At 35.8% G+C, this 72,089-nt stretch overlaps 7 protein-coding genes and 1 pseudogene across 8 annotated transcripts; 4 read left to right on the plus strand and 4 right to left on the minus strand.

The window, feature by feature from the left end:
- Nucleotides 1-3,049: 3,049 nt before the first annotated feature.
- LOC308233402 (olfactory receptor 52J3) lies at nucleotides 3,050-3,985 on the plus strand (the record flags this gene model as incomplete). The annotated part of the gene is made up of 1 exon (XM_080640333.1): nucleotides 3,050-3,985. One exon carries the CDS (start codon nucleotides 3,050-3,052, stop codon nucleotides 3,983-3,985), a length of 936 nt encoding a protein of 311 aa, XP_080496459.1.
- Nucleotides 3,986-9,031: 5,046 nt separating this feature from the next.
- Nucleotides 9,032-9,967, plus strand: LOC308233400 (olfactory receptor 52E2-like; the record flags this gene model as incomplete). Its single annotated transcript, XM_080640330.1, has 1 exon — nucleotides 9,032-9,967. The coding sequence occupies one exon, from the start codon at nucleotides 9,032-9,034 to the stop codon at nucleotides 9,965-9,967; it is 936 nt and encodes a 311-aa protein (XP_080496456.1).
- A 3,545-nt stretch (nucleotides 9,968-13,512) lies between these two features.
- On the minus strand, nucleotides 13,513-14,448 carry LOC308233404 (olfactory receptor 52E2; the record flags this gene model as incomplete). The annotated part of the gene is made up of 1 exon (XM_080640335.1): nucleotides 13,513-14,448. One exon carries the CDS (start codon nucleotides 14,446-14,448, stop codon nucleotides 13,513-13,515), a length of 936 nt encoding a protein of 311 aa, XP_080496461.1.
- A 13,947-nt stretch (nucleotides 14,449-28,395) lies between these two features.
- Nucleotides 28,396-29,334, plus strand: LOC308233393 (olfactory receptor 52E2-like; the record flags this gene model as incomplete). Its single annotated transcript, XM_080640323.1, has 1 exon — nucleotides 28,396-29,334. The coding sequence occupies one exon, from the start codon at nucleotides 28,396-28,398 to the stop codon at nucleotides 29,332-29,334; it is 939 nt and encodes a 312-aa protein (XP_080496449.1).
- A 3,334-nt stretch (nucleotides 29,335-32,668) lies between these two features.
- LOC308233655 (olfactory receptor 52E1-like) lies at nucleotides 32,669-42,673 on the plus strand (annotated as a pseudogene). The gene is made up of 2 exons: nucleotides 32,669-32,780; nucleotides 41,727-42,673. The product of its transcript is annotated as an olfactory receptor 52E1-like (transcript).
- Nucleotides 42,674-47,532: 4,859 nt separating this feature from the next.
- LOC308233362 (olfactory receptor 52E4-like) lies at nucleotides 47,533-48,480 on the minus strand (the record flags this gene model as incomplete). Its single annotated transcript, XM_080640287.1, has 1 exon — nucleotides 47,533-48,480. The coding sequence occupies one exon, from the start codon at nucleotides 48,478-48,480 to the stop codon at nucleotides 47,533-47,535; it is 948 nt and encodes a 315-aa protein (XP_080496413.1).
- Nucleotides 48,481-56,124: 7,644 nt separating this feature from the next.
- LOC308233369 (olfactory receptor 52K2-like) lies at nucleotides 56,125-57,069 on the minus strand (the record flags this gene model as incomplete). Its single annotated transcript, XM_080640294.1, has 1 exon — nucleotides 56,125-57,069. One exon carries the CDS (start codon nucleotides 57,067-57,069, stop codon nucleotides 56,125-56,127), a length of 945 nt encoding a protein of 314 aa, XP_080496420.1.
- Nucleotides 57,070-64,651: 7,582 nt separating this feature from the next.
- LOC308233381 (olfactory receptor 52K2-like) lies at nucleotides 64,652-65,596 on the minus strand (the record flags this gene model as incomplete). Its single annotated transcript, XM_080640313.1, has 1 exon — nucleotides 64,652-65,596. One exon carries the CDS (start codon nucleotides 65,594-65,596, stop codon nucleotides 64,652-64,654), a length of 945 nt encoding a protein of 314 aa, XP_080496439.1.
- Nucleotides 65,597-72,089: the final 6,493 nt, after the last annotated feature.

The following is a 72,089-nucleotide window of genomic DNA, read 5'->3' on the forward strand; positions in this document are numbered from 1 at the left end:
TTGGATGCACTGCTGATCTCTGAACCACCTTTGGGATCATTTCTCCCTTTGCTTGAAGGTTAACACATGTTCTCAGCTATTGGCCAGTTCTGTAGCCTCCCCAAAGTCCTTCATTCTGTCCCATTTCTGTCCCAACTGACAACTTTTTTTGCTGGTATACAATTATCAAAAAACTTGTTGGCTTCCATACAATTAACAGTGGTCCAAGTCAAAGGGGTTGTCTACAGATCTTCTCTGGATAACCCAGTCTTTATTCCTGGCTTCTGCAAAAATAGATAAAATCGAGTCACACCCATAATCTTTTCAGCAACTGGTTGTCCAGCCACATTCTTGATGCTGTTTACAGAAGGCACATTAAAAAAATGCAATATGGATATACTGAGAATTTTCCAAATCTTCAAGTTCTATTTTCATTTTGTTTAGCAATTTCTTCTCAATTTATCTCTCCACATTTTACTATAGGCAGCAAGAAGAAACCAGGCTGTGCCTTCAACACTTAGAAATCCCCTCAGCTAAATATCTAAATTCATCACTTACAAATTCCACCTTCCACAAAAACACAATTCAGCCAAGTTCTTTGCTACTTTATAACAAGAATCACCTTTCTCCCAGTCTCCAATAGCATTTCCTTTGTTTCCATTTGAGACCTCACCAGAGCACCTTTAATGTTTATATTCTACCAACATTCTATTCCTCTCTATCTAAAATCAAAAGAATATAAACACAATTTTATCTAGAAACAGAAACCCGTAGAATCTGGTTATAGAATACATGGAAATGTATCTATATGTATGCCACATATAAACAATAATATCTGTATGGTTTTGACCTACATTTGTAATTTTCTCTGTGTAAATTCTTATCCATGTCACTTTCCCTTGGGCTTCTGTTTTTCTAAATCACAGTCTAGGAGTTTTGTGAGCAATCTCAGAAGATTAAATCCCAAGACACCATTATAGTAGAAAACTGAGTTAACTCTGTTTTTCAGCTGTCATAAATAGCTGCAGCCTTAATATAAAACTACTTTCCTTGGACTGTACAAAAAAAGGGAGATAGAGCATTGCTGCTCAATATTTTACTCGTGTCTCTATTTTTATTGAAGAGTAAAGCATCAGAGGTGAATTTTCTTTTGATTTATGAATGTTTTACTCAAAGGGAAGAGAGATGATCAAAGGTGGCTGAGAATAACTGGGCTTGATATGCTATGCATCATGCAGTCCAATTTCTGAATCTAATGGGGGGGGGGGGGGCGTGGAATCCTTGCTACAATCTAAAATCTATGTACAAAATTATTACATAGTTGGTTGATAAAGTATAATTTCTGCATCTGCTTTTAGTTATAGGGAATGAAATGGACATTGGAAACATGATGAAAGTATGAGATGAACAATGGCATAATATGGAAAGTTTATTTATGGAGATGAACCCAAGGTAGGCAACAGGGTGCTTAGAAGGCTTATTCTTGGCCAACATCCTGCCACTGAACAACAGCTGTTACCTGGATGTTTCAGTTCTTAAAACCTACAAATACATCTCTTATCTCTCTCTCTTATCTATTCTCAGCATGAATATACTTTATATTTCCATATTGATATATATCCCATACATATTAAACTATAATTAAAAAGGATAACAATAATAGTCTGTTCTACTTTATCCTGATGTTCATCCACTCTGCCTCAAGTTGGAGACCCAGATAAAGTGCCTTTATTTAGTTATTTGAGTTTATGAGTTCCCTGTTCCTTCTTCATCGTTTTGAAGACATTGCAAAGTGCCCTTCTCTATTTCCTTTAAATGATTACAGAAAGTAATTCTCTCTCAAATTAGATTTTGTTATTCCAGGTAGTACTGCTCAAAAATGCTTTCTCTAGGTTCATAACCACCTGAAGCCTTCTAGATTGTCCTCTACCCACATTTCCACTGCTTTAACCAGGCAGAAGGAATGAACACAGTAATAACTAGTTCTGCCAAAACCGGTTTGGCTCAGTGGATAGAGCGTCGGCCTGCGGACTCAGGGGTCCTGGGTTCGATTCCGGTCAAGGGCACGTGCATTGGTTGCGGGCACATCCCCGGTGGGGGGTGTGCGGGAGGCAGCTGATCGATGTTTCTCTCTCATCGATGTTTCTGGCTCTCTATCCCTCTCCCTTCCTCTCTGTAAAATATCAATAAAATATATTTAAAAAAAAATAACTAGTTCTATACTGTGGTAAAATTCACAGGTTTCCTCAGAGGAACTGATGTGGAGTAAAGAGTGAATGAAGAAGCTTTCAAGCAGAACTAGAATCCATCACAATCATAACTCCCTAAAATTAGCTGTTATGAAATAGGATGGTCTTGGGAAAATAGAGACATCAATGAAAATATGCAGAGGTATATTGTTATCTTACTTTCTGGGCTCTTGAGGTGCATGACCTAGCCTGCGCTTGCTCCTGGGCAGGCATTCCCAGACTGTCTGCACTTTAGTTTGTGATAATGTGCATCTGATTTTCTGTTTGTATTTCTGACAGGATATTAGGCTTGATCCTGGATTTTCTCTGTGTCAACAGATGATGAATGAATCATTAGAAAACTTCTGCATTCTCTAATTATGAAGGTATCTTGCACATTTGTGCCTATACATTTACTTTCTCATATGACTGTTTTCTTATCATTATGTCTGCATTGCCATGTGTGTATCCTTGATTTTTCATGTTTCTCTCTTCAGACAGGGGCTTCACAGTAGGTGTGGGGCATGATAAATTACTCCGTACTTAATATCAAGTTCTCTTATAACTCTGCCATGGGTTTGCTGATAAGCCTTATATGTGGAAACAAAAAGGATTAAATCTGTATAAGTGCTTTGAAAATGCCCCATTCAAGTGAGCATGGCTTGATTTAGAATTTTAAAAAATGCATGAGTAGGCTCTTACAAATAGCAAATCTTTTCATTTTCACTATATATACTAAAGAAACTAAGCTAATCATTTTCGTAACCATCTCTCCTTCCAACTTCTTTTTTTTCCTCCCCCTCCTAGGAGTGAGAGCTTATCCTCCTCTGTCATTTGGAAGGATGTTTTATCGCAACAGGAGCCTTTTTCACCCAGCCACATTTTTCCTCATTGGAATCCCAGGCCTGGAAGAAGTCCATGCCTGGATCTCCTTGCCTTTCTGCTCTGTTTACCTTGTGGCTTTAGTGGGCAATGCCACAATTCTGCTGGTCATCAAGACCAAGCAGAGCCTCCGGGAGCCCATGTTCTACTTTCTGGCCATCCTTTCAGCAGTTGATTTGGCCCTTTCTACAACCTCCGTGCCCCGAATGCTGGGTATATTCTGGTTTGATGCACACGAGATTAACTTTGGAGCATGTGTGGCCCAGATGTTTTTGATCCATGCCTTCACTGGCATGGAGGCTGAGGTCCTTGTGACTATGGCCTTTGACCGTTATGTGGCGATCTGTGCTCCACTCCACTACACCACCATCTTAACATCCCGGGTGCTGGTGGGCATGGGTTTATTCATTGTAATTCGTCCAGTCCTATTCACACTTCCCATGATCTATCTCATCTACCGCCTGCCCTTTTGTCAGGCTCGAATAATAGCTCATTCCTACTGTGAGCACATGGGCATTGCAAAGTTGTCCTGTGGAAACATCCGCATCAATGCTATCTATGGGCTCTTTGTAGTCTCTCTCTTTCTTATGAACCTGGTTCTAATTGGCATTTCCTACACTTACATTCTCCGTGCTGTCTTCCGCCTCCCATCGCAGGATGCACGGCTAAAAGCCCTAAGCACGTGTGGATCCCATGTTGCAGTCCTCTGTGTTTTCTATATTCCCTCAGTCTTTTCTTTCCTCACGCACCGATTTGGACACAACATATCCCAGTATATCCACATTCTTGTTGCCAACCTCTACTTGGTTATTCCACCCTCACTCAACCCCATCATTTATGGTGTGAGGACCAAACAGATACGAGAGCAAGTGCTCCATGTCTTTACTAAAAAATAGGGACTTCTACCTCCTTTGTTTAGCAAGCATTTTGATCCAGCAAGCAAAATTGGTGTGTTCTTCTCAGAAATACATTTCTCTGCCTAAAGTTAGTTCTGCTAAATTACATTCCAGGGAATTTGATCTGGCTCCTTATTAAATGTATCGTGTGAAAAATCTTCATCATATTTGAAGTTCAAGGACCAATACCCATTGTGGAAGCAAGAACTGTTTGCATTATTTAACTTTGAGTAACAGTGAATAGTGCAAGCAATGACCATTTCATCATTACATTTGTTAACATTGCTTCCCCCCTGCTTAAGTTGTTTTATATTGTCCCTTAGTTTACAAAAAGACAAGGAAACATGTAACAAATACATTTCTTCTCACAACACAGACATAAAAATATTACTATAATTTATTTATCTTAAATGTCATTTTTAATCAAACACATGAGACATCTGAGTTGAAATACTCTATGACTATTATCCTAATTTGGATCCACTATTTTTCTTATCCCCAGAGACCAGAATGACTACCACAGGCTTTTTTTTGTGTTGGTCTTAGAGTCTGAATTTATCATTTCAAATTCAAACATTTTGGTGGGAAAGTAAATTGGAATGGTAAAATTTAATTAATGTAAAGGGTAATTCACTGTGTATCATTACATAGCTAATTGTTTTATTAAATATTAAGTTTAGAAATCCATCTATCCTGATACCTTTGGGATATAGTTATTTTCTTTTAAAATGTAACAAAATCTTTTATTTGCATTTTATTTATCTCATCTTTTGATCTGTAAAAGAATTTGGTATTTTTAGTTTAGGATTAATGTTGTGACATCTTTATGAATAGTATTTGTGCATATTTGAAAAATTTCTGAAGGTTCTACAATTAGAGGTAGAATTGTTAGGTACTAAGTTACTGATTAAATAAGTCATGTTCTTGCTTTCTTGTATTGTGTTTCATACTTACTGTAATTTCCAAATTTTCTGCCCAGTTTTTTAAAAGTCTCATTGCATGTGTTTTTGAGTACACTTAACATATTAACATTTTCCTATAAAGTCTTTATATTTAATACTTTATATTCATATAATAGATTAAATTTTTAAAGGAAATTACACTGATTATTGTACCTATTGCACACCCTTCTATCTCTTTTATATGTAGGGTTTTTGCATAGTTTTATTATATGTCAACACCTCAACATCTATTTTATTATTGTTTTGTATGTGTGTGTGGGAACATATATGTGTGCTAATTTTTAAATTTAATTCTAATATAACTGCAATTTATTTTTTGTGTAAAGTGTAAGAAAATTAAATACTTTGGTTTCTATTTTTAATATGTTTTATAATATAATTAGCTTACTAATTAAGCACTTCAGAACTGTTTTTTATTCTTTCTTAACATTAAATTTGATTATGTACAAGAGTCAACATTTTATTAATATAGTCAGTTTACCTGTTTATTCTTCAAGCAGTATCATGAGGTTTTGATCAAATACATTTTAATAACTTTTAGAGCTGATTATCCTATAATTTTCTCATTCTCCTTTTGTACTTTATAATAATTTATGAAAAAGCACCAACTGGCTCTTACATTAAATAGCTAAGAAGATGAGTCACATTTGTTTTTCCACTTGGGCAATATTTTACTGCAGTTTGGAATTTAGGGTACATTAACATGGCCCTAGTTAATGCCAAGCAGTGATTTCTATTTCTTCATGAGCTTTTTATGTGTAATAAAGTAAAAAAAAAAATAAGATACTGATAAAATCCAAAGATAGTAGTAGTTATATTTTATGAGAAAACAAGAAATAAAAGTGTATAGCACACTTGAATTTTAATCCATGTTTTAATATTTGTGCTAAACCGTGAGTGCATGACTTTTTATTTGTTATTTCATTGTTTAAAATATTTTCATAATAAAAATTATTAAGTGCAAACATAAAGAAGTCTGAAGTTATTTATAAATCAGATACTGAAAATTATGAAAGCTCTGCTATGCTAAATGGAGAAGGCAACGGAGAATTACTTGGTGGGACATTAAGCTGCATTTGGTAGGTCAAGTCTGTTTTTGATTCTGTGAAGAAACATTAGGGAATTATTTTGACATAAAATAAATGCCACTGGCTTTATCCACAAAGCTAGTGGCTTTTTCTGTTTATTATTAACATTTATTAAATACTTATTTTGTGAATTACATACTACCTGGCAAACTATATGTTATCCCACACTTAAGCTTTACATAAACCACTTGAGGTATATACTATTTCATTCCCCTTTTTTCTGCATAAGAATATTAGATCTTAATGAGATTAAGTGTCTTGTTCAACATAACTCAGGTAGTAAGAGGATGAGCCATCTTGGGGATACAGGCAATTACAATCTGCTGCTTTGGGGCTCGATCACATTAGTATACTTGCTTTGAGGGGGTTAAGAGTTCTGATTTGTGTAATGGCCTATCTCCTAGGAAAGGAGTGTAATCAGTTCACATAGGCTCAGGTCACAACACTGATTCTGAATAGTTGGCCTCCTTATCCCTAGAGGAGGGCAGACACCCTGGAGGGTGACCTCTGGGCCCTCCTGTCCTTCACAAATATGGCTCTAGGGAATTCACGAGTCTTTCCCTTGGGGAGCATCATGTAAACCATAAAAAGTCCATTCTCTATTTGGGTTCACAGGCTCAGAATCACCTATATTACACAGCTTGGTAAGTCTACTACCCATTTTTCCAGCCCTTGGATAGGATGACAGAGAGCAAAAAAGAAAGGAAAAAAGATAGGAGTAGCATAAAGCTGTAGAGCAGAAGAACTGAGATTGGGTTCATGACATGAAGGAAGTTCTATACTTACATATAATTGCCAAAATATTACTGATAACTCTTGTTTGATTTTTATCTTTTCAATCATTGTAAGTTCAGATATCTCAATTTGGGAAGATTTATTTATTGTTTCCTATCAGGGTGAGGTGCAAAAATAAAATAAAATAAAATAAAATAAAATAAAATAAAATAAAATAGAATAAAATAAAATAAATTGTAAATGTGTCCTCTCACATCCCAAGTCTAGGGCAAGTTAAAGACATTAAGAAACAATAATAGAAATAGTTTAGTACATTTTTGAGCACTGCTTTTTGCAGTGCAGGTAAAAAAAATCAATCCATACTAAAAAAGAAAACTGTGCTGTATAAACAGATTACAGTGAACCCTAGAAAAAAAAAGACAAACGTGCTCTGTCTCCAGGAGTCACAAGATTTTGCAAACATATTTCCATGTATAGTGTTGGCTACCACCTATCTTTTAGGGCAGCCTTGGGCAAACTATGGCCCGCGGGCCAGATCCGGCTGTTCTATCCGGTTCTCTTGCTCTCCCCTCCGCTCCTTTACTTTGAATTTATATTAGTTCACACAAACACTCCATCCATGCGTTTGTTCCGGCCCTCCGGTCCAGTTTAAGAACCCATTGTGGCCCTCGAGTAAAAAAGTTTGCCCCCCCCCACCCTGTTTTAGGGTCCAGGTTTTTCAGCATCTACCAATTGGAGGAGCATGTATTGGTGTATTGATAAGAAACAGCCTTTGGTTGTCATGTCTGTGATTTTTTTTGTTGCCAAATAGTAATAATACTTTCAGCCCTCTAACCGCCTCTCTTACCACTCCATATTCTTGGCAGGAAGCACACCTTTTGAAGCTTGGGGCACACGTAATGATGTGTTAAAATGAAGAAGCTCCACTAAAATCACTTCTAACAATATGTAACATCTTACTTGTGGTCTCTTTCCCCCTTCCTCCCTTTTTCTATTTCCCAATTAAAACATTTCGTAGAATAGCCAAGGCTTCCATACTTAAGCATCTAAACCAAACCTTCCTATTGGCATGGAGCATCTTGCTGGGTATACCTGATTTTTAATTTCAGGCCAATATTTACGTATTCCAACAAATTCTTTCACATCTACTTTGCCTTAACCATAATGGAATTATAAATCATCAAATACTAGATCAGAGGATATTTTCTCTACCTGACTTTCCACTATAATGGTGGAGTGCTATAAAGAATCCCTTAAGATTTGGGATACTTTACTGGTTTCAAGTGGGTTGGTCATTATGAGATCTAGAATGTTCTTTATAGTCTAATGTCTATTTCATCTTCTCCTTAATACTTTGGTTAATTGATTAGTATTTTTGAACCACTGGTCACTAACAAGCATACATGAGAAAACTGATATGCTATTAACATTCTTTGTGCCATCTGAGTTTGCATGTAACCCTCTATGGAGATCAGTACATTAAAATCTCCGAGGATCATCATTCAAAGATAATAAATTTAAACATACCCCTTCTGATGTGATTTCTAAGAGTCTCTGGAGCTCCTTCAGCAATTTAAAAATACAATGACAAAGGAGAAACAATAAGCTGTGCCTGTGTGTTATTGTGTTGTGTTTTTGGTTAAGATTTTTAATTCATCAGCAGGCATCAGTTGTCATTAGTACATATGGGGAAAACTCAGAGAGGGTTAATAAGCATAAAGGAATATGCTCCTGGTTAATAATCTGCTATGTGGGAAAAGAGCAGAGACAAGTTGATAAAGAGGGTAGTAAATGTGTGTGTGCTATGTGAGCATGTGCATATAAAAGCCCATTTATTCATTCACACCTTATGCTTTAATTATGAGTGCATGTATACCCACATGTGCATGTATGTGTATATAACATATATATGTAAACCAGGAGATACATAACTAAATGCATATAGTAAAAGATGACCTTGCATGGAATAATAAATAAATAAATAAATAAATAAATAAATAAATAAATGCATTATGAAACTATTTTAGAATAATAAAATTAAGTGTTCTATAATCAAATTCCACTTTTAAAAGTTTTACTATGAAGATTTCAATTATTCTGACAACAAAGCTATTGATGAGGTTATTGATAAAGTGATAAACAGGTAAGATATTTGCTTTCCCCCCCCAGTATTATAAAGCATCATGGTAACAGAGTGGTACCTTCCAATATGAGTCAGCACACATCTGCGATGGACACATTTATAAGAAATCACAAGAGAGATGTCCCTTTCTAATGATACCCAGCTCCACCCCACCTCCTTCGTGCTGCTGGGAATCCCAGGACTAGAACACATCCACATCTGGATTGGCTTTCCTTTTTGTGCTGTGTATCTGATTGCACTCATAGGAAACTTCACCATCTTGTTTATCATCCAGACTGAGCGCAGCCTCCACCAGCCCATGTTCTACTTTCTGGCTATGCTGGCTACCATTGACCTGGGTCTCTCCACAGCCACCATCCCTAAGATGCTGGGCATATTCTGGTTCAGCCTTGGGGAGATCATTTTTCATGCCTGCCTCACTCAGATGTTTTTCATTCACATCTTTACTGGCATGGAGTCAGTAGTCCTTCTTGCCATGGCTTATGACCGCTATGTAGCTATCTGTAACCCTCTCCATTATAGCACAATTCTTACTAACAAGATAGTATCCCTTATTGGTTTTGGTGTGGTTGGGAGATCTTTCCTCACTGTTTTCCCTTTTGTATTCCTCATCTTGCGGTTGCCCTTCTGTGGACACCATGTCATCCCACACACATACTGTGAGCACATGGGTCTTGCTCGCCTGGCCTGTGCAAACATCAGGGTCAACATCATATATGGCTTGGGGACCATTACTATCTTGGGACTTGACATCATAGCCATTGCTCTCTCTTACATATACATTCTCCGTTCTGTTTTCCGTCTCCCCTCTCATGAGGCCAGACTCAAGTCTCTCAGCACCTGTGGTTCCCATGTCTGTGTAATTTTGACCTTTTACACCCCAGCTCTTTTCTCTTTCATGACACATCGCTTTGGCCAAAATGTTCCCCGCTACATTCATATTCTTCTGGCCAATCTCTATGTAGTTATTCCACCAATGTTCAACCCGATCATTTATGGAGTTAGGACCAAGCAGATCCGTGAAAGGGTGTTCAGAATATTCATCCATCAATAAATAGTGGATGAATCCCTCCAGGTTTTGTTCAGAGGCTTAAATGTTAATATGTTTTCATCTAAGGAAAGAGGGGAGGCTTTGAAAACGGCAAATGACCACTTAATGAGAAGGAAGTTGATGTCTTTTTTGTGTGCATTTCACCTTTCAGGGAGTAGGAGCTTTTAATTTTAAATACTATTAAGGTAGATGAACAATGATTCTATATGATTATTTTGAAGAATAACATAAGCCCTGTTCACGATTCTCAGAATTCTAAGTGGTCAAGTTACAGAAGACATTTTGCCACTTCCATTATGGGTAACAGGTATTCCTTTTTCTTCTCTCTCTCTTCCTTTCTCCTCCTCCTCCTCCTCTTCCTCCTCCTCCTTCTTCACCTCCCTTGCTCTTCCTCCTATTTCCCTTTCTTTTGTTACCCATCTTTCTTTTTTTTCTCTATCCTTCCAATATTTCTCTGTCAGCCTGTTTCAGTGTATCTTACTATAGCTTTCTCTTCCTGCCCTGCCCCTCCCCTCCTACCTTTGTTTAGTATTCTGTTCCATTTACTCTCAAAACATAAACAACTTTTTTTTTTATTGGTTTCATTGAGTAGTTGATTGAGTCAGTAAATGGATTACTTTAGACAATGAAGAGACTGATTTAAGTCCTCAGATTAATGAGCATGCCACAGGACCAGAGTGTGGTGAATAGCATTCAAAAATATATTCATCAAAGAGCTACATTAGAAGGAATTAGAAACAAGAAAGTGTAGGTAAAGGCAGGAGGTCTGGGAATGAAGAAGATGGAAAATATATTCTTACAGGTATTAGAAATTTAGTGTTTAAAACTACATAAGCATCTCATTAAAATAGTTTCTATATGGTTTATAGAAGCAGTATTCATTTGGATACAATTTGGTCATATCAAATCTCTCTCTCCTCTTCTTAAAAATAATTTGTAATTGCCTGGTCTTGTTTATACACGTTGATTGTAAAAGTAATTTGCTTTACAAAAATCAGCTGTGTGTTTTTAAGAAAACATAGAATTTCTGCAATGAAATATGTTGAGAGTGAAACCTATAAATCTACAAAATACTATCAAATTGCTCAATAGGAAGAGACTATTTTTATTTGGGGAGTTGAATACACGCTCAGATAGCATGTATAAATTAACTATTGTTATGAACTCTCAGGACTATTTTTCTTTTAGGTACACAAAGGCATTTCCAGAACAGAAAACAACATAAGGATGATCAGAGAAATTTGATAAAACCTTATTTTTGCAGATTCATATATAAGGTGGAACAGTAGAGTTAATACAGAGATTGAAAGGACCGAACAAGTAGGGTAAGATTTACATCAGATCATGTACCACATGTTTTCTATGTTAAAGGATTTGATATTTGACTTATAATTACTGGATTTATAACATGAGAAGTTCTCTCATGTGTAAGCTAGGGGCAAATTATATTTGTTATGAGGAAAAGAGATCATCTGGACACATAACAGGGACTTAAATTGTAAGAGAATATTATTATTTTATTGTTTCCCAGACAACTCCTATGTTTGGACCTCATTGAACATTATTGCTTTCACATTATTCTTACATTTAATTGTAAATTTACTCCTGCTCTTTGTAAATTAAAACTAAAAGTAGATCCTTTAACATACTCAAAGTACAATGATACACTTTGAACATTATTGGTTAATGGATTTTATTCTAAGATATACATGTTATGGATTATAAGACTAAGAAAGAGGTGCCCACAAATTTAGGTATGGGAATCAAACCATAGTATATTTGAAATCAGTACCAGTATGGTCTTAAATTTAAAATAAAAATACACAAATAAATTACTCAAAATCATAAAATAGATAATACTTCTAAAGCTCTTATTGTGTATCAGGCACCTTATATAAATTGTTTGATTTCATTCTAACAGCAATTCTCTAGTATAGGTGCTATTTCTGTGCTGTAACAGGTGGGGAAAATGAGAAGTGTAGACTTAAAGTAGTTTGCCCAATGTCACGCAGCAGTGAGACATGGAGCTTGGATTCCAATCCAGCCAATTTGATTCCAGTTCAATTTTTACAATATGCTACAATGTAATCATATATATAATTTTAATGAAATACTTCAAGATACTCTTTTCACAATGGAACTTTTCATGATTCAATATTAAGTGAAAAACTGCAAGTTATGAAATTGTATACAGTATGCAAAATTTTTAAAAAATGTAATTTTCACATATAAATTTATCAGATCTTAAGCAATTTATGCCTAGGCAGTGAGATTTCTTTTTTGGAAGTTTTGTTAATTACATAAATGTTTAATGTTGGACATATGTAATTTTATCATCATAAAATACCATTAAACTATGGAAGAAATAAAAGATTAAAAGAAAGTAACATTTGGTATCTACTATTTAATCATTTCTTCTATTTCACATTTTTTTGTTTACTTTTTAACCTAACTTAAAAATGAAAGCTTTGCCAATGTTCCTAAATACACATAACACTCCTGTATTTCACACCTTAATTATTGACCATCACTATCCCATTTCCAATATCGTAAGGAAAATAAAACATGGATTTATCCTTGACACATCTCTTTCTCTCACAATCCACATGCAAATTTTGAGCCAACTGCATTTACTCTGCCTTCAAATTACGTGCAAAATCTGAGCATTTGTTGAGATAAAGCCAAGCTCTGAGTATTTCTTGAGATAAATCCAAGTTATTAACTTAATTACTAAAATTCAAAATATAAGTCTCTAAAAGAAATAGTAAGATATATATTTGAGATCTTGGGGAAGGAAAATATATCTTAAAAAAGACACAGAAAAGAAGATACCTTGAATTTTATCAACATTAAAATATTTTATTGTTTAAGGAAACAAAAGATGAAAGGGTAAACCACAGACTGGGAGAAAATATTTATAACACACAGTTCTAACAAAGTTCATGTAACCAGACATATAAAGATATTCTATAAGTCCATTATTAAGAGATAAAAATAAAAAATATAAAAGAGTGGGCAAAGAACTTGAACATGTACTCATAAAAAAGATATGTAATATCAAATTAATACAAGAAAAATGCCTAGAAATTTTAATCATAAAGAAAATACAAGTTATCTCTTTAATAAAATGCCCTTTCATGACTCAGTAGATGCAGACAAATGATTGACAACATGAAGTGGTGACAATACAAAATGACAATACAAATAGGGAACAATTATAAATCTCATAAATTGATGGTGGAGGGTGAAAAGTATTATAATGTTAAATGTACATTCTGCTACACCCCTCCTATGACCTAAAAATTTCACTTTGTAAAGCATGGGGGAAAATAATATAACCTGCTAAATAAAATTATAAGGAACAGAGAATACAGCAATGGATATTGAGAAGTGGTCTGAAAAAAAGATGGAAATAAGATACTTTCAGAAGACAGTCAACATAAATAAATATTTTGACATAGTTTTTGTGAGAAAGTATTTTTCTAACTTAAGTTTCATAAAATTTCACATTAAAAATCAATTATTAGGTGTCATTATGTTTCCATTCCTTATTTCTGAAATAATATTTTCTTCACACAGTCATAGATCTGCTTAGTTCGGACTCCATATATGACAGGGTTGAGCATGGGTGGCACCACGACATAAAGATTGGCCAGGAGTATGTGGATATAACGAGGGACATTTCGGCCAAAGCGATGTGTCATGAAGGAAAAGAGGGCTGGTGTATAGAAGGCAAGAATTACACAAACATGGGAACCACATGTGCTAAGAGACTTGAGCCGGGCTTCGTTGGAAGGAAGGCGGAAAACAGCACGGAGTATCTGAACATAAGAAAGGGCAATGGCTATAATGTCAAACACTAGATTACAAATTGCACATAAACCATAAATAATATTGATCTTGATGCTGGCACAAGATAGGCGAGCAAGACCCATGTGCTCACAGTAGGTATGAGGAATGACATGATTCCCACAGAAGGGCAATCGCAAAATGAGAAATACAAATGGAATCACAAAAATAAATGCCCTCACTACCATACCAAGACCAATCACAGACACAATCTTGTTGGTGAGGATGGTGCTATATTGGAGTGGGTTGCAGATGGCCACGTAACGGTCATAAGCCATTGCCAAGAGGACTGTGGATTCCATCAGTGTAAACTTGTGAATAAAAAACATCTGGGTGAGGCAGGCTTCAAAGATGATCTCCCTGAGATTGAACCAGAAGATTCCAAGCATCTTAGGGATAGTAGCTGTGGAGAGACCCAAGTCAATGGTGGCCAACATGGCCAGGAAGTAGAACATAGGCTGGTGTAGGCTGCTCTCAGCCTGGATCACAAACAGAATAGTGAGGTTCCCTATGAGTGCAATCATGTACACAGCACAAAAGGGTAAGCCAATCCAAATGTGGAGCGTTTCCAGTCCTGGGACCCCCAGCAACAAGAAGGAGGAGGGGTGAAACTGAGTGTCATTGGGAAGAGACATCCTGATAGATAATGCATAAGTCTTCAGAAATTTATGTTCATCCAATATACAGGTCACCAGGTAGTGTTCTGTAGCTTTGAAAACCTAAATATAATTTAAGAATACTTAAGCCAACTTCTCTCATTATCGTTATTATCACCAATAGAATCTCCCCTTCAAGTTTGACTAATTTAGGATACTGCCAGCTTATAAATATAGTGATGACAATTAGTTCCAGTTAATTAAATGACAACACAGAGGGATATTAACTATCAGCAAAAAATGGAAGTCATCAACATTTATGCCAACATATAAAATGTACTTTAAAGGGTTAAAATTGATCCATCTGTTAGTATTGAGCCATATGTTTTTACTGATTTTTTTTTTTTTTTTTTTTTTTTTTTTTTTTTTTAGAGAGAGAGAGGTTTCTTGATTACCTGGTGAGTCCCCATTAACCTTTTGTTAACTTGATCTCTTTTAGAGCACACAAAGATTGATGGAACACATGCTCTCAGCATCCTGTATCATCATTTAGGGGGACAGTATAAGTTTGTGTTCAAGAACAAGGGCTCTAGAGTCAGAACACTTTTATTGTTGCTATATTAATTAACTAGCAAAAGTGACATTAGAAAAGTTATTTGGCCCAGCCGTTGTGGCTAACTGGTTGAGCGTTGACCAAGAGTTCATGGTTTGATTTGGAGTCAGGGCACATGCCTGGGTTTCAAGCTCAGTTCCCAGGAGGCATGGAGGAGGCAGCTGATTGATGATTCTCTTTCATCATTGATGTTTCTATCTCTCTCTCCCTCTCCCTTCCTCTCTATAAAATCAATTAAAAAAAAAGAAAGAAAAGTTATTTGCATTGTGCATATAAGTAAAAGGATGGGAATTGTTCTGTATCAAAAATTAGAAAATACCAACACCATTAATTTCATTATGGATAATTATTTAAAAATGTCTTTTGATTTTAAAGTCCATAAAGGAAATTGTCCAAAATCTAAGCTTTTCTCTGCCTAATTAACCCTCTCTCTCAATGCACTGCTTTTCAAAATACGAGAAAAGATGAGAGTTACCTTGCACATACCTCAGAGGGAAAATTAACATTTGTCATCAGATAAAAGCTCTCTCAATCTTATAGTGTTCTACCCTTAGGTTTATGTATCTATACATTGAGCTAAAGCTTTATTTTTCATGCTTTCCCTTTTTTTTGGTCTTAATATAAACCTCTCTCTATATATTTTATTTATATTTGTGATTCCATAACCATTCTCATAATTCACATAAACTATAACCTTCACTCTACTTGTTCTATCTTATTACACAACTTAAATACATTTTATCAATAGAAAATATGTGGACAAATTATGTAGTGAAAACATTCACACTGAAATAAATGCAAATGTCCAATCACATAAGATAAATCTTATTTGCAATCAGAAATTAAAAATGATTATAACTCATACATTATATTTTTAAATAACAGAATATGAAGATTTATGATAACAAGCATTAGTCTGTGTTAAAGAACAGCGATTGTGCACAACTGATTGGAGAAAACTGACCTAACATTTAGAGAAGATTGTTTAGTAACCATTATTATTAAAAGCAAAAATTTGGGCAGAGCAATTTAACTACTTGCCATAATAGGGACTAATATTCACATATATACATGGATGTACTAGGATATACAGTGATTCTTATTGTAAAAGTGCCTGTAATAAAATAGAAGTTGAAACATTGAAAGTGTCCATTAATAAAGTGATATTAAACTTAAAAATCTGTGGCATATTTTTTATGTAGTACTCAGAAGCACTTAGAATAAAGTATATTTATATAAACTGACAGGAAAACATCTAAATGAAAAAAATAAAGTAGAAATTTGATTTTTTTATTAACATTAAAACACAATAAAAGCAAACATATATTCATGTGTATTTATGAATGTGGTTATATAAATATATACATTTATATATAATTATGTATATTATTATAATTATGTGTACTATTATATAATACTTTATATATATGTGTGTATCTATAACCAAATACACAAACACACACACACACACACACACATATATATATATATACACACACACACTTATAAATACAGAAACGATCTAAAAGGATCATATTTAAGTTAGGAGATGTCTAAAATGTGGGATGGATGGAAAGGTATACAGACAGCATAATTTAGTTGTATCACTATGGTTTGATTTTTTTTAACAGTGCCAATGCATTCTATATATTCATATATTACCTGTGTATTTTGAAGTAAGTAGATAAATAATGCAGAGTTACAATTGTATTCATCAGACAAAAAAGAAATTACAAATAAGATTCGGCCTTCCATGTCATCTAAAATATTAAAAATTGTTCTAAACTCTTGAAATACATTTTCCCATATTTCTCCACATAGAAAACTATTCACCTATTTAATTCATGAAAGTGATGATATGTCTTTGTTCTTCATGATATATCTTCACACACAAAACCCCTCAGTAACTTGGTTAGAGCTGAAGTCTACTCACATGCCAGCTCCTTGAGATTATTTTTCTAGAAACCTTTATCCATCAATCATGCCCCTCTTTAGTGTCCCTATAGTTTATGCTCTTACCTGTCTTCTATCTCTTGTCACTTTTGTTTTATATTTCTGCATATTTTTCCTTTATTATATTACAAATTCTTACTTGTCTGAGGACATGCATTTTCATACATTTGCTGTTCCAATGAATGAATAAAGAAAAAGAGAAAAGGAGAAAATAAGAGATTTCTATTCATTTTCTGGTAAATAATTTCAATATAAATTTAAGGTAGTGAAATCACGATGAATCTATTTTAGTCCATACTATTTCTAAACAACTTTACATTAACAGTTTCCTTGATTATAATATTAAATCTTTCAAACACACCCAGGGATCACTCTCCAACAAAATTGAATTTTGTCTGCATTTTATTCCTTGTCTGAATACAGAATAGAGAAAAAGAGAGAATGGAGTGAAACTCATGCCTGCTTTGGGGGAGGAATAAAGTAAAGTGTAATATCTTCTGGATAAATTCTATATTCCTATCCATCTCTTAACAAAAGTAAAATAAGTCTGCGTGAATTGGTTTATACTAGGTATTTTATTATTTACATTGAAGACATTACCACTTAATCCTTAAGGGAATTTCTGGATAATCATAACACAGATAAAAAACAAGCTAAGAATGTTCATTTAAGCTTTCTGAAAATATTCTACTCTAAATTCAAGGAGTTGGAATTTGAACCCAAGTATAATTGTAATATTTGTAATCTTCACATTATCCCTTAAGAGATGAGTACTCCATAGGATTTTGTAAATGTAAAACAACAATGCATGTAAGGCTGCTTTGAGCAGCATGAAACATTGCTCAAATATAGATTTGCTCAGAATATAGGATTGATGAATCTATACTCCCAGCCTTGCTTCATCAGCCTTCCTCTGATGTACTGAACTAAGTAGAGAAACCCATGAATGGCTTTATTCTCAAAGAAAGTTGGAGTCTAATCTCAACCCCTAGCAGAGTAAAACAGGCAGTTACTCAGGTGTCACAAACCCAAATGGGTTCAGTTTTCTTAAGAAAACTTACACAAGCCTGTTTCTCACTAGAGTGCTGAAACCACAACATAGATGAGAGTGACTTCACACTGCCTTACCTCACCAGGGGTTCTGTGGGGATCAGGTTGAGCACCTACCTGGTCTGAGGAAGACATTAGCTCTCACAAGACTTGCAACTTTTCTGAATGAGCTCAGTTACAGACTTGTCTCCTAATTTCTGAGACTCCCATGGGTATGGGGTGGAGATGGCCTCCCCGTGGTGTCAAGGGAAGAAACCATTGGGAGTTGGAGATATGAGTTCAGAACTCAGGTTCTAAGTCTTCAGAGTTCACATATTTTTAAAAATATATATATTTTTATTTTTTAGTTACAATTGACGTACAATATTATATTAGTTTCAGGTGTAAAATCCAGTTATTAGACATTTTATTACTTACTAACTGCATTTTAGAACTTAATAACTTATCATCCCACTTAATCTAGTACCCCTCTGACACCATACACAGTTACCAGAATATTATTGACTATACTCCCTATGCTGTACTTTACATCCCTGTGACTGCTCTGTAACTACCAATTTGTACTTTTTATTCCCTTCACCTTTTTCACACATCCCCTTTACCCATCCCCCTCCATCTGGCAAACATCAAAATGTCTCCTGTATCTGTGAGTTTATTTCTATTTTGCTTGTTCATTTATTGTTCTTTTAAAGATTAAATTTTTGATAGATATGCATTTATTGCCATTTATTATTCATATTTTATATATTTTCTTCTTCTTAAAGAAGACCCTTTAACATTTTATGCAATACTGGTCTGGTGGTAATGAACTACAGCTTTTCTCATCTGGGAAGTTCTATCTGTCCTTTGATTCTAAATGACAGCTTTGCTAGGTAATCTTGGTTGTAGATTCTTGCTTTTTTTTAAAAAATATTTTATTTATTTATTTTTTTCAGTTATTCTCTGTCCATTTTTTAATTAAGGTATTATATATGTACATATCTTACCATTGTCCCCCCCCCCACCCTACTCCCATACATGCCCTCACCCTCCAATGTTTTGCATCCATTGGTTACTCTTATATGCATGCATATAAGTCCTTTGATAGATCTCTTATTTCCCCCACCTCTCCCTAACCTTCCCTCTGTAATTTGACAGTCTGTTTGTTGCTTTACTGCCTCTGTATCTATCTGTTTGTTCATCAGTTTATAATGTTTTTTATTATCCACAAATGAGTGAGATCACGTGGTATTTTTCTTTCATTGGCTGGCTTATTTCACTTAGCATAATGTTCTCCAATTCCATCCAGGTTGCTACAAATGGTAAGAATTCCTTCTTTTTTATGGCAGCATAGTATTCCATTGTGTAGATGTACCATAGTTTTCTGATCCAGTCATCTGCTGACGGGCACCTAGGCTGTTTCCAAATCTTAGCTATTGTAGATTGTGCTGCTGTGAACATAGGGGTGCATATATCCTTTCTGATTGGTGTTTCTAGTTTCTTAGTATATATTCCTAGGGGTGGGATTACTGGGTCAAATGGGAGTCCCATTTTCAGTTTTTTGAGGAAACTCCATACTGTTCTCCACAGTGGCTGCACCAGTCTGCATTCCTACCAGCAGTGCACGAGGGTTCCTTTTTCTCCACATCCTTGTCAACACTTGTCGTTTGTTGATTTGTTGATGATAGCCATTCTGACAGGTGTGAGATGGTATCGCATTGTCATTTTGATTTGCATCTCTCAGATAATTAGTGACTTTGAGCATGTTTTCATGTGTCTTCTGGCCTTCCTTCTGTCTTCTTTCGAAAATATTCTATTTAGGTCCTTTGCCCATTTTTTTATTGGATCATTTATCTTCCTTTTATTAAGTTGTATAAGCTGCCTGTAGATGTTGGAGATTAAACCTTTATCAGTGATAACATTTGCAAATATGTTCTCCCATACAGTGGGGTTTCTTGTTGTTTTGTTGATGGTTCCTTTTGCTGTGCAAAAGCTTTTTATTTTGATGTAGTCCCATTTGTTTATTTTCTTTTTGGCTTTCATTGCCCTAGGGGCAGTATCAGTGAAGAAGTTCTTTCGGCATATGTCTGAGATTTTGCTGTCTGTGGACTCCTCTAGTATTTTTATGGTTTCCCGTCTTATGTTTAAGTCCTGTATCCATTTTGAGTTTATTTTTGTGTATGGTGTAAGTTGGTGCTCTAGTTTCATTTTTTTACATGTATCTGTCCAATTTTCCCAACACCATTTATTGTCCATACTACCCAAAGCAATCTATAGATTCAATGCACTCCCCATTAAAATACCAATGGCATATTTCACAGACCTAGAAAGAACTCTCCAAAAATTCATCTGGAATAAAAAAAGACCCCAAATAGCCACAGCAATCCTGAGGAAGAAGAAAAAGTAGGAGGGATCTCAGTACCAGATTTCAAGCTGTATTACAAAGCCACTGTTCTCAAAACAGCCTGCTACTGGCACAAGAACAGACATATAGATCAATGGAATAGAATAGAGAATCCAGATATCGACCCAAACCACCATGTGCAATTAATATTTGACAAAGGAGGCATGAACATAAAATGGAGTCAAGACAGTCTCTTCAATAAAAAATTCTTGCTTTTTATCACATTGACTATTTTGTACTAACCCCTTCTTGTCTGCAAAGTTTCTTTTGAGAAATCAGCTGGGAGACCCCTTGCAGGTAACTAACTGCTTTTCTCTGGCTGCTTTTAGGATTCCATCTTTGTCTTTAACCTTTGGCATTTTAATTATGATGTGTCTTGGTGTGGGCCTCTTTGGGTTTATCACTTTCTATGCTTCCTGAACTTGTATGTCTATTTCCTTCACCAGGTTAGGGAAATTTTTCATTATTATTGTTTCACATAGGTTTTCAATTCCTTGCTCTCCCTCTCTTCTCCTCCTGGTACCCACATGATGACAATGTTGGTATGCTTATAGTTGTCCCAGAGGCTCCTTATACAATCCTAATTTTTTTTAAAATTCCTTTTTCTTTTTGCTGTTCTGATTGGATGTTTTCTGCTTCCTTATCTTCCAAATCTCCAATTTGATCCTCTGCTTCATCTACTCCCCTATTGATTTCCTGTAATGTATTCACTTCAGTTAGTATATCCTTCATTTCTGATTGGTTCTTTTTTATGGTTTCCATGTCCTTTTATGCTGTTGAAGTTTTCTCTAAGTTCAACTACTCTTCCCCAAGTTCATTGAGCATCCTTATAACCAGTATTTTGAACTCTACATCTGGTAGATTGCTTGTCTCCATTTTGTTTAGTTCCTTTTCTGGAGTTTTGTTCTGTTTTTTGTTTTGTTTTGTTTTGTTTTGTTTTGTTTGGGGCATGTTTCTTTGTTTCCTTATTTTGGCAGTCTCCCTGTTTGTTTCCATGTATTAGGTAGAGCTGCTACATCTCCTGGGCTTGGTAAAGTTGCCTTATATAACAGGTGTCCTGTAGGGTCCAGTGGCACAGGCTTCCTGATTATCCAAACTGGACACTCCAGGTGCACCCTCTGAATGAATTCTGTACACCCACCTGTTGTAGTTGAGCCTTGATTGCTGTTGGCATGGCAATGTGAGGGATTTAACCCCAGGCCAATTGACTGCAAGGACTAGCTTCTATAACCACGGAGGATCAGCTGTGCAGGGGCCCACTTCATGGAACAAGACTTAATTCAGCTGATCTCTGGTGCCCACTGAGTTTCCTTCTTGAGTGTATTGCTTGTGGAGGTGGTTGGTTGGTGCTTCAATATGGTCTGAAGCTGTCCAGTAGTAGCACTGGCTCTGGAACCTCCTAGAAGATGCAGGCCAAGGTCAGCCACCACCTGTATTCTACCTGCAGCACTAGCCATGAGCTATAAAGTGATCTTTAGATGGCTGCTACTTGTGCAGGGCTTGGAGGTGCCCAGGAGAGGCCAAGCTTAGTGAGAGGCACAGAGCATAGTGAGGCCAGATGATACTTGTTTGAGAAATTTTAAGGAAGTGTGAAGCATGAGCCAAGACAGTCCATTCATATAGAAAAGCCACTGGAAGCAGCTTGGGTGGGCCCACAAGTTAGGTGGGCTTGGGTCTCAGGGAATTATCAGGGCAGAGCTCCTGCCCACTTTGTGGGGGAAAGGCTCAGAAAAGGAACAATGGCCTCTGCCAGCCATTCTATCTGGGAGAAAGCTGCCCCTAAAGATCTCATCCTGATACTTCAGTTCCTCCCCTTAGTTCCCTGGTTCCTTTCAATCTGTTGTTCTAGCACCAGAGCTCAGAGTGATGAGTCCAAGTAAGTCTGTGCATGAGCCCTTTAAGAGATATGGCTGGGACTCCAGCAGTTTTCCATCTCACTCAGCTACAATTCCTATTGGTTTTTACAGCCAGAACTTATGGGGACCTCTCTTTCTGGCATTGGAACTCAGGGGGTCCTGGTGTGGGGCTGGGACTCCTCTCTCCTCAAGGGGGACCTCTGCAACTGAGATATCTTCCTGATTATTTATTTATTTATCCTCACCCTATGATATGTTTCCACTGATTTTAGAGTGAGTGAAGAGAGAAAGAGAGAGAGAGAGAGAGAGAGAGAGAGAGAGAGAGAGAGAGACATTGGTGTGATAGAGAAACATTGATCAGTTGCCTCCTGTATGCACCTTAATAGGTGATTGAACCTGCAGACTACGTAAGTGACCTGATCAGGAATTGAACCCACAACCTTTTGCTATATAGGACTTTGCTCCAATCAACTGAGCCACCTGGCCAGGCCCCTCCTATTTTTTTTTATCAGCCACATGTAAGTGTGGGACCAGCCTGTTTCACACCTCTACTTCTCCTACCAGTCTCCAAGTGTATTGTTATTTATATCTTTAGTTGTAGGACTTCTGTTCAATTAGATTTCAGTCAGTTCTGAATGATGGTTGTTGTGTAGTTAGTTGTAATTTTGATGTAGTTGTAAGAAGATTCAAGTACTGCATTTATATATGCTGTCATCTTGACCAGAAGCCCTAGAGTTAACATCTTCATACCAAGAGAATCCAAGAAGGGTTGGGGGAGAGAAGGTGAGCCTTTCTTTACTATTTCTCTGAAATCATATGTATGTATCAAGCAAGGAAATCTAGTGTATAATCCCTTCATTTTAAATAATGCCTTTTTATTTCTATTATAGAAAGATAGAAAGGAAAAACTAACATTAACCATAATGTAACCTTGATATTTCATTTAACATTATTCCATGATTTTCGTATTTATTTGATTTTGAATATTTCAATCATGTTTGACTTTAAATTTTTATATCATATTGTGATATACATATTAGTTCTTTTCATAGTTCATCAGAATAAACTTCAAGTAAAATATTTAGTTATATGAAATAAAATTGAATTTTAATGAACTTTTAATTGAATATAAACATTAATGTGGAATATTTGACATCTTTAAGCATGCAATCCTCTCAGCAATCTAGATTTAGTGTGCTTTCACATGTATTCCAAGCTCCTTTAAGATATCTGAACAATTTTTTAAAAAATTTTATTAAATTTATTGGAATGACATTGGTTTATAAAATTACATAAGTTTGAAGTTTACAATTCTATAATGCATCATCTGTATATTGAATTATGTATGAACCACGTAAAGTTAAGTCTCTTTCAGTCACCATATATTTGATCTCTTGTACTCTCCACTATCTACCCCTCTCACCCTCCTTCTCCTCTACTAACCAACCTTACTATTGTCTGTCAAGTTTTTGTTTGTTTGTTAGTCTTATTTGAACAATTTTAAATCTTTTTTTTTAAAATGTCAATGCTACCAAATTTTGAAATGTAGAACTTGAAATGATATCATTCTATTTTTACACTTCATTGTATTTTTTATGTATGTCTTAAGTATGAGACTTCTATAAATCACAATGTAAATTTGCCTACTCCCTAAAATTTATCTGTAAACCTTAATAAATACCTGGGTCACTTAACAGTTATGTGAAGCTATGCAAAGAGGTGGGAAAATTTTGAGTTGCCTGACAAGCACATCCCCAGCTGAGTTTGAACAAGGTGAGAGTCCAGCTTCTCATTTTTGGCTGTAAACAAGTGTCATCTTTGTATTAGATTCAGTACCATGTTGGTTTTCTTGAATGCTTTTTTTTTTTTTGACAACTCCACTGTTTAAAATGGGTCCAGGGACAGCACTGAAGTGTAATAGACTAAATATTTTATTTATTTATTTATGCAATGCACTGGAATAAAATAATACTTTTTCTAGTGTTCCTAAGGGCAAGAAGGTTATAATGTACTTTACGGAGAAAATACCTGTGTTATATAGGCTTCTTTCAAGTATGAGTTATAACACTGTTGGTTGTGAGTTAAAAGTTAATGAATGGAAAATATGGCACACCCAGCCAAAGGGAGAGGAAATTTGTCTATCTGTATATAAAGCCATTCTGGAATGTACTAAAGTAAATTCTGTTGTGTGTGGTAAAGAGATGAAAAAGAGGCTAAATTTGTGGGTTCATGAGATAACAACTAATAAAAAAAGGTGACGTGGACAGCACTGTTGCAAGGTCAAAGATATTTACAGTTATATCACTATCATCCAGAATCAGAAAAACGTCACGTTCTTATTGACTGTGCTGGCTAGCTAGCACATTTCAAAGGGCATCAAGGCATGAAAAGCATTCAACCTACTGCTGAGGCAGGTTCTGCTTATCAGGAGGCCAGAGAAAATTTTTTAAAATGTCTGCTAAGTATACAGGAGAAGGATTCTGTGAAAGAGCAGGTTTTCAATGCTGACGAGACTAACTTGTTGTGTAAGAATGTTGTGAATGAAAGTATATAATACAAGTGGATGCCTAAGCTCCTGGCTTTTAGCCATTTAAAGACTATGCAATTAATAATTTGTAAGAGCTATGTATTAAATGAGGTGTCTTTAAGGAGAAACACACTTTAAATAAAGATTGTATATTCACTGATTGACAAAATGTGACAAGAGGCTACAGGAAGCTAACTGCAGTTCCCTTAGGAGCAATGGTTCTATTTTTTTAATTTAGTGTTCAGAATGACTTTATAGAACACTAATGGGAATAGTGAGAATTGACTATGTGTTCCTGTGAATACATATATATGTGTGTACACACACATCTGCACAAACACACTGTCGGAGGGTGGGCTTGCTCTCTTCCCCCCTTGGGAGAACTCTTGGGCTGAGGGAATCTCTCCTGAGCAGTGCTAGGTGGGAGGAGGGGTGATGTTGGTAAAGTAAAACTTTACTTCATATTCTTTCAATCTGTGTTTTCTCCTTCTATGCTCCACCGGTTTCCTATAACCTCTCCTCTGGATTCTGGAACTCTCACAAAGGTCTTTTCATAGATTTATGGTTGTTATCTTGATGTTTCCACAGGCAGGGGTGGGGGGTGACGGGGAGGTGGGGGGTAATACTACCTCCTATTCTGTCATCATACTACCCTAAATCTCACTTTTCTGCCTTCATTTCCTTAGAAGCCAGAGCTCCTTATGTCTCTCTCTTATTGAGTTAGAGCCAGATTAGACATTAGATCCCCAGAGACATCGTGTCCTTTACAAAATGCCTCTAGGGGATTTTTCCATTGGAAGCTCCTCCCAGGCAAAGAGTAGTGCCCTCAAAAAACTGAGCAGGTTGAGACAAGGTAGAGACCGGATTCCCGGTGCTCAGCCTGGTGAGTCTCCCCATGTCCCAGCTCTCAGTGCATCCTTATTTCACAGTGATGGATGAAGGAAGAAAGAAGCACAGGAGAGGAAGAGAAGAGACACGGGGTACACTTTGGGGAAAGAAGACTAAGGCTGAAACGTAGGAAATGAATAGGATCACATTTAGGAAGGGCCATATAACACTAGATTTCAGCCTGAATCCTTTTGTTGTGCATTTTAGAAAAATCAATTTCCTGATATCTAAAGAATGACAGATAACATAGTGTTTTTTGGAATAGGTTCAAAATGTTTTAAATTATTACTTGTTTAAAACTATGACCACATTTATCTTATCTGAATTTTATAGCAGTAGATAAAAATGCCCGTTATTTGCTTTCTTTTCATTACAGAGTGAATAAGTTTTAAAGTTAGTTTCAATGCAATTAGTCTGATGGTGGAGCTCATACTTTTAAGCATTGCCAAGTTCTGTGCTATAATAAACCCAAGGAATGATGAGGATTTAAACTAGCTCTATGAGAATAGAACAAATGTACTGATTTTAAAGATATTGAAGAAGTAGAATCAGTTGTGTTTTTAATGTTTGGGAGGGGAAGAAGATGCTATTCAGATTTTTTCATCTAGCCAGTTCACGGAATAATAATGATGCAAGACAAACAAGTACAAAAGTTCATTTTTTCTGTATGTCTTCAAATTATTGCTACACTGTATTTTTACTTAACCAGCTAATAAGGCTCTATTGCAGAATACAATATCTGAGTTGGAGATATAATTTCCTCATTATTTTATTTTTGACCACAGAATATAATACCATCCTTCCCTCTAAGAACAACTAAAAAAAATCTCACAAAACCCAGAAAGGTAGCTTATTCTCTTCTTTAATGATGACCTCTGCCCCTACTAGCTAAAGTAATTTTCTTATTTTTTGAGAATCTAGTGCACGTAGGAATGATGAAAAAAAGGAAAACATTATTTTCTTAATTTTCTGAGACTATTTGACTACATTTCTGATCTTCCCAGATGTTATTTATGAATATAAAAGCTTTATTTAATACAAGAACTTGCCATTGGAACTTACACTGATAAATCACAGAAAATTTTGCTTCCATAATTGGATCCTACTTTCATTCCTTATGTTGTCCATGTCACACCTTTTTGCAATATTCATTGTTCCATGACCAGGCCAGAACATTATAGTAGAAAAACTTTATTCCTTTGGATACTTTACAGAGTGTATCACACAAATGACATCTATAGTTCTTAGATCCCTTTCCAATGTTTAACATTTACTCCTAGGAGTTCCCTGTTTCCTCATCCATATTGTACTTTCCTTTTATTACGTATTTATCATGAACAGGAAGGACACTCTTCTTGGCTTTGTTTCCCAGATATCAGTGTCTTCATAATACCACAATTGTCTTAGTGAAACTGTGATCATAATTAGTATTGTTCTTTGGAATCCTCCAGTGATACCAAATCATGAAAAGGTACTTTTTACTACAATACAGTTACACATAATGAATGGTCAAATGCTTTGAAAATACACACTCTAACAAATGCCCTAAGTAAAGTACATGAAATTACATAAGAACAGTGTAAGTATCATTGAAAATTATTGATTCAGTTTGTTCAGAATATGCTTTCTATCTAGTTTCTTCTTCAAAATATTTGCCATGTATCTTAAACACTTAAAAATGCAATTGCTTCAGATTTATAATGAAGATAAATGAAGATATCTCTTTTTTAGATATATGTGAGCTTAAAAGAGACTGTGCTTGAGTAAATGTGTGTGAAGAAGAGGGCTGTGTATATATGACATGAGGGTGAGGCATGGATTATCTTTTTCTTATGTCCATTATCTTTCCATTTCAATTGAATTATATTCTCTCCACTTTCTATTTACTTTTTATGCACCTTTACTAATTATAAGCATTTTAAGCATTTGGAAAGTCATGTAAGCTATTTCAGGTTCAGATCCATATGTGAAAATTCAAGTTAAGTGTGTTTATAAAGATTAGGGATGATATTTGCAAAGGTTCTGACAGCATTAAAGTGGTAGCAGTACCTCAATAAATGGTAGTTGATAATGTTTTCACTACATTTACTTCATATTTTGTAATAATAAGAAATAAATATTAACAAATGGGTTGATTTTAATCTTTTAGATTTCTTTTTAGTATTTGAGAATACATCTTAACGCGTCTGGGTTTCATCAGCACTTACTGCCCATCTTGTATGTTAACTTGAGTGTTACTATTCAACCAACCAAATGGAATTAATAGAAATACGTATTTATAGAGGCTGATAGAGCCCTTTGAATGACAAAATTGAAAGTAAATTATGTTGGTGATGATAAAAGAAGGTAATTAATGAAGCAGATATTAACACAAAATCTTAGCATAATACCAATGAGGTAACCATTGCAAAGGAGACCATTCTTCTAACAGAGGAAAAACGGTGCCAAGAAGGATGAATATATTACGTAGAATTTTTTATTACAATCTACGTGTAACTTCTTTCAAAGCCTTCTTATTGATAATTCACATTTCCACTTTGCTTTTTACGTAGTACATTTCTAATTGTGTGAATTAACTAAGAAAGAGAATATTCACAATTGTATGCTGTCATTTTTCTTTAGGTTTAAAACATTGCAAAGTTTTACCTGGTAACCTACGTACAGGTTGGCAGTAGCACATTTGGAAGGAACATGGACTTATGCATTACCCATCAGGATGTCCCTTCTCAATGACACTCAGTTTCACCCCTCCTCCTTCTTGTTGCTGGGGGTCCCAGGACTGGAAACGCTCCACATTTGGATTGGCTTTCCCTTTTGTGCTGTGTACATGATTGCACTCATAGGGAACCTCACTATTCTGTTTGTGATCCAGGCTGAGAGCAGCCTACACCAGCCTATGTTCTACTTCCTGGCCATGTTGGCCACCATTGACTTGGGTCTCTCCACAGCTACTATCCCTAAGATGCTTGGAATCTTCTGGTTCAATCTCAGGGAGATCATCTTTGAAGCCTGCCTCACTCAGATGTTTTTCATTCACGACTTCACTGGTATGGAATCCGCAGTCCTCTTGGCAATGGCTTATGACCGTTATGTGGCCATCTGCAACCCACTCAGATATAGCACCATCCTCACCAATAAGGTCATTTCAATGATTGGTTTTGGTGTGGTAGTGCGACCATTTATTTCTGTGATTCCATTTGTATTTCTCATTTTGCGATTGCCCTTCTGTGGGAATCATGTCATTCCTCATACCTACTGTGAGCACATGGGTCTTGCTCGCCTATCTTGTGCCAGCATCAAGATCAATATCATCTATGGCTTGGGTGCTATTTCAATCCTAGTGCTTGACATTGTAGCCATTGCCCTTTCTTATGTTCAGATACTCCGTGCTGTTTTCCGCCTTCCTTCCCGTGAAGCCCGGCTCAAGTCTCTCAGCACATGTGGTTCCCATGTTTGTGTAATTCTTGCCTTCTATACACCAGCCCTCTTTTCCTTCATGACACATCGCTTTGGCCGAAATGTCCCTCGCTATATCCACATACTTCTAGCGAATCTTTACGTTATAGTACCACCAATGCTCAACCCTGTCATATATGGAGTTAGAACCAAGCAGATATATAACCATGTGAAGCAAATATTATTTAAAAATAAGTAATTAAAAAGAAATAGTGCCTAATATATATGAGATGAAATGCCTTATTATATTAAATTCAGTAAATTTAAATGTGCTTGATATAAATGTTTTATTTTGGCTCCCTTCTGTAAGCATTTTAGTGAATTCAGACAGTCAAAAGTCTAAGCTTTGTTATCCAACTCATATGGAAAAATATGGCTCATCAGTCTTTATATGTAATTTTTTTATCAATGCTATCAGTAGATATTAAGTAGGATTTACAGAATGTGCCATATTTCTGTGCACTAGCTACTCTATATCATTCTTATGGATTAAATATAATGTATTGATTTCAGAGAGGAAGGGAGCGGGAGAGAACGGTAGAAACATCGATGATGAGAGAGAATCATTGATCAACTGCCTCCTGCACGCCCCCTACTGGGGATCAAACCCGCAACCTGGGCATGTGCCCTGACTGGTAATTGAACCCATGACCTCTTGGTTCATAGGTTGAGGCTCAACCACTGAACCACACTAGCCAGGTACAGTATTCTAGCTTTATTCCAGCTGTGATTAATAAAATTTAAATGTATAAATCTGTAAATACTTACGTTTTCTATTAAAATTTTAAAGGCTACCTTATGTGCCTTTTTTTAACAGTCTTTTATATATCTCTAAGCATTAACTTTTCTTTGTATTTCCATGGCCTAAAAGATAAGTTGAAATCATCAGCAAAAGCACTGAAACGACCTTTAAGTCCTCAGATATATTTATAATATAATGCCCATAAATATAGAAATATGTAAATGTCCATAGGAGGAAATTTATAGTTCTAAATACCTAAATGTCTCTATATTTATTAATGAATCGCATCACTAATTAATAACCTTCTCACCAAAATCAGGTTTTGATGGCTTCACTGGTGAATTCTACTAAATATTAAAGGAAAGGAAAATACAGCAACTACCTAAAATCACTTCCAGAAAGAAATCACTTCATTTTATGAAGCTGGAAATACCCCAACACCAAAGCCAGCAAAAGATATTATCCAAAAAATAAACATTTTTTAAAATGCTGACTATGTCTCAAAAATATTTCTCAGGAACAGATGCAAAGATACTTGATAAAATACTAGGAAAATGAAGCTAATAATTTATAAAAATAACTATATAGCATGACCAAGTGGTGTTCATTCCTGATATGCAAAGCTGGTTCAACATTCAAAAACAACCTAGAACATCTGCTTAAGGGAGGAAAATACTATTCATCATATGAATGATTAAAGAAAAAATTTAAAATATGTTTTTATTGATTTCAAGAGAGGGGTTGAGAGAGGGATAGAAAGATAGAAACAACTATGAGAGAGAAACATTCATCAGCTGCCTTCTACACTCCCACTACTGGGGAATCAAACCCAAAACCTGTGCATATGCCCTGACTGGGAATCAAACCAGTGATCTCTTGGTTCATGGGTGGATGCTCAACCACTGACCTACCCTGGCTGGGCCAGAAAAATCTTTAAAGAAAACAAGTCACATATTTATAAAAACACTTGCAAACAAGGAATAGAGAACTTTCTCAACTTGATTTAAAAATAATCAAAATCTACAACTAAATATATGCACAATAAAAAATAACCCAACTTAAATTTGAGCAAAATATTTGTCTATACACCTCATAAATATACAGATAGAAAATAAACAGATAAAAAGATTCTCAACATATATTTCCATAAGGAACTGCAAATTTTAAAAGTACAGTAAGATTTCACTACCCACCACTAAAAATGGTGAAAATTAAAAATAGGTAAAGCAATATCAAGAGTAGGTGAGTATGCAAAGCAATAGAACCTTTCATCATTTTTGGTGGGAATGCAAAATGGCACAGCAACTTTGGAATAACGTTTGGAACTTTCCTACAAAGCTAAATATAGTCTTGCCATAAAATTCAGCAATCACACTCCAAGAAATTTACCCAATTAGTTTGAAAACTACATTCACACAAAAACTTGCACATATACATTAATAGTATTATTTTCATAATTGCTAAGAATTAGAAGCAATGAAGATTCCCTTCAACTGATAAGTGATAAAAGACTATTCAAATTGTGCTATACCCATTGTATATAACACAATGGTTACTATTCCGCATTAATAAGAAATGCGATATCAAGCTATATAAAGACATAAGTGAATTTTAAATGCATATTGCTGAATGATTTCACTTAGAAAAAGCTAATCTGAAGAAGATTCATATTCTGTTATTCTAGTGATATTATATTCTGGAATGAGCAAAATTAAAGAGACAGTAAATATATTCATGTTTACCAGAGGAAAGAGGAGTGAGGGTTGTTAAATACAGGAGGCACATGGGAATTTTTAAGTTGGTGAAATATTCTGTATGATACTATAAGGGTAGATGCATGATACTATACATTTAACAAAACACATAGAATTATACAACTTAATGTATGTAATTTTAAAAACACCGTTTAGGAGTTCAGAGGATCCCAAAATGAAATGCAGATTTTGACAAATACAGTGCATCATAAATATAGGGAAAAAGAACAACCTCATTAAAGTGGATGGGGGAAAATGTGTTAACCTAAGTAACTTTGGAAATGAGTGGAATCTGAGAGACTAAAGGCAAAAAATAACCATGCATAAGCACTGTACTCCAGTGACTAAGTTTTTCCCATGGGGATTACAGGTTAACACTGCTAATACATATTCATACTGTTATTAAACTGTTATGAATGGATGGCATATGGTGGTGGCCAGATTTCTTTTTTGGGAGGTAGGGGAGAACAAGATTAAATCTTTATACAATTGAAAAATTCTTAAAGAGATTTATTTTTACAATCTATTGGAGATTTTCAGATTAGGGCCAGCTAGAATATAGGAACAATCTCCATGTATGTCAAAAAGACCAATTACAATTTTTAAAAAAAATATATTTTTATTGATTTCAGAGAGGAAGGGAGAAAGAGAGATAGAAACATCAATGATAATAGAGAATTATTGATTGGCTGCCTTCTGCATGCCCCCTACTGGGGACTGAGCCCAAAACCCAGGCATGTGCCCTGACTGGGAATCGAACCGGGAATAGCCTCCTGGTTCATAAGTCGATGCTCAACCACAGAGCCATGCTGGCCGGGCCGCGTACAAATTTTAGTAGTTAATTTGAAATGCAATTAAACTGCATTTCATAGATTCTGTGCAAGATTTGGTTAGGCTTAATTTATACTGAAATGCTTCTCTCCTATAATTATGAAACTTTCTCTAATTTTAACTAAATCTGAAGCCAAAAGGTAGAAATATTTGGTTCCCATCCTGGAAGCATTTGTAAGTTAAAAAATTTGAAGCATGACCTTAGGATGATCATCATCGATCCTGGGTATCTACATTGTTATAAAACAACTCAGAGATTCAGTTCTGTTCCAATCAAGGAAGCCTCCAAAGGTTATTTCAAATTTAGACTCAGCAAAGGTAAATGAGCAATTGACCCTGAACTTAAAATCACATCTCATTGAACTTAACTGTATTACATGACCATTCCTGAGATTTCTTGGAGCAGGAATTTACAGATAATCATGAGAGTGTATTAGAATAATACATGTGGTCATGGATATAAATGATATTTTTAACTCATTAATCTTCCTCCCCAAATCAAATAACTATAGTCTAATCATGAGGAAAATTATCAGGCTAATTTTAATTGAGGAACATTTTACAACAACCTAGACAGTACTCCTAAAATTATCGGGTTATCAAAACCTAGAAAAGCCTGAAAAACTATCACAGCCAAGAGGTCACTAACAAACCTAATTAGACATAATTAGTCAATGTAATATGGTATCATGGATGCGATCCAATAAGAGAAAAAGAATATTAGATTAGACTAAGGGAATTTGAATAAGATATAAATTTTAGTAGTGCATAAACTTTAGTTAATATTGGTTCAACTGTAACAAATTATTATACTAATGTAAATGTTAATGATAGGGAAAATTACGTATAGGCTATGTGAGGACTCTGTATTATATTAGCATCCTATCTAATAAAAATTTGCAAATTGACCATCACCCCAACACACAAGATGGCCACCCCCATGAGGTCAAAGATGGCCGCCCCCATATGGACACAAGATGGCTGCCACAAGATGGCCAGCAGGGGAGGGCAGTTGGGAGGGACCAGGCCTGCATGGGAGGGCAGTTGGAGGCAATCAGACCTGCAGAAGAGGGCAGTTAGGGGTGACCGGGCTGGCAGAGGAGGGCACTTGGGGGTGACCAGGCCTGCAAGGGAGGGCAGTTGGGGGTGACTGGGCCGGCAGAGGAGGGCAGTTGGGGGACCAAGTCTGCAGGGGAGGGCAGTTGCAGGTGACTGGGCCGGCAGAGGAGGGCAGTTGGGGGGTACCAGGTCTGCAGGGGAGGGCAGTTGGGGGGAACCAGGCCTGCAGGGGATGGCAGTTGGGGGGGACCAGGCCTGCAGGGCAGAGTAGTTGGGGCAACTATGCCTGCAAGGGAAGGCAGTTGGGGCAACTATGCCTGTAGGGGAGGGCAGTTGGGGGAGACCAGGCCTGCAGGGGAGGGCAGTTGGGGAGGACCAGGTCTGCAGGGGAGAGCAGTTGGGGCAACTATGCCTGCAGGGGAGGGCAGTGAGAGGCAACCAGGCCTGCAGGGGAGGGCAGTTGGGGGAGACCAGGCCTGCAGGGGAAGGCAGTTAGGGGTGACCAGGCCAACAGGGGAAGGCAGTTAGGGGTGACTAGGCCGGCAGCAGAGGGCAATTAGGGGCAATTGGGCCAGCAAGGGAGCAGTTAGGCATTGATCAGGCTGGCAGGGGAGTGGTTAGGGGCAATCAGGCTAGCAGGCAGGTGAGCAGTTGGGAGCCAGCAGTCCGGGATTGTGAGAGGGCAGTCAGACATCCCTTGAGGGGTCCCAGAATGGAGAGGGTGCAGGCTAGGCTGAGAGACACCCCCGCCCCTCGTGCATGAATTTTGTGCACCGGGCCTCTAGTTTTCCTATAATCTACAAGGGTTCTAAAATGTTTTCAAATTTAATTTATTGGGGTTCCATTGGTTAATAAGATTATATAGGTTTCAAAGTTTTTTAAAACTTAAAAAGATAAGTATATAGAAAATCAATTCTCCAGAAAATAGGAGACATAAGAGAAACAGGACATGTTCTATCAGATAACCAAGAATTTTAGCAAACTATTGAAATAATGAAAAATAATTTACAAAGGAATAAACAAAAAAGATGAATACACTAGAGAATCAAGGAACACACAAATTTATTTGTCACATGATCTTGTGATGACATTGCTGATCCCAGAGCTACTCTCCAAAATCCATGAGTGCCTTAACTTTCCCAAATCTGCTCCTACAACCAAAAACATGAGGTTTTGAGCTAAGTTAAAATTATGGGAATAAAAGGGGCAACAATTGTTAGAAAGTTCAGTTTACCTGTTCAGATGCACAACGGAGTCAAAAAGACTACACTGCTTTTACTTAGTCATAATTGATGTTCTGAAAGCAATTTGTTTAACTCATGTTTGTTCATTGTTGGCAATAAATCTAGGCAAGGAAAATGATGTCATTTATTGACTTCTCAGTAACTCCAAGAGTGAATTCTAGAACACGTCTCCATGGCAAACTCCAATCAGTATGAGCTTACATAGAGTATCCTAGCCTGGGAATATTGTTAGCTAAGTAGCTCAGATTATCAAGAGTTACAAATTTCTTACTACATTAGAAAATGTTTTAAGTGTACAAAGTATTAATTTTTTAAATCTTCACAACAATTATTTGCAATGGGTATTATACTGCTCATTATAGAGGAGGAAATGGAGACACAGAATTTAAATTTCTTGCCCAACCTCATTTATATGTTCATTAAATAGCGAAGATAGGATTCAAAGGCATGCAGTCTGTCTTTAAGTTCATTCAGTTAGCCCCGTGGTAGGCAAATTGCAGCTCGCGAGCCACATGTGGCTCTTTGGCCCCTTGAGTGTGGCTCTTTCACAAAATACCACAGCCTGGGTGAGTCTATTTTGAAGAGGTGGTGTTAGAAGTTTAAATTTAAAAAATTTGGCTCTCAAAAGAAATTTCAATCGTTGTACTGTTGATATTTGGCTCTGTTAACTGATGAGTTTGCCAACCACTAAGTTAGCCCATTTCCTATAACTCACGCTTCTTTCCTTATATCTTTTTCACAGTATATTAAGCCATGTCTTATTTTATAATTAGAATCAGGAAGAAGAGAGAATTTGGGTTCCAAACAATTGATATTTGTTATATTATCGCCCCACCTAAATTCTACTCCATGAAAGGATGGATACTAGGTAGGCTTCAATTTTTTCATGATAGTATTTTTTTAAAATGTATTTTATTGATTTTTTACAGAGAAGAAGGGAGAGGGATAGAGAGTTAGAAACATTGATGAGAGAGAAACATCGATCAGCTGCCTCCTGCACACTCCCTACTGGGTATGTGCCTGCAACCAAGGTACATGCCCTTACCAGACTTGAATCTGGGACCCTTGAGTCCACAGGCTAATGCTCTATCCACTGAGCCAAACTGGTTAGGGCTCATGATAGTATTTAAGGTTCAATTGTGTTTAGGACTGAGGTGGGAGAGAGGAGGTAAGTTAGGTATGTTTTGGAGAAATTGACCAGATGAAAGCAAGGTAAAGAATATGTTAATGGGGAAGCCCAATTCTTTCTGCCTCATGTATGTGGCACCCATGAGAGGAAATCCAGGACTAAAATGATCTGGAAGAGTGAGTGGAAGGTAAGCCCTCCTCAAAGCCTCTCCTGCCTAGAGAGAAGCCAGTTAATCATGAATCAGCAGCCCAAACATGAGAACCAGCATCCAAAATCAAGACTTCTTTCTTAGATTGTTTTTGTTTTATTTTTAAATATATTTTTATTGATTTCAGAGAGTAAGGGAGAGGGATAGAAAGAGAAACATCAATGATGAGAGAGAATCATTGATTGGCGGCCTCCAGCACACCTCCTACTGGGGATCGAGCCCACAACCGGAGCATATGCCCTTGACTGGAATCGAACCTGGGACCCTTCAGTCTGCAGGCTGATGCTCTATCCACTGAGCCAAAACAGCTAGGGCTAGATTGTTGTTGTTTTTTAAAATGACCAATACATTATGCTTCATATGAAGCATCTAGTAAAGTGCCTCTGGACACCTTTATTCTCCAGAGAGCAGTAATGTTTATATAAATCTTCCCTTTTAGTCAGAGTGGATGAAAATGGAAACATTCTGGGCCAGGTGATCTAGCTCATCCAGAAAGCTTTGCTGTTAAGTCTGGCCTTGGGGTCAGAAAGGATTCCAAAAAGACAGGAGCCACTTTACTGTGGCCACTTTATTAAGATTTAAGTTGAAGAGATAAAATAGGTGACCAGAATGTAGGGGAAGGAAAAACTAGCTGAAGATAGGTCTTAAGAACTGGGGTTTAAGAAGATAATAATTTACATAGACTCTGGTGTGCACTCTCACATAGGCTTGATTAAATCTTGTTCTTAAATATTTGGATAAGTGCTGTGTGTGGATATGTAAATACCATTTTAGCTTTCTGTGTTGTCTGCCTTTCTCTAAGTCTTTATTTGTCATTCAGCTCACTTTTTCTTTTGCCTATTGTGGTTGTATTTTAACCCTCAATCTGTCATCCTTGCCTTCTTTTAGCTGGCACCATTCTATATCTTGCAGAACTTTACCTAACTTTGTATATCTCTCTGTCGCCCATTCAACTCTCAGGATAAATATTTCACAATTAATGCCTTCATGTAACATGATGGTAAAAAATGCCAGATTAAGAATCTTTACTAGTAAATCTCCGAAGCTATTGTAAAAAAAAAAAAATAATAATTGTTTTCAAAGCTTTGCTCATCATTTATAAAACCAATTCCACAGTTTTCAAAACATTTCTAGGTACAGATATACGCAGAATCTTTAAGCAATAATCTATCTAAATTTCATTTTTATAAATTTTTTAATTGTTTTCCTAATTGTAAGTGAACACAAATATTGCGATAGCAATGTAAAATCAATCAGTAAAGTATTTAAATAATTTAGAACTTATATTATTAGGATTTCTTAATTAATTTTGACCTCCTAATATGTTCTCCATATTTGTTTATAATTCCTGAGCTTAACTTTGCAAGATATTATTATTATTATTTTAGTATTTATTTGGAGAATTTGTTTTTAAAGAAATAAGGTCTATAGAATATTGCCAGACAGCTTGAAAGAAACATAATTATTGCCTTAGCTGGTTTGGCTCAGTGGATAGAGTGTCTGCCTCTGGACTGAAGGGTCCCAGGTTCGATTCTGATCAGGGGCACATGCCCGGGTTGCGGGCTTGATCCCCAATAGGGGGTGTGTAAGAGGCAACCAATCAATGATTTTCTCTCATCATTGATGTTTCTCTCTCTCCCTCTACCTTCCTCTCTGAAATCAATAAAAAAAAATTTTTTTAAAAGAAACATAAGTATTTGTCAAACAATTTTTTTTTTTTTTTTTTTAGTTTTAAATTCTGAACTTTGTCCATTATCACATATCACAAAGTCAGTTTGGGCTACTTGATACTGAGTTACAATCACAGAAAGCTTATTAGATATTTCAGCCTCCAAATTACTGGCCTTGGATGTGTACATCCACTGTCAATCATCATTTTCAAGAAAGAAAATATCAGGAATAAAATTTAAATCCCATTGAGAACAGAAATCATTACAGAATTTTTAGATTTAACATAGGTTGTTATTTTATTTTTTGCTCTTTGAGTGTGATTGTGAAATATTGCAGTTAGAATTTAGAATTATTAACTTTCTGTATTGAGGTAAATTATTCTATCTTTGACTCCAAAATTGAATATTTTATTAGAACAAATGATTTTGTACTTCCAATTTTAAAATACTAACAATGAAATTTACTTTGACTAGATGTATATTATATACCATTTCATTATGGAGCATTCAAACATATACAAACTAAACATATACAAACTAAATGCATAATGCTATTTAATTTCAACAATCATAAACATTCTATTTTCTCTAAGCCCAGATTTGATTTTTTAAAGTAAAATTTACATATACTTAAATGCACTAATCTTATTTGCACATTTGACAAATGTATATATTTACATCCTCTGCCCCTATAAAGATGTAGAGTTTTTCTATCACCTCAATAAATCCTCATGTGTTTCTTCCCTATGGGTCCCTGACCTCTCTCAATCCCCAGGCAACCACTGAGTGGATATTTTCAACACCTATTTTCTTTGTGTGCTTTAGAATTACATATAAATGAAATTATGTACTTAGTAGCCTTCAGTAACTATTAGTAAACAGTAACTCAATCTAATGATTTGGATTTATCTATACAAGTAGTCAATCCAACTTTATTGCTGAGGAGGTTTTCATTATGTAAACATTCCAAAATTGATTTGTTCATTCATTTGTTGATGAGTATTTGTGCTGTTTCCACTGGGGCAATGAGAAAAAAAGCTGCTATGAACATTCTTGTCCAAGTCTTTGTGTGGACTTATGCTTTCATTTGTTTGCAGTAAACACCTAGGAGTTCAATTGTTGGGGTTAATTTAGGACAGTGGTCGGCAAACTGTGGCTCGCGAGCCACATGTGGCTCACGAGCCGTAGTTTGCCACTCTGTTGACTAATGAGTTTGCCGAACACTGATTTAGGAGAATCTGTAGTTCCATATCCTTGCCAAAAATGTGGTATTTTATGCACTTTAGTTTAGGCATTCTAGTGGATGTGCAGTTATATATTATTATAGTTTAATGTACAATTCCTGATGCCTGTGAGAATTTTAATATCATTTGTATATCTTCCCTTGCCAAAGGTTGGTTAAGGTCTCTTTCTTTTTCCATTGCTGTTTGTCTTATTTTTTAGTTGTAAGCATTTTTACATGATCTTAATACAAATTCTTTTTTGTATAAAAGGGATTGTGAATATTTTCTCCCAATCTTAGCCCTCTAAATTCACTTTTTTTACAGGAAATTTAAAAATTAATAACATGTAACAGACTATTTTTTTATGGTTATTGTTTTTGTGTTCTAAGAAACCATTACTTTCCACTGGGAAGCAAAAGTATTTTTCTCCCTTCATTTTACAGATGTTCGAATTTGAAGGTTTTTTAAAAAAATACATGTAGTTCTATTTTAAAAATGTAATTGATATTTACGTATGTTGTATTCTTAAAATCAAGGTACATTTTTCATAATTATGTTCAATTATACCCATTATCATTGTTAGAAATGGCTTTTCTATCTTCATTGCATTGCTACAATGGTCACTTTAAAAACGGAACTCCCATTTGTCCCAGTAATCCCACTTCTAGAAATATATCCCAAGAAACTAGAAACACCACTTAGAAAGGATATATGCACCCCTATGTTCATAGCAGCACAATTCACCATAGCTAAGATTTGGAAACAGCCTAAGTGCCCATCGGTAGATGAGTGGATTAAAAAACTGTGGTACATCTACACAATGGAATATTACGCTGCGGGGGAAAAAAGGAGTTCTTACCATTTGCAACAGCATGGATGGAACTGGAGAGCATTATGCTAAGTGCAATAAGCCAGTCAGAGAAAGATAAATATCACACGATCTCACTCATTTATGGAATATAATGAACAACATAAACTGATGAACAAAAACAGATCCAGAGACAGAGAAACATCGATCAGACAGTCAAACCTCAGAGGGAAGGTAGGGGAGGGTGGGGGTAAGGGGGAGAGATCAACCAAAGGACTTGTATGCATGCATATACGCCTAACCAATGGACACAGACAACAGGGGGGTGAGGGCATGAGTGGGGGAATGGGGGGTCATGGAGGGATAAGGACACATATGTAATAACTTAATCAATAAAGAAATTTAAAAAAAGAGAAAGAAAACCAAAAAACCCCACAAAACTTTATGCAATTGAATTTAGGACATGAAATGTGCCTAGTTCTGTCTTTTTGTCTATTATGCTCTACTTATCTATCATTGTGTAATTGCCACACTGTCTTAATTACTATAGTTTTATAAATTTGAAGTCCTTTATTATAAGTCCCAAAGTTTTGATATTCTTTTTCCAATGAATTTAGGATATTTCTATAGTTATTTTAGAATAAGCTTACATTTTTTGGTATTGATTGAAGCTGTTTTAAATTTAATGGTAAATTTAGGAAGAATTGACATCTTAATATATTTGTCATCCAAACCATGAATGTTATATAATTTTTAAAAATTGTCTCCTTAAATTCTTTCATGTTTTATAGTTTAAGTACTTATTACTAAGTACTCCATGTTTTCATGTCATTGTAAGTGGTATTTCAAAATTTTACAAAATTATAATTTAAAATTTTAATTTGTAATTGTTTGCTAATAGTATTGATGCTTATACCTGAGCAATTAATAAGCTAAATGATTGCTTCTAAATTTTTTTACTTTTCTGTAACTGTTCAGGTAATTTCTAAATAGGAAAGTTTACTTCTTTCATTTCAGTATTACTTTTTTTTCTTGACATATTTAGTTTGTTAGGCCCTCTAGCAAAATTGATGCTAGTTGATGTTTTTGCCTTTTTTAAACCCAAGGGACAAACCTTCCAGTGTTTTACCATTCAAAATGACATTAGTTATAGGTTTTTCATGGATTCCTTTCACCAAATGAGTAACTTTTATTTTTTTGCCTAGTTGGCTAAAAGGGTTTTGTTTTTTACTATCATATATGAGTGCTGAATTTAATAACTACTTTTCTAATTCTATTAAGATAATCTTTTTTGCATTATTTGTTTATATAATGAATTATAACTTTTTTGACTAAAAATTATAATAATTGCTTCATCAATCACAGCATAGAAGCACCAATCTCATCAAAAGGTAGCTATAACCACAGTCTTATTAAAGTATAAAAGGGGAAAAGTAACACCTACAGAATGGGACTATGATGCACAGATGAGCTTCATAAGTGGATATCCTCTTGACTATCATATCCAAAGTTTCTTACATTTCAATTTCTTGCCCTTTATTAAAATAACATTCTGGGGGCTTTCTCTTATGTACCTGATCAACTCAGGTACCAAGGTAACTTGAAAATATTATACAAGTTATGGTTACTGGAAGGGTAACCAGATGAGCATTTCACAAAAGAGTGAGCTAAAGATGACCATGAACCACTACACCACTCTACCAGCAGAAAAAAATTGTTTCTAACTTCCACAATCCCCATGGAATAGTAAAAGAAATAGGCAATAATTTTAACATATCTGGTAGCTAACTAGACTCAAATTTCGTTCATTATGTTGTTAAGAGTTTTATTGGTATGCTATTACACATAGTGATATTCAGCCATCCCTTATGTTTCCCCAGAAATACCAAAGAAGACAGTAGAGCATTTTCCAAGAGTTCTCAGGAAGATGTCCTGTCAATGACACTGTCTCACATCCCTTTGCCTTCCTTCTGCTGGGTATACCAGGTCTAGAAGATTTCCATATTTGGATTGCCTTCCCTGTCTTTGTTGTTTATTTGATAGCACTTGTGGGAAATATCACAATCCTGTTTGTGATCAAGACTGAGCAGATTTTTCATCAACCCATGTTCTACCTCCTGGCTCTTATTTCCTTATTGATCTAGGTCTTTCCACTTCACCCATCCCAAAGATGCTGGCCATCTTCTGGATCAACTTTAAGGAGATAAGCTTTAAAGGCTGCCTCATTCAAATGTTCTTTATCCATACCTGCACGGGTATGGAATCTGTTGTACTCTTGGCCATTGCAATTAACCACTTTGTCGCCATCTGTGATCTACTGAGATATACTACTATTCTCACCAACAAAGTGGTAGTCATCATGGCCTCATTTGTAGTGAGGAGGCCAGTACTGTACTCCTTGTCATTCCCCTCTACCCTCCTCTTAAATGATTGTCCTTCTGTAGGCACTACGTTATCCCTCATACTTACTGAGAACATATGGGAATTGCCCGTCTTGCCTGTGTTAACGTAAGAGTCAACATCATCTATGGCTCATTTTCTATTGCTGCCCTCATCTTTGACTTAATCCTTTCTGTCCTCTCCTATGTTCAGATCCTATGAGCTGTTTTCTTTCTTCCTTCCAGAGATGGCTGACACAAAGTACTTGGTAAATGTAGTTCACATGTATGTATCATCTTAGCCTAGTGTATTCCAGCATTTTTCTCCTTTATGACTCACTGGTTTGGTAGAAATGTTACTAGCTACATTCACATACTCCTGGCCAGTCTATATATGCCATTGTTCCTCCTTGTTTCAATCCAGTCATTTATGGGGTCATGACAAAGCAAATTCAGAACAGAGTTGTAAGAATATTTGTAAAGAATGTGTGACCCAGATGTATTTGGAAATTGATATTCTTTCCAGGTAATATTTAGCTTATACATCTCTCAGGGTGCCCCAAAATGAGACTATGTAAAAGTCACTCAGGCATTACATCAGCCTTTATTAGAATCTCTTAAACTCAGATTCAATGATTCCTTTATATAATTTGACTTTCAATCAATTATACTGCTTTTTCTTGCTGAAAGTGATTGAGGACAGTAAGGCTAGGTAAAATATGTAATGAGATTCTTGAATGTGTGTGGGTTAATGATGTTCTCCATGTCAGTAGTATTTGTCTATTCTTTTGCCAATACCATACTCTCTTAATTATTATGTTTTTTTAGTAAGTCTTGAAGTCCAGTTATGTCAGTTCTCCAACTTTATTTTTTTCCTTTAATATTGTGTTTGCCAAGTTGTTTTTTTACTCTTCACATAAATTATAAAATCAGTTTTTCAATATTCAAAAATAACTTGCTGAGATTTTGATTGGGATTGTATTGAATCTACAGACTGATTTGAGAAGAACGGACATATTTACAATATTGTCTTCCTAACTATGAACATGTGATATTTCTCCATTTGCTTATTTCTTTGATATATTTCTCAGATTTGTATAATTTTTTACATGTTGATACTGTACATATTTTTAAAGATTTATATTTAAATATTTATTTTTTTAGAAGCTAATGTAAGTTGTATTATGTTTATCATTTCAAATTCCACTTCTTCATTGCTGTTGTATAGGTAAAAGTTTATTAAAGGTGTAAAAACTATATTAACCTTGTATTCTGAAACCTTGCTAACGTTGCTCATTACTCCTAGGTAATTTTACTTATGATAAATGTAGGCCCATGTTTACACCAAGTCTTGTACACAGATATTTATAGTTGATTTATTCATAATATCCAAAAACAAAAACCAACACAAATACATAGCATGATGACTTGATGGACAAATTCAGAGACATCCACATAATATAATACTATTCAGCATTATAAAGAAATAAACGATGAATACACAACATATATGAGTGAATCTTAAAATAATTATGCTTAGTGAAAGAAGTATATACCAGAAGAAAAGAGACATATTATTTTCTTACATCTACATAAAATTGTAAAAAAAAATTAACCTAGTAGATATAAGTGGTAATTGCTAAGAAAAGTAGGATGGGTTTAGGAAATGATAATAGGTATGCATTTCATAGGCCCATGAGGAAATTTGAGAGGATAAAAGATAAGCTTGTTATATTTATTATGACAATTGTTTCATAGTTGAAAACATATGGCAAAATACATTAAACTATTCTATTTAAATGTGTTCACTTTGTTGTATGTCAGATATTAATAAAGTTACAAAAACATATTTTTTAGAAATCCTCAATGAATGCCATACTTATTTACAATATAAGCCAAAGGTATTAGTGTTTCCTAGATATTCTATATGTTGGGTGCCTGAAAATTCCTTGAACTTTTTGTCCTATTATTCTTTTTATACATTATTCACAAACTATATTGCCTTCATCATTTTTTTTTCAGATTTTATGAACAGTGTTTTTGCCTTTCTATTTCCTCACCCTAAAATACTCTTTTATCAGAGATTGCCTTGTTAAAACCCTTTATTGCCTTTAAATATTCTCTCACATATTATCTGCCAAGTGATGCTTTTCCTGACAACTCTAAATATAAAGATACCCTTGTTAGCCTAGGTAGCTAGATATTAATAAAGGGAGAGAGCAAAGAGAATCAGACATTAAGTTAATAAACTAGGGAGCTTAATTGGACAGCAAGCCTGCTTCACTAGAAAGTGGCAGTATTCATACAGGGTCCAGACTTATTTCCTGAAGTGGGCAGGAAAGATCATTACTGGTCATTAGCCAGGATTATTGAGGAAGAGATAAAACAATAAAGGGGAAATTCTCTGCTGGGCACATGCTAGTAGAAGCCAAGAGGTGCTTCTACTATGAGGCATGCATAATAGGAGCCAAGATCAGACCTATCTAGCCTGGGAAAAGGATCAGATTAGATAAGGGACAGAGAATCCTAGAGGATCTAGGAAATGGATTGGTTAGGGGGAGGGCCCAACACCAGCCTTCAAAGGATTGGGAAGTTGATTGGTTAGTTTGAAAGTGCACGTGGTCTGCCCAAACCCTAGATAATATATTACAAGCTTAACAAAGGCAATCTCTCTCTTTATTTCTGTCTCCCTGTAACACGTGTTCATTCATGCGCTCATGCACTCCCATATTCTCTCTCTGTAACAGCCATATAGGTCTAACAGCCAAGTGCCAGCTCCAAGCAGGAGCCTGGGTACTGAAATGTAGTGCCAGGTGGAGTGCAGCTAGGAACAAAGACAAAGCCAGCTGGACAGGGACAGAGGTTGAACTGGACTAAGCTTTGGCATGGCAAAGAATCTCTGGACACTGGCTCTATTTCTGGGCCTGATAAAGACAATGCTGGACTTTTTTCAAAGTGGAACTGACAGAGATGAGACACTAGGAACCGGGGGGCAGCCTTCTATTTCTATTCCAATAAATCTTGCAACTCTGTGAAAGGACCCCATTTTCATTGGCCACACTTTCCACCACATACACAGCACTCCCCTTAATCCCTTTCCTTTGTTTTTTAAACATAGCACTTATTTTTAACTGTTATACTATTTTTATGCTTAAAATGTTGTGTATTAAGGTAGTCCAGTGTGGTTAAAATGCAATGAGTCTACTACAACTAATCTTTCCCAGAGATTAAGACTAAAATCTGCACAAAATACAAAGAAGTTACCTATAAAATTAGAAAATCAGGCAAGTTGAAACAGGGAGTGAAAATTTGAAGAACTGACTGGTATCATGTATATTCTTAAAAAAAAAAAAAAAAAATGTTCCCCTATGTTCTTTCCTTCCACTGGTTAAAGAACAAGCACCCAGCAGGGAAATAGCAGAAGAAGGGAGGGAGGGAGGAAAATAGGGAAGGAGGAAAAAAGATTTGGATTTAGAGATTAAGTGTGAAATCCCTACTTTTTTCCTCCTTTCTCTCCATTTTACTAACTATATCAAGTAGAAATAGTCTAAACACATTGATTTATGATGGAGCTAGTGAGATCAGATAAAAGAGCAAAATCCAGCTATATCTTGTGTTCAAAACTCCACTTTATATATAAATATGTAGTTAAGTTAATTTGTCATGCAAACAATATTTAAAAGAAACCAAAGTGGCTACATTAATATCAAACAGAATTCAGAATAAGAAATATCATAAAGTAATAAAGATGGATGTTATAAAATGATAAAAGAATCAGTTCTTCAGAAAGACATAACAGTACTAAATGCACATGTACCTAACTGCAGAGTTCCAATTACATGAAGGTAAACAGATAGAATTAAAAGAAAATACAGCCAAATCCACAGATATATTTGGAGAATTCAAGATTCCTTTTTCAGTATCCAATAGAATAAATAGAGAGAAAACGAACAATCAAAAGGTATAAGATGTAACTGAAAAATAAATTAGACTAAAATTTATAGGATTAAATACTATTAGAAAAGGCTATCTATATATATAAAAGCCCAGTGACCAGAACGGAAGAACGACCAGAATGACTGGTTGCTATGACAAGCAATGCAGCACCCAATCAGCCTATCCCCCCCAGCCAGCACAGCCCCCAATTGGCCCCCAACACCCCAATCAGGGGTGGGGCCAGCCAGCCAACCACCCACAGCCCCTCCCTCCCACCAACCTGGCCCAATGGACCCCCATCGGGGTGGACAGGCCAGACCTCACCTTTGCACGAATTCGTGCACCGGGCCTCTAGTATGATAATAAGTGTACATTACTTTTACTTACATTCTTTAAAAAATTTTTTTAAAATCAGTTATAAACTCTACTAGAAGAAGTAATCTTTCTTCTTTAGTTTATTATCACATCCTTTAGGACCAGGTAAGTGCCTGGTACATAATGATGATTGCCAAAATCAATGCCATCATTTTATTTTACTTATTTCAGGAACAACAGTTCTGATTCTTCAAATTTCCACAAGTTTGAATGATACCTAATGTTCACACCAGCACTGTGAATAACTCATGTTACATCAATATTCATTCTCAAGGCTTTTGAGAATGCACCCTTCCCATCAGTTGCTAGGTGGAAATGATATGGCTTACTACACATTTTTCTCTTTTGCTCACTTCTCTTTAGCTTTTCCTTATGGTTATAGTGAGAGTACAAATTAACCAAATCTTGATTGTCATTAGAATGTTCTATTTTTAATTTTTTTAGTTAATCCCCACCTGATAATATATTTTCCATTGATTTTAGATAGAGTGGGAAGGAGGGATGTAGGGAGGGGGAGAGAGGAAAAAGAAAACATTGATGTGAGAGAGATATATCCATTAGTTGCCTCTGCACACACCCCAACCAGATGTGGGGAGTGAACCTGCAACCCAGGTAGATACCCTGACTAGGAATCAAACCCTCGACCATAGAGTGTGTGGGCTGGTGCTCTAACCACTGAACAACATTGGCCAGGGTGAATTATCTACTTGTAGATTCCTCCGATTTACAAAGCAAACAAAAAATACTAGCCACAGTCAGAAGGGAAGGAATGATATTGAAATAATCTTACCTTTATTAAGTGTTGAAATGTGCTAGAAACAGTGCTAAACACTTTGCAATCATTAATATTATACAGTTATTACTTTTTCCTCTTTTATAGATGTTTAGACAGATTTAATTATATAACTTTAACATACAGAGGTAGTAAGTGGAAGAATTAAGATTATAAGTCCTGGTCTTGCTGATCCTAGAATCCAAGAAATTTATATCAAAGAAATGATTGGAGGAGGGAAATAAGTAGAAAGTAGGGCCCATAAGTCTCAGTTGGTTTTAGTCATGAATAATTGTAGGACGGATTTTCGGATCTGTTTGGTCCTTACTCCATAGATAACAGGGTTCAGCATAGGGGGTACCAGCAAGTACATGTTGGCCAGCAGGATGTGGGTGTGGCGTGGTACATGCTTGCTAAATCGGTGGGTGAGGAAGGAGAAAAGAGCAGGGATATAGAAAGTAAGGATGACACAAACATGAGACCCACAAGTACTGAGAGTCTTCAATCTGGCATCTTTAGAAGGGAGCTTAAAAACAGTACGGAGGATCTGTATGTAAGACAGAGAAATGCATGCCACATCAGTCCCAACAATTAAGACAATGACTGCCAAACTATAAAGACTATTGATGGAAATGTCAGCACAAGCCAACTTCACCACAGCCATATGCTCACAATATGTATGGGGGACAATATTGGTCCTGCAATATGGCCACCTCTTTACCAGAAAGGGATGTGGTGTCATTAGCACTAACCCACGCAGAAGTGCCACTATGCCAACCTGAACCACCACAGAATTTGTTAGAATGGATGAGTGTCTCAGAGGATTGCAGATTGCCACATACCGGTCAAGTGCCATGGCCACAAGAAGCCCTGACTCCACCCCAGAGAAAGCATGGATGAAAAACATCTGAGTGAGGCAGGCATGGAAGTTGATTTCATGGTAATTGAACCAGAATATAACCAACATCTTGGGAAGAGTGGAGGTTGACAAGATGAGGTCTGTGATGGCCAACATGGAAAGAAAATAAAACATGGGTTCGTGAAGAGCAATCTCAGTTTTGATGATAAAAAGGATGAGTATGTTTCCCATGAGGGCAACAACATACATTGAGCAGAAAGGGATAGATATCCAAATATGCATGTCTTCTAGACCAGGTATGCCCATCAGGATGAAGACACTGGGATTGGTGAAGGCCGTGGAGTTAAAGTCAGGCATAACGATTCTGACTAAATGAAGACATCTCTTTCCCTCTTTTGTCCCTGGAGTAATCAAAGGCACATATATTCTGGTAAATATACAATATTCAGTAGAATTACTCAGTGTGAAAATACAACCAACTAAATTTTAATTGCCCCTTGGTGAGTGTCTCTGAAATTAGAATTATTCCATTCCTCATTCTCAGATATTAATCTCATTAAGAGCCAGTTGGAGTAGAAACTATCTCCTCTAACTGCTTACTACTTTGCCTTTGGCGCAGAACCTGATATTAGGTGTTCCCCTTCTGTCTACGAAAGCCAGGCTAAGTGAACATCCTGAAAAATAACACCAGTTCCTTGCATCCTAATAAGGCAATGGGGAAAAACTTTCATATCATCTTCATTGAAAAAGTACCCCTCCAGAATAATTATGGACTTTGAGACATTTTGTATGAGATATACTCTAAATCAACGATTTTCAACCAGTGTGCCACAAGAATTTTTAAAACATGCAATACCTGACTATGTAGTTAGGGGTACTGACAGTTTTTTCTTACATTGTCAAATAAAAAAATGACAACAGTGAAAACGATAGCCTTTCATGTGAATGAATCAAAATTATATTTACATATATATTTTGTCAGACTGGCAATAGATACATTTTTTGATGTTTCACAGAATTTTCATAATTAATCTATGTGTACCATGAAATTAAAAAGGTTGAAAATCACTGTTCTAAGTAGATATTTATGAAAGCAACATATAAAGGAATAATAAGCTTTTCTTATTTATAATATTTTTAAAGACAAAACTTTTTTAAATGTTCCTCCCTAATAAATTTTGGCCATAAAATAAACAGCAACTAATCATCTAAATAGCTCTAAGACAGGAGCAAAGCCATTAACACACCCAAAAGTTATGCTGCCTATATTTTCTGGTATCCTTAGAAAAATATGACTTGAAAAAATATAAATGTTTTCATTGTATATAATTTAATGGTTACTCCTACTCTTGGATTCAGAATACACTATACACTATACACTTTGGGAAAGAAAGACTGGTGAGCTCTAAATCAATCAAGTAATCAAATGAGGTTTTTCCCACACCAACATGCAATTACAGGACACCAGCTGGCTCAGTCATTTGCTACTTTTTGTGTCATAACATGTACCACAAAAAATGTTAAGAGTCATTAGCAAATGTCCAGTTGCTGATGTGTATAAAATATTATGAGGTTACCTTTATCATTTTTAATTTATAAAAGAAGAAACATACACTTTACATAAGCTAAATTTCTCCCAAGTCACATAATCAGCATGTGCTAGAAAGATATAATACACCCTGATTCATTCTAAAACTTCACCATTGTTCCTCTAACATATGTAATCAAAATAAAGGGACAACTGATGGTAATGTTTTTCCCAGGTCTTATCATGAATGATTCTCATAGGGCACTTAGAAGCAATAAGGACATATATTCTTACTTACTGTTTTATAAATGTGGTGTTATGGATTAAGATGGCTTATAGCAAATCTATAAAATAATCCTAAAATCTTTCTATTCCAACATCTCAGTCGATTTCATTGTGATGCTCATTGTGAAACTAGTGGTAAGCATTTTATTTCTAAATGAATTATTCTTAACCCCAGAGGACACATTTGCATACACTTCCTTTTGCAAAATTGGTACCAGTTGACTGGTGCATGACACATCCTAAAGAATGGTTAAGGAAAAACTCAAGAGCACCCTGATCTCACCTTGCAAGTGGCTTGTTCCATGTGGCAGGACTACAATGATTTACCTGTCAACATAAGGCTGTTCAGAGAAGTCTCTAACTTATCTTCAGAGGTACCACACCATCAGCCTCTGCTGCATGTTCTCAGTCTATTTGCAGCACAGCTGAGTCTTAAGAATCCACAGTAACTGTAAATATTTATTCCTCCTCTCTATGAAGCTCTTTCTCATATCAGGATGCTACAGTCTCCTCATTATTGCCTCTCATTTCTTTAACTAGAGTAAACATATATGAGTTGTTGATGCCTCCAGATTAATTGTGTTGTGTTGAATCAAAGCCAGGAACTCAGTTTTTGAATCATTCCCTGTATGGAAGGTTCATGCAGGTTTTATAGCCCCACTTGGGGGGAAGTCCCAGGGGCTCAAACTTTGCAACAGATACTTCTTCACCTTCTGAGAAGTGTGATACCTGGGGGAGAACACATTTTCTCTATCCCATGACATCAGTTGGTAATGAAATTTGATGTGAGCGAGATTAAAGGAGATTTTTAAAGAAACAGGTTATTTACACAAGTGCCTCTGACCTCACTAGTTCAGTTAAAATTAGTTCAGTTAAAACTAGTTCAAATGACGGTTGTAGTAATATAGGGGACTTAGGTAAGAAGGCAACACAGAAAGAAGGTAGTAAACTAGATTCCTGTGATACTATCAGACTTAACATGCATGGTTCTCTCTCTTTCTGTGTATAAAATAATCATGTGTATTCAGATATACATAGTTCTATACACACATATGTAAACACATTCATCACACATATATGCATATAAATATATACATATACACACATACATACTCATAAAAATTATTGCACCTATACACAGCATGGTGATATTATATATTATACACAAAATAGATATACACACCTATATGTATTTGTGTATGTGTGTGATTATAATAATTTGATGATCAGTAAATATTTATTGAATGCCTAATATGTACCTGAGTCTATGTTAAATGCTTTGGAAAATAGCCCCCAATTTGGTTACTCTTATCCATTTTAGTCAAGGTTCTTTGACAAACTAATGATAATGGTCCATGAAAGGTGATAATTCTTTCATACCATAACCCTTGATTTCTGTAGTGTCTTGGGTTTGCTCTCCTCCTGCATCTCTTACCTTCTTGGCGACTACAGGTCTTATAGGTGCTTTCTGCTGCCCATGCATAATTGTTCCCTTTGGTGGCTTTGAATCCAGTGGCCTAAGCTCAGACTTACCCAAATTAATTTTGGTTTGGCATCAAGTCCCCACCCAGCACTTTCTTTTACTTCACAAAAATTCAGTCAAAAGGGATCATACACTTAAATGTAAAATTTAAAACTAAAAACCAAAAATACAACATAGGAGAAAATATAGATGACCTTGGGATTAGCAATGATATTTATTTATTTATTTATTATTTATTTATTTATTTTAGAGAGAGAGAAATGGAGATAATGAGAGAAGGAGAGAGAAACATTGATTTATTGTTCCACTTATTTTATGCACGCATTGGTTGTTTCTTTTATGTGCCCTGACTGGGGATCGAACCTGAAACCTTGGCTTATCCAGAGGATACTCTAACCAACTGAGCCACCCAGCTAGCACCAAATGCATTACATAAGAAAGAAATAATGATAAGTTGGACTTCATTAACATCTGCTTTGTGCAAGAAACTATTGAAAGGATACGACAATTAGTCATACATTGGGAGAAAATATTTACAAGGACATATCTGATAAATAACTCATAAAAATACAAAAATATTTTAAATACAAGAAAATAAAGAAACCAATTTTATAAGCAAAATATCTAAACAGACACCTCACCAAAGAAGATATACAGATGGCAAATAACATGTGAAACTATGCTCAATACCATATTTTATTAGACAATTGCAAATTAAAACAACAGTGAGATACCACAACACCTCTATCAGGATTATCCAAGACAATGTCAACGCCAAATACTGATGAGGATGTGGAACAACAAGAAATCTCATTCATTGCTTGTGGGAATGCAGAATCATACAGCCACTTTGAAGGACAGTTTGGCAGTTTCTTACAAAACTAAACAAACTCTTACTATACAACTCAGCAATCACACTCCTTGATACTTACCCAATGGTGTTAAAAACTAGTGCCCACACGAAAATCTGCACATGAATGTTTATAGCAACCTTATTCATAACTGCCAGAACTTGAAAGCAACCAAGGTGTCCTTTGATAAACTGCAGTATATCCAGATAATAAAATATTATTCAGCCCTAAAAATAAGTATGCTATCAAGTAATGAAAAGATATAAAGGAATCTTAAGTGCATGTTATTAAATAAAAGAAGCTATCTGAAAAGACCACATACTGTTTGTTTCCACCTTAGTGACATTCCAGAAAAGCCAAAACTATGGAGACTGAAAAAGAAATCAGTGGTTTCAGGGACTGGGGGAGGAGGGAGGAAATAATGAGTATAATAGATGTAGCACAGAAGATTTTTACTGCAATGAACCTATTCTGTATGACACTATAACGTGTTATGATATATTTGTCAAAACCTACAGAATGTATAATACCAAGAGTTAACCCTAAGTAAACTATGGACTTTGGGTGATATTGATGTGTCAACATAGATTAATTGATTGTAACAAATGTATCACCTTCCATTTTCATGTGTGCCGGGAACTAATTCCAGCATGTAATAGTTAGACGAGTTCCATCAAAAGATTGATGGGACTTGGGAGACTCAACAAGGGCTGAGTCAGATATGTGACTCCCAAAGTTTACCTGTTGGAACAGCTAAATGGCACTTCCCCCAAACCTGAATAGGACATTTCCTGAAACCTAAAGATTTGTATATATTATTGTTTGCTGCCAGACAGCTCAGGGCATTTTATTGCCTCCTGTTGGCCAAATACCTGAACAGCTGTAGGCTATTCCCCAATCTGACAATACCCTTTGATACCCTACCCTTTGAAGTGTGTTATCTCCACCTTGCCTTGGGACAAATTGTGTTAATAAATAGCACGGGGTCCTTAGACAAGGGGAAGTCTTCAGTTCCTTTAGTTGAAGATCCTCTGACCCCCAATGCCTTTCAAAATTATCTTTCGTCTTTGGACTCCTTCTGAATCTACACATCAGCTCCTTTCTCTAGATTGCTGAACCCCTTGTAAGGCTGGGACAAGAACCTCGGCACATGTGGGATGTTGATAGTAGGGGAGGCTGTGTATGTGGGGTCAGAGAGTATACAGGAACTCTCTGTATCTTCTTCTCAACTTTGCCATGAGCCTAAAACTGTTAAAAAAAATAAGTTTATGTAAGTAAATGCATACATACATATACACATACTTACATAGATAATTAAAAATTTTACAAAATGAGTGGAATGTTTAGTAAAAGAGAATATGTTGAGTAAGTTTTAATATATCTATATTATGTAATATTTTTGAAAATGAATAAAGATTGGATATTGATATTGGAGTTATCCTTAACATTTTCAAAATTATAAAGTAAAATTTAAGTGTAGAATAAATAAGTTCATTTAAAATATATATTCCAGTTTCTAAAAATTTCAAAACCACTTACATTTGCCTGATTCTAAGATTTTCTTTTAAATATAAGTAAAGGAAGGATGAAAGGTATAAGAAGATAGACAACTTGGTCACACTGGTGAACTTGAGAGAGGTCTTTGGTAGTATATAAGGAATGGAAGAAGCAAATAAAAGTTAGTTAAGTATCTAGTGTCAAAAAGTAAACATGCACTGTCCACTTCATGGATAATTAGGTAATGCATATATACTCAAAAGTTTCATGAAAAGAAGACTACAAAATTCCCACTATGAATTTGGTAAGTATACTCAATTTATATTTAATATTTTTCCTTTACCTTTTCAGTGCTATTTAAATTTTACAAAAACAAAATAAAAATTCCAACAGCATAATCAGAAAATTTATAGTCACTGTCCTTATAAATAAATTGAGATGCTCTATATCATATAAAGCCAAGTTAATAACAGATGCTGCAGGAGGTGGGGAGTGAATTGGAGGAGGTGGTTAGAAGATAAATAAGTCCTAGGGATATAATGTACAACATGAAGACTATAGTTAACATTGCTGCATGGTATATTTGAAAGTTGTTACAAGAGTAGATCATAAAAATAAATTATTTCTCATCACAAGAAGAAATTACTTTTATTTTTTATTATTATCTATAGAGACTCACTAAACCTTTTGTGGTGATTATTTCACAATTATATAAATCAAACTATCATGCTGTACACCTTAATTTACACAGTGATGTATGTGGATTATTTCTTAATATAACTGAAAAAAAATAACATGCTGCATTTATCCTCAAAATTAATACTAGTTGTCTGAGAAAGTTTGGAAAAGAAAACTTATAATAGGTTTGTGTTCTGGTGAAGGGTGTAGTTAGTTCTCCTGTTTTACAAAAAGAATCTATTCCCCTGGAGTTCTAGGAGAGCTTTGACAATCCCCAAGGGGCAGTTTGTCACTCTACTGCTTCTCAGAAGGGAGAATAAAGTTTTTCATACATTGTTCCTATATGTGTTTCCTTATGAACATTCTGAATTGAGAACTTTATCTTACAGTTATTTCAGTAAAAATTTTAGACTTGGAGAACAAAAATATGTTTGTGGTTTTGTGTTTACTTTTATGTAAATATTTGGAATGTGAATTACACAATTTTAATAAAACCATAGCTTTCATTATATCTAATTTGAGCTTTCAACTTCATGTTACAGAATGCTTCTTTAAAGATATTTTAATAAAAAGCATTATAAAAATATACAGATTTGTATGTCAATTTATACTTCATGTATTTATCATATTTATTTTTTAAAAAACTTCTTAATTGTCTGAATGACTAAATGGTATTTTAAATGTCTGATACCTTTGTCCAAAATTTTATCTATTAGAAACTGTCAGCCATCCATGTTAAGAGTTCATAAGAAGTAATTTAAAATTTTATATTACTATGGTGTCTTTGTGTACCATATTTCTAAGTATTCAGTATTAAGTTGATACTTCTTAAAACCTTTTAAAAAAGTGACTTTATTGAAGAATATTCTTATTGGATGGGAAAGTTTATGTAGATTTCCATCTGACCACTATAACTTTCCATTTATTTTCCTTTTCTTTTGTTTTATATTTTTTCCAAACTAAGATTTATTAAGGTATATGCTATTATTAAGACAACACATTTCCTAAAGTTTAGCTGTGGCACATACTAAGTTATATAAAACCTCTACGTTACTTAACAAAATCAAGGACTTCGTTACAAGCTAAAATATTTTTAAATACCAGAGAATATTTGATAAGCTAAGTCTCAATCATAGTCCCAATTTCTTTAAAATAAAAAGAGATTTAAAATTTTCAAATACATACTTTGCCCATGATTATTATTCTACTTTTAGTTCCTAGATTATTAACTGTTACAAGCAAGAAAAAATGCTGTCTCTCTATAAATTTGTACTGACACCTACCTATATATCAGTTACTCAAGGTCAACATACGTATCTTAGCCAATAAATAATAGAATGAGCAAGTACTTGCCATTAAAATATATACATATACAGATATATATGTATACATATATACATATATTTATACACCTTGAACTTGATTCTAGATACTGGGCAGACATGAATTAAGAAGTGACCCTATATTGAATATAGACATGTTTCTCACAAAACAGCACACAATTGCCAGGACTACTTTATTTCATATATTAACCATACTTTTTAAAATGAATATGACACATGTTTACCTGAAAAGTTTCTACCTTCTCAGGTAATAGAGATTTACTTGAATATAAACAAGATCATAGTTCCATGGTAACACCTGTCTTGCCGGTTAATTTTAAAAAAAATCTTACAAACTCAAACATACGTATTTGTGAAGACTTTAAGAATCTTCTCTCGGATATTTTTGGTTTTAACGCCATAGATGATAGGGTTCATCATTGGAGGAATCAGAAGATAAATGTTGGCTATAAAGATGTGGATGTGTGGAGCTATGTTATGACCAAATCTGTGGGTGATAAAGGAGAAAAAGGCAGGTATATAAAACACTAAGATGACCCAAACATGTGAGCCACATGTGCTCAAGGTCCTGAGCCTGGCCTCCTTTGATGGGAGACGAAACACAGCATGAAAAATGAGAATGTAAGAGCAGATTATCATTATGAAGTCCAGCCCACCAGTAAGGAATGCAAGAATTAAGCCATATAATCTGTGGACCCTGGTACTAGCACAGGCCAGTTTGATCAGGGCCATAAATTCACAGTAGGTGTGGGCAATGATGTTGGTTTTGCAATAGGGAAGCCTCATCAGTAAGAAAGGATGTGGAGTCAGCAGGATAACGCCACGTAGGACAATGGCCAGACCCAGAGCCATGATTATTCCATGTGTCAGGATGGTGGAATGCCTCAGAGGGTTGCAGATGGCCACATATCGGTCAAAGGCCATAGCCAATAGGAATCCTGACTCCATGGTGGACAAAGAGTGGATAAAAAATATCTGGATGAGGCAAGCTTTAAAGTTGATTTCTCTGTCATCAAACCAGAAGAGACTGAGAATCTTGGGAGCCACAGTGGTGCAAAGCATCAGGTCATTCACAGAGAGCATGCAGAGGAAGAGATACATGGGTTCATGAAGACTGGGGTATGTCTTGATGATGACTACAAGGACACAGTTCCCCATCACAGCCAGTAGATAGACCAGGCAAAAAGGGATGGAGATCCAGACATGAGCAGCCTGCAGCCCTGGGATTCCAAGGAGGAGGAAAGTAGCTGGGTGGACATTGGTTCTATTTGGAAATAACATTTCAGAGTCGCTAAACCTGCTCTAGCCTAAGTGTTGTCAAATTATTTTCAGTAGATCGAGCATAACATATATTCTCTGTTTATACCTAAAATACTTGATACCTATTTTGACAATCAGTGGTAGGAAATTTTGCGCCTGTTTCAAGTATGTGGTGAAGAGATGTGGAATTAGCCAGTAATATTTGCTTTAAACTCAAAATCTAAAAGATAAAAGAGAGAGTAGATTCTGCCATTGGGAAAAGAAAGAACAGGTCATATATCTCATTTCTGCTCCACTATATAAATACCACCTAATAAGTGCTGGAAATATAGCATGTGCTTATTTAAATGGCTTATAATTTTATTAAACATATAAATGAATAAGAACAAAAGAGGCTGATTTTCAAATGAGAATTAGAAACTTATTGCTCTGATTATGTCTCCAAAACATATTTTCACCTATGAGGCCCATTTATTTCACTTCATTAGAAAATTATTTATATATAAGCCCATCATAATAAAAAGCACATTGCTATTTTAGATTAAAAACACTTATTAAACCTAGTATAAGTCAATTTAGGTGAATATGATCAGATTGATTATCAAAGACAAATTTGAATATTTGGACCATTTAAAGAGAGCATGACTTTTAGTTTTACTTGATCTTTATGTTACTATCACTTTATAAAGTATAAACTAAGCATCTAGCCATATTTCCCAGACACATCTCCATAGTGGTGTCCTAACGTGCACTATCTCAGTATGACTAATTCCATTCATCATTATTCTATGTCTTAAATATCTTTACATCGCCAAAATATTTTGTTCAGCTGTTTATACTATGTAAGTCCATAAAAAGTTACTGAATGGCTACCTTTCTTTTACCCACCATATGTTGTATACCCTGTAAATGGCCTACAATGTAGCCACTAAAATATTCAAGGCTGGCACTGCAAGAGAAGTTTCTGAGCCTGCTTCAGCCCTATGGCTGGAGTCCATTTGTTGCTCATTATCTAATATGCTGCATAGAGTGTCAAATATTTTTAATTCCTCTCCTGTTTTTCTTTCCAGTAGAAAGGCTGCTGTCTCATGTAGTCCTGCTACCTCTTCATCTGGCTGGTCTTTTTGCCTGGGTGGCACTCATCTCACAGAAGGCTGTCAGACAAATCAGCTGCCTCCCACTTCCTCCTCCAGTGCCTACGGGTCTTTCAAGAGGTTTATACAAAATGAATGCCTCATGTGAATGGCTGTCAGTGATCATAAATGAGAGTACCTTTCTTTGTTCCTCTCTAGAGGGTTCTCGCTGATTGGGCAGATGACATCTTTTGAGGGTTTTGCAGTCACCAGAGGGCTAGCCTCAGGAACCAATAATTAAAAAGTCCCTGGGCAGGCATTAGGGTCATAATGGTGATTATTTACTTGTACTTTGGTGAGAGTAAACATATATTGATTATATAGGCAAAAAGTTCTCTTTGCAGCATGAAACTGATTTAGCTTTCCATAGTCCCACATTTTCAACAGTAGAATTATGAGTCAGTATGGTTTAGAGCAGTGATTTTTAACATTTTTCATCTCATGTCACACATAAACGAATGACAAAAACATATTTTTTGCTGACCTGACCAAAAATAGGTATGATTTTGATTGATTTACAAAAAAATAAAATGAAATAAAAATAATTACTTACCCTTTATGATCCAAAGTGATTAAAAAAAAATCAAGTATCTCTACTTATACATAAGGATATCAGGTACCAAAAAATCAACAAATCAGACACAACCTTCTTCTGCGATGTGACCAATAAGAGACAACTTTATGATATGACCTATGTATTTATGGTTCAAGACAGGGTATTCACACCACAGGGCTATTGTTGTGTTGGTTCTTGTCATGTTTTTATTTGACATTCTTAAGGAAAAGAGATCAGTTTCCTGACTAAATAGTCAGGTATTGCATATTTTAAAGATTCTTGCAGCACACTGGTTGGAAATTGCTGGTTTAGAGTAATGCTAATAAAATATTATCCATGCAATACCTGCCTCAAAATCAGCTGATTGATCATATTTCCACCCAGATATTTTCTCAAATTTCATATTTCTAGATATTGCCTATTATATCAATTATCTGATATTATTTTCTTATCTTTAAAAGGAGGATAATAACATCTATTTTTTCAGGAGTATTTTGATACTAAAATTAAAAATACATAGAACAAATTTTCCCATATACTCTGTGGCAAATAAAAAGACATTTTGTACATTTTATTTTTGTGTTGTTTTTTAATATTGCCTTTCAATTGTAAGCTTAAGATTTCCATTTTAAAATGGACATGAAGTATGAAAAAACAATGTCAAGCAATATAACTAAATCCTCTGTAAATCTTTAAAGAATTTGTGAAATTAGCACTGACAATCATTGATGACTAACGAGGGAAATGGTGTACTAGACATGAATCAAGCAGAAAGTATAATGAATTATTTGTCCCCTTTTCTACCTCATATTTTATCACTAGTCTTTTCTGACCAATCTCCAGTTATAGACTTCCCTGGACCTTTAACAGTATCACTTATTTTGCATGTAATGTTTATATTAACCCATCCAGATATCTTCACTAATGCTCACAGGTAAATGATCTGTCCAAATCAAACAAAGAGGAATTGAGGATGTCTCAAAGAAAACATTTAGTTTTGAGGGATTTAATGTCAAATTGAAAAAACCTTACAATACTACATAATATTTTTTATTACAGAAACTGAGTTTTCCTTATCAAAACAAATGTCTCTGTTTCCTTTTTCTCAGTTAGTATAAGGTAAAGAAACTTATCTGATGTGTAAAGTTTAAATGAAGCATAGTCTCATTAATGTCAGAGGTTTATTTCATAGAAAGTCAAATTATAAGACAAATATGTTAACTATCAGGAATTCCATATCCTATTACATCTCTTCTTTTTTACACATTTAAATAAATAGATATAAATATATTGATATGTAGATAAAGACATATGTGAACATATATTTACATATAGCTAAGATCATTAAAATAGCCTAAAATCCCTTAAATGAAAGGCTCTTAATCTTCTGTTGATGTGGGGAACTAAATGGCTAAGGCTTCTACATGAACAAAGTTTCTTTTGCTCTTAACTCCAATATTAGCATCTTTAGATCTTTAGGTATATGATGAACCTCATGCTGTGGAGGAACACCTAGTTTCAGGTTTGGCTTTGTCACTTATTACAAGTGTAGTATATTTTTTCTCTTTTTAAATTGATTTTTAGAAGGGGGGGAGAGAGAGAGAGAGGGAGAGAGAGAGAGAGAGAGAGAGTTTTGTTGTTTCATAAATACCTTCACAGTGACATTCAATTTTTATTTTTTTTTAAATTTTTAAATTACAGTTGATATTCGGTATTATATTAGTTTTAGGTGTATAGCATAGTGGTTAGATATTTATATAACTTATGAAGTGATCCAGTAAGTCTATTACCCACCTGGCACCATACATAGCTATTAAAGTTGTATTGACTATTTTCCCTGTGCTGTATTTTACATCCTGATGATTAGTGTGTAACTGCCTACTTATACTTCTTAATCCCTTTGAAATAAGTGGGAAATTATTGACACAGACAGAGCTCACTGTGCTGAGTGTCCTGACAGGCTTAGTCTGACCACACAAAAGGAGCAGAGTCTCCATCACGGTGTTAAACCTGCTACCTACTTTTCTTCCTCCCCAGAGGAACAAATTGAGATTTGCAGTTGATACTTCAAAGTATATAATGAGAAATTTTGGAATTTTATTTGAGAGTTAAATTTCTTCTTCTTTTCTAAAAAATGAAAACTGTGTCCTGCCTGTGTGGCTCAGTAGTTGAGTGAAGACCCATGAACCAAAAGGTCACTGGTGCCATTCCTGATCAGGGCACTTGATCCCCAGTAGGGGGTGTGCAAGAGACAGCCAATTGATGTTGCTTCTCTCTCATAGATGTTTCGATCTCCCTATCCATCTCCCTTACTCTGTCTCTAAAAATCAATAAAAACATATTCTAAAAAATTGAAACCTGCTCTTTTAACATCTACTTAAAGATATAATGAACAACATAAACTGATGAACAAAAAAATAGATCCTGAGACATAGAATCATAGAACAGACTGTCAAACATGAGGGAAGAAGGCAGGGAAGGGTAGATGGGGGGAGAAAGGTGTTGAAGGGGTAAGAGATCTATGCATATAAGCATAACCAATGGACACAGACAATGCTGGGGCGGGGAGGGGGGGGTTGGGTGAAGGCTATGGCTGGGGGGTGGGGCAGGCTGGGAGAAAACAATGGGGGGAAAGGGGACATATGTAATACTTTCAACAATCCTATCTAATAAAAGAGTAATATGCAAATTGACCATCACTCCAACACACAAGATGGCTGCCCCCATGTGGTCAAAGATGGCTGCCCCCATGTGGACACAAGATGGCCACCAAAAGATGGCCAGCAGGGGAGGGCAATTGGGGGGACCAGGCCTGCAGGGGAGGGCAGTTAGGGGTGACCAGGTTGGCAGAGGAGGGCAGTTAGGGGCAATCAGGCTGGCAGGGGAGCAGTTAGGCATCAGGCTGGCAGGTGAGTGGTTAGGGGGTGATCCGGCTGGCAGGCAGAAGCAGTTAGGAGCAATCAGGAAGGCAAGCAGGCGAGCAGTTGGGAGCCAGCAGTCCTGGATTGTGAGAGGAATCCCAGATTGGAAAGGGTGCAGGCTGGGCTGAGGGACACCCTCCCCCTGCACGAATTTCATGCACTGGGACTCTAGTAAAGAATAATAAAGAAAAGATATGCTGGCTCCCTTTTGGAGCCATACAGAAAAAGGTATATCTACTTCTTATCATGGTCCTTTAAATATGTGAAGACATCAATAAATGTCCTTAGGCTATGCTGTATTTTTTTTTTTTTTAAGGGATATAGATGTCTATACCCCTAATCATCTCATTTTCCTTGATATTTTCCAATTTTTTCACGTTCTTAAAAGAAGGGTGCTTCAGACAGGGAAGCAATTTACATTCCTGTGATTCTGACTTGAGATATGTCGCTTCACAAAAATCGTAGAGACTTTCTCCAAAGTTTATTATCATATCGGAAGTCTTTGTGATATACCTATGGTAAATATTTCCAACTGTCTTATCCTAGAACATAGTTGCTGAATGATGTCCCCTTAATTATGAGAGATAGGTATAAAACTGGTAAACATTAAACTGCTTTATAAGGGTGATTCTAAAAAGCCACAATGCTTTTAATAGAAAATACAGGTTATAATAATAGAGAAAAACATTGTCATTTACATCTGAGAGCTAATTTTTAATTGCATCTTGAGTTTCATGGTCTACATACTGGAGAAAATAAAATCAAGACAAGAATTTGTCAATAAACTGCAACTCAAAATAGGCATTGTTGTGTGCCTAGAAGATACCACCTCCCATCCCTCAGAGCCGTAATTATTTGTAATCCATATTAGACTTACAGATAGACTAAAAGGGACCTTACACTTAATGCATACATGCAATAGCACAGTTAAATTTCTTAACAACATCATTTCTGAGTCTAATCAGAAATCAGGTACTAACGTCAGAACTATTTCTAGAATTATTTTTCTTAATCCCAGAAGCTATCTAATGTAGTCTTAATCCAAATACACATAGAAAAGTCAAATGTCTAGTCACCCAGAGAACATGACATTTCAACTACTTCAGCTAACTCCATGGGTGTTTTTCTGTTTGTTTGTTTGCTATTGAATTATTCAGACTCATATTTGTAATTTAATGCTTTCATTGTATTATCATAAATTTCCACATGAACACACTTTTTTTAAAAAAGCTTAATTTCAAAACATATTTAGCATTCTCTTATTAACTTTACTCTCTCTATTTTCAATAATAAAAACAATAAGAGTAGCCAATATTTATGAGGTGTTTACTATGAATCAGATATTATGATTAGTGCTATAATTGTATCAGTGGTTCCTAACAGAGTTGATGAACTTTAAGGAGCGTTTAGAAATTTCTTGGTGTGGTTTTGTTATTGTCACAATTTGGGAAGCACTATTAAATTTAGTAAGTATAAACCAGAGAGAATCTTCCTGCAACACATAAGATAATTCCTCCATACTTTCAACCCTCCACAAATATTCTGTATCTGAGAGAAATTTCAGATATGCAATTGAACATTGTGTAGTTAAGAAATACTTTATATTATACTAAGGGAAATAAGCCAGTCAGAGAAAGATAAAAACCATATGATTTCACTCATATGTGGAATCTAATGAACAAACTGAACTAACAAGCAAAATAGAGACAGATTCATAGAGAGTGGGCTGACAGCTTTGAGGGATGGGCAGGCAGAGGGAATGGAGGGATTGAGCAACAAAAGGGGGAAATAAGAGAGAGAACTAATGAATACAAACAAGAGTGAGGTGATTGTGGTGGAGAGGGGAGTGGATGGAGGTGGAAGAGGGACTAAGGGGATAAATGGTGGTAGAAAAAATAAAATAAATACTATAATGTTCTGAATGTATAATTTTACCTGGCTTTGTATTTATTGTTCTGAATGTAGCTTTTTAAACTTTGCTATACTAGTTATCATAAATTATCTTTACATGGTTTTAAAATGAAAACATGAACTTGATATTCTAGAAAATTAACTATCATGTATGTAAATTGAATATTGTACATTGTTGTGTTAAGACAAATAACAAGTTTTTCAACATTTTTAAATAGGAAAAAATTCCTTTTTAAGAAAAATGACATCACCAAATGCAATATTTTTCATGGCATTTGAGTAATTGATAAAATATACCAGGATTAACTGGCATTTATAACGTTCACATTCACATTTATTCTATGCGTAAGTACAAGGACCTGACTACTTTATTATATCATCTAGTGTTGTCATGCACAATATATATATTGCTACTTTTATATTATTATTTGGGTACTTATGTTTTTTTAAAAACTTACTATTATTTTATTTAGGAGGGTAAAAAAAGACATTAGAAAACTTTGTTGCATAAAGGAGGAATTATATTTTATTATGTTCAGAATGATTAATGTATATTATTTTATTTAAGACTCAAGTTCACAACCATGGATTATGGATTATTATCTTTGTATTATATATGAACCTTAATCTAAATCTCATATCTCAAACTACATAAAGTTTTCAAATATTTTTTAACAGAAAAATTTCATAACCCAAAGTTAGGCAATCAATTTCTTATATATGACACAAAAAGCATGATCCACTCATGAAAGAAAATTAGATAAATTAGACTTCATTAAAATTAAAATTATTTCAATATAAAGTTACTTATGGCTTAATAAGTCCCAAATACTATACTAAATACAAGGTTAGGGAAGATAAATAATAATTATAAGTTTTGCTCTAATTTTTTCTTCTTCTTCTGTATCTTCTGTAATTGCTACTGCTCACTGAAGTCAATATACTTACCAATCTTTGCTATCCAATATTAATCCAAAATTTAGATGAAAAGTATTATACTTCAAGGCAATGTTGATTCATTTTCAACATTTCCTGTTTAATAAAACTCTCATCTTTCTTGGGGAATCACAAACCTTGCAAAGTCAAACACATTTGACTGCTAACAATTTAAAGAATCCCTCCCTGATTCTTTTGGTTTTAATACCATAAATAATAGGATTCATCATAGGTGGAATGAGAAGGTATATATTGGCTATAAAAATGTGGATATGTGGAGCAATGTGGTGACCAAATCTATGAGTGAGAAAAGAGAAAAAGGCTGGTGTGTAAAACACCAAGATGACCCATACATGGGAGACACAGGTACTTAAGGTCTTCAGGCGAGCAGCTTTGGATGAAAGATTAAAGACAGTGAAGAGAATAAGGATATAGGAACAAATGATCAATATGAAATCCAACCCCCCTGTCAGGAATGCCACAATTAGGCTGTAGGCTCTCCGAATCTTGGTCTCAGTGCAAACCAGCTTTATCAGGGCCATAAACTCACAATAAGTATGGGAGATGACATTAGTTTTGCAATAGGAAAGCCACCTCAGTAGGAAGGGGTGTGGACTGAGGAGGACAGCTCCTCTGAAGACAATGAACATACCCAAGCCTACAATCACTATAGGTGTTAAGATAGTGGAATGTTTCAGTGGGTGGCAGATAGCTACATATCTGTCAAAAGCCATGGCCAAGATAAACCCAGATTCCATAGTAGACAGAGAATGGATAAGATACATTTGTGTGAGGCAGGCTTCAAAGTAGATCTCTCTGTCATTGAACCAGAAGAGACTGAGTATCTTGGGAAGTGTAGAAGAAGTAAGCATCAGATCAGCCACTGAGAGCATGCATAGAAAGAAGTACATAGGTTCATGCAGTTTGTGGTCTGTCTTGACAATTAATACAAGGGCAACATTTCCCATCAGTGACAGTAGGTAGACCAGGCAGAAAGGAATGGAAATCCATTTGTGGACAGCCTCCAACCCTGGAATTCCAAGCAGTAGGAAGATGGTTGGTTGAAGACTGGTCCTGTTATAACCTGCCATCATCCAAGCAATGGATATTCCATGATCCTGTCCAAATTAAACATCACAAAGATTTTAAATATATAAAGACCAACTTTTTTATTGATATGGCTGGGGATAGATGTTAACATTCAATAACATGCAACTGGCTATTGAATAATTTCTTCAGTAATAAATTGTCTCAATGCATCAATACATAGGGCTCTGCTTTTATGGATAAGAAAAGTAGTAGAAAGAAATTCTCTATACCTCTTTTTCCCTTGCTTCTCTCTTTCTCTCTCTTTTTCAGAAAGTATTATCCAGTTGGCTAAATACATTTTATCAATATTACATAGTTTTTAGAGGTAGTGTCAATATATTCCTGAATACCAAGATAGAATTTCCTACCATCTTAAACAGTCAAAAAAGTAAAAGCCCAATCATCATGAATGAGATCAACAATTTGTATATTTAACTCCTGCTACTACCTCTCAAAGATTGCGCTTATAGTTATAAGGAGAAAGGAGATGTTGGGAATACTAGAGAAAAATTGGTTCAATAAAGAAGTGAGGACAAAACTGATCTTATGTTGGAAGATTGAGTTAATAAAGGAAAGAGCCTTATCTTCATAAAATCAGCCAAACCGAATGGTAAGAAATCACTTTGCAAAGATAACCCAACATAGAAAATGACTAAGTCTGGGAAGTGCAGGTGTTCAGGTTACTAGATATTTGTCCTCTTTTTAAAATGAGCAATTAAATTCTTCCAAAGGTACATAATATATTCTTCAGTCACACAATGCACTTGATGCTGATTTTTGCTTCCTAAGTAAACTTAAACACAACTCTTGGCTCAAGACAGCAGGTTATCCGACGTGTGTCTTGGGATATATTGTTTTGGAAAGGTATCCTAACAATCCTAAATTTTAAATTGCTAAATCATTGCTTTGGTTTAAATATTTGTATATAATAAGCTTATATAATATTAGGCATCCTTTGAATCTGAATAGAATAAAATTTAATAAAAACAAATATGGTTTTGAGCAAATGTAGTTCAGGACTAAATTCTAAGGCTAGCTTAACAAAAATTATGAACAACATATACATCTAAGCTTAAATATCAAATTAATCTTCTACCTTACTTTTTGTCAAGTCAAGAAGTTGTGCCATCTTTCAGACAACCACAAAGACTAAATCTTCACTGCTGTGACTGGACCTAGGACCTCCAGCCTAGGATCCACCATTCCCTTATCATGGAAGCACTGAATTGTCCCTTCTCACCTTATTCACAGCTCCTCTGTCTATAATCTGGTTATCTTACCTCCACAACTAAATGGTGTCACTACTCAGCCTGAGGCTCAACATAATACTGAATTTAATTATAACAGGTCCCATTACAATTCTTATCCTGGGGGAGCAGAGGCCTACAAGGAATATCCTATGCTATTTTATTGTAGGCAGTTTCACTAATCTCAGTCTCAAAAGGCACAATTTGGAAGGACTCAGTCTTACAGTGTCCATGCCACTTGAATTATGAGCTTAGACATCAATAGGAGATAGTCTCTGGACTCCAGGTCTTGTGAGATAATTGGTTTATTGTACCCAGGGGTTTAAGAACTAAATGCTTTCTTATAGAGCTAGTAGTGGAGAATATTTTGGAGCAACAAACTTATGAATAATCACAGTGATTATATTAATCTTTACATGCCTCTAGATATTCTTAAATAATTCACCTGAACCAGTTTTAGTTCTGATAATCAACTAAAGCTCCAGGATATTTTATAGTATGTTTCTACTCTTGAATTCCCCTGAAATTTATTTGTTTGATTGAATACAGTGTATGAATTATCCCCATGTATAAAAGCATTATTATTTGTGTTTTAGTTGGGATGCTATACAATGATCCTATCTAATAAAAGAGTAACATGCAAATTAACCATCACTCTGCTACACCCACCAGCCACGCCCACCAGCCAATCAGGAGCGAATATGCAAATAAACCCAACCAAGATGGCTACGGCCACAGAGAGCAGGAGGGAGGCTTGGGTTTCCCTGGCAATGGAGGAAGCCAAGCTTTCCGCCTGCCCTTGCCGGCCTAGGCCTCCATTCAAGGCTACAAAGTTTCAATGATAGAAGATACATAAACCCAAACAGAAATGGCGGCAGCTACGGAGCTGGAAAGAGCAGGAGGCTAGGGTTGCCCCCGGTGATGGAGGAAGCCAAGCTTTCTGCACACCCTGGCCTGCCCAGGCCTCTGCTTAAGGCTACAAAGTTTCAATTATAGAAGATACATAAATCCCCCCAAAAATGGCTGCTGCCAAGGAGCAAGCAGAAGGCTTGGCTCTGCTCCAGGTTACAAAGTTGCAATTGTAGAAGATAAATAAACCCCAGATACCAGGGCCTCCACTTGGGTCACCAGGGGGCATGGCTGGCCTGCAAACCACCACAGGCCCCTCGCCCAGGCTGCCCCATGCCCCAAGGGAACCCCCACCCTGATCCGGGACACCCTTCAGGGCAAACCAGCTGGCCCCCACCCGTGCACCAGGCCTCTGTCCTATCTAATAAAAGAGTAATATGCAGATTGACCATCACTCCAACACACAAGATGGCTGCCCCCATGTGGTCAAAGATCCTGCCCCTATGTGGACACAAGATGGCCACCACAAGATGGCCAGCAAGGGAGGGCAGTTGGGAGGGACCAGGCCTGCAAGGGAGGGCAGTTGTGGGCGATCAGGCCAGCAGGTGAGGGCAGTTGAGAGGGACCAGGCCTGCAAGGGAGGGCAGTTAGGAGGGATCCAGGCCTGCAGGGGAGAGCAGATGGGGGGGACCCAGGCCTGCAGGGGAGAGCAGTTGGGGAGGACCAGGCCTGCAGGGGAGGGCAATTAGGGGTTAGCAGACCTGCAGGGGAGGGCAGGTAGGGGCAAACATGCTGGCAGGGGAGCAGTTAGGCATCAATCAGGCTGGCAGAGGAGTGGTTAGGGGGTGCTCAGGCTGGCAGGCAGAAGCAGTTAGGGGTAATCAGGAAGGCAGGCAGGCGAGCAGGTGGGAGCCAGCAGTCCTGGATTGTGAGAGGGATGTCCGACTGCCTGTTTAAGCCCGATCCCACCAGGCCCCAGATTGGAGAGGGTGCAGGCTGGGCTGAGGGACACCCCCCTTCCCTCTGCACGAAATTCGTGCACCGGGCCTCTAGTTGGATATATTTTGCTGCACATATGTTCCTTCTCATTCTCTTCTGCTCTGTATTTCAGGAAAAGTGAACATTACAGGCTATGCTTCTCAGGATCATAGATCATCTCTCTTTAGACAGAGTTTGTTTAATGTCCTAGGACAATTCTATTTCTCCATTTCTTCAACTGCATCTATTTCATGGCTCCAGATATTGCCAGAGGATTCTTCCAGGGTTTCAGCTTCTAGTGAGAGACTCATATTTCTGAGCTGTGATTAAACTAGTGGTGCTTCTGTGTGTTGCTGGCTAGAGTTGTTGTGGATTTTTGTGGTTTCTAATTTCTGGGAGTCCTCACTGTCAAATGTTGGGTTTATCTTAAGTTCTATAATTTGTGTAAATAATTAACTGTATTAAAGATGCTCTGTTTTAAATAATATTTCCTGGTTTGATTCTGACTAACACAGAGGCCACTCATAATAATATAGGGCTAGTTACCTCAGAGATTCATTCAATTGAAGAAATGATAGAGTGTTGTCCTCCTAGTTATCTCTTTAAAAATATTAGAAAGGGAATAATCAAAAGATACCAACAACCTCAACAGAAAAAAATGTCATATATGAAAAACTCACAACTACTTTGTGATAAACGATGAAATACTGAAAGCTTTTCCTCTATGGTCAGGAGCAAGACAAGAATGCCCACTTTTACTATTTGTATTCAACATAATATTGAAAATCCTAGCCAGAGAAATTAGACAAGAAATAAAAGGCATCCATATTGGAAAAGTAAAATTATCTGTTTGCAACTAAAATAACCTTATAAATAAAAAACTATAAAGATTTCTCTCTCTCTCTCTGTCAGACACACACACACACACACACACACACACACACACACGACCTAATAAATAAATTATCAAATTACAGGAGATGAAATTATCATGTACAAAAACAGTTGGATTTCTCTACAGTATAAATAAGCCATCTGAAAAAGAAGAAATTATATAATTTCATTGACAATAACATTAAAAAATAAAAGAGGCATAAACTGAATTAAGATTAAAATTTATACACTGAAAACTGCAAAAAATGCTGAAAGAAATTAAACACAAATAAATGGAAATACATCTTGTGTTCATGGGTTAGAACACTTAATATTGTTAATATGCCAATACTATCCAGATTGATCTTCAGATTCAGTGCAATTTCTATCAATGTTGCAATGACATTTTTTGTAGAAATATAAAAATCCATATGAATTCTCAAGTTATCCTGAATATCCAAAAAAAAAAAAAATCTTGAAAAAAAATGGAACTTACTAGAAAGCTATAGTAATCAAACTGGGATAAAAACAGATATATAGACTATTGAATAGAATAAAAGGCCCAAAACTAAACTCTTACAAAGATGTTTAAATAATTTCTGCAAAGGTGCCAAGACCATTCAATGAAGGACAGGTAGTTTTCAACAAATGGGTTGAAATACCCAGATGTCTACATACAAAAGAATGAAGTTGGACTTTTATCTTACATAAAAAAAGAACACACAAAACAAACATACAAAGAAACAAAAGAACCTCAAAATTGATCAAAATCTAAATGGAAGACGTAAAGTTTTTAGAAAATAAACTTTCATGATATCAGTTTTGACAAAGATTTTTTTTTTGGATATGACAAAGACAAAAGTAAAAATTAATAAACTAGATTTCATCAAAATTAAAAACTTTTGTGCATCAAAGAACACTATCAACTCAGTGAAAAGGTAAGCTAGAGAATCAGAGAAAATATTTGCAAGCCTTATATTTGATAAGCAATTAATATCCGGAATATATATTTTAAAAACCTTAAAACTCAGCAACAATTTAAAAAATCACTGGATTAAAAAATGGGCAAATAATTTGTTTTTTATTTTAAATAAATCTTTATTGTTCAGATTATTACAGGTGTTCCTCTTTTTTTTCCCCCATAGCTCCCCTCCACCTGATTCCCCACCCCACCCCATGCCCTTACCCCCCCGCCACTGTCTTCATCCATAGGTGTAAGATTTTTGTCCAATCTCTTCCCGCACCCCTCACACTTCCTTCCCTCTGAGAATTGTCAGTCCATTCCCTTTCTATGTCCCTGATTCTATTATATTCACCAGTCCATTCTGTTCTTCAGGTTTTTATTCACTTGATTTTTAGATTCACTTGTTGGTAGGTATGTATTTGATGTCATTTTGTTGTTCATAATTTTTATCTTTACCTTTTTCTTCTTCTTCCTCTTCTTAAAGAATACCCTTCAGCATTTCATGTAATCCTGGCTTGGTGGTGATGAACTCCTTTAGCTTTTTCTTGTCTGTGAAGCTCTTTATCTGACCTTCAACTCTGAATGATAGCTTTGCTGGGTAGAGTAATCTTGGTTGTAGGTTCTTGCTGTTCATCACTTTGAATATTTCTTGCCACTCCCTTCTGGCCTGCATAGTTTCTGCCGAGAAATCAGCTGACAGTCGTATGGGTGCTCCCTTGTAGGTAACTAACCATTTTTCTCTTGCTGCTTTCAAGATTCTCTCTTTGTCTTTTGCCCTTGACATTTTAATTTTGATGTGTCTTGGTGTGGTCCTCTTTGGATTCCTCTTGTATGGGGTTCTGTGTGCTTCCTGAACTTGTAAGTCTATTTCTTTCACCATGTAGGGAAAGTTTTCTGTCATTATTTCTTCTAATAGGTTTTCAATATTTTGCTCTCTCTCTTCTTCTGGCACCCCAAAAATTCGGATGTTGGTACGCTTAAAGTTGTCCCAGAGGCTCCTTACACTAGCTTCATATTTTTGGATTCTTTTTCTTTTTGTTTTTCTGGTTGGGTGTTTTTTGTTTCCTCATATTTTAGATATTTGGTTTGATTCTTGGGGTACGTTGATCTACAGGTGAGTTTCTGTATATTCTTTATTTCAGACAGTGTATGCTTAATTTCTGACTGGTCCTTTTCCATTTTTTTGGCATTCTCATTAAGATCCTTAAAGGTCTCACTAAGTTCCTCAGTGGTTTTTAGAAGATTCTTGAGTAACCTTATAAATGTGGTTCTGAACTCTATGTCGTCCAGTAGTTTGCTTTCCTCCATTTCTTTCATTCGTGACATGTTTCTTTGTCTCTGCATTTTGCTGCTTCCCTGTGTTGATGGAGTGGTTTTCTGTGGTAGGTGACCAGTGGTTCAGCCTTTCACCTGAGGTAGACACTCTTGGTGCACCCTTTTGTGGGCTGAGTGCAAAGTCTTGGTGTAGTTAAGCCTTGATTGCTGTTGGTACACTGGGAGGAATTGACCTCCAGGCCAATTGGCTGTGAGGACCCGCTGTGTTTATAATGGAAGAACTGCTGTGCCGGAGACATGCTTATGGTG

Source organism: Plecotus auritus (assembly GCF_963455305.1).
Source record: "Plecotus auritus genome assembly, chromosome: 9".
NCBI lineage: Eukaryota > Metazoa > Chordata > Mammalia > Chiroptera > Vespertilionidae > Plecotus > Plecotus auritus.